Source organism: Ambystoma mexicanum, chromosome 1p (assembly GCF_040938575.1).
Source record: "Ambystoma mexicanum isolate Mex_15411 chromosome 1p, UKY_AmexF1_1, whole genome shotgun sequence".
NCBI classification, from domain to species: domain Eukaryota; kingdom Metazoa; phylum Chordata; class Amphibia; order Caudata; family Ambystomatidae; genus Ambystoma; species Ambystoma mexicanum.
The window spans coordinates 73,036,134-73,108,222 of record NC_090921.1 but is presented as its reverse complement, the minus strand read 5'-3'; the positions used below and the strand labels follow the sequence as shown (position 1 = coordinate 73,108,222).

Sequence of the window (72,089 nt, the reverse complement as noted above, 5' to 3'; positions counted from 1 at the left end):
ATTTTGGTGCTCGGCTGCCTTTGAGGGTGGGACCGGACTGATATGCAAATGAATATTTCTCTTCCGTGATGGGTGCAGTGAGGTAAAACGTGGTTGTAGACCCCCCTGATTGGAAGACATTCTATAAAGCAACTCTTCTTCTGTTCTCATGCTTCTCGATCTGACCTCTGCCTTCGACACAGTCAATCATGCCACCCTCATAAATCGGCTCTGTGATAACCTCGGCATCACGGACTGGGCACTGGATTGGTTGACCTCTTTCCTGTCTGATCGGCCCTTCCAGGTTCAACTGGGCCCTTTTGTCTCCTCTACCTCACTCTCTACCTGTGGCATCCCTCAGGGCTCTATCCTCTCGCTTTGGCTTTTCAACATTTACTGTGCCCCTCTCGCCCACTTGATCTCCACCTTCTCTCATTTCCAGTGTTATGCTGGTGACACGCGGCTCTCCTTTAAGCTTCTCTCCTCTTCCTGCTCTCCTTTCTCTCTCATTCCTGACTGTCTGACTGAAATTCAGGCATGGTGTGCTGCTAACGATCGCTGCCTTAATGCCAGTAAGACTGAGATCCTTCTCATTGGGACTCCTGCACCTTCATTCCCTCCTACTCTCTTGCTGCCCTCCTTGGGCACCCTCCCCTCACCCTTGTGCGAGGCTAAGAACTTGGCCGTCATCTTCGACTCCTCCCTCCCCTTCTCACCTCATATTGCTGACATTGCCGCGAAGGTCCACTTTCAGCTTCACCTCCTCGGAGGCATCTCCCTTTCATCACTTTCCCCCAGAAACTCAATGTCTCCAGAGCTACGGTCCTCTCCAGGCTGGACTTTTGCAACAGCCTCTTCCTCATTCGGCCTCTTTCCTCCCTCCACCCTCAGAATAGGACTGCAAGACATATCCTTGGCTTCAAGCCCAGGGAACTCATCTCTCCAGGCCTGAAACCTCTCCACTGGCTCCCAGTGGATGCAAGGATCAAATTCAAGATGCATCATCAAACAAGGCATCCTGGCAGCAGGGACCTCATTACTTTCTCTCCCTAAATACCCCCCTGCTAGAGCCGTTTGGTCCTCTAGCTCAAACTCTCTGCAGATCAGACGTTTGTCCAAGTCGAGAGTGGGGGGTAGATCTCTTTCTTCGGCAGGAGCCTCCCTCGGAAATGGCCTTACTGCCCCTCTCAGACTCTCCTTAAGTTCTAGAAGCTTCTCAAGAATTTCCTTTTCTCCTTCCCTTCCATCTCCCCCTCGTTTGCTAATGTCCACCTGCCACTGGTTGCCTAGTTCCTTATGAGTTTTACAGGGGTCAGGCCCTCCTTGATCTGTCCCCCCCAGCACACCTACAACCAGCACCTACCCTCGCTAGCCACTGAGCCTGGCCCACCCCCGTCCTCGCACTAGTTGACCCTTACCCCTGGTTCTCGGGCACTTGCCCTCCAGGGCTTCCATTAGCACTTGTCCAGTCCCTGGACTCCCTCACTCCTGAACATCACCCTCCCCTTCCCTTATCCAGTCTTATCCACCCTGACTGCCCTAACCTGCCCACACCCCCTACACCGCTTGCTACTGCACTTGCACAATCCGATTGTCACCAGGCCTAGCAGGTCTGTTATTTTTGTTTTCTCCTATAGCCCCACCCCCTTTTTTACTGTGATGCTTGGAAACACTTTTCTCTGTATAGGCACCATACACTTGTTCAATAAATAAATACAATATTTGACCCATGTTTGTTCCCAGTAGAGGGGCTACCACATTCTTGGCCACTCCCAATAACCACTTAATATTTAATATTCATCTACAAATTAAATATAACTTCACTTATTTACATTACGTTTAGAGACCCATCGAAGTTATCTGAACAGCAACTAAGAGGGGAATACTGGCTGGGTCAAGGGCTAAGATAATCAGTGTGACTTCGGCCAGATGTACCATTCTTTCGATAATAATCGGTCAGTTAGGCTGGTCCCCTTTTTAAGCCCACCATTTATCACCATTCTTGTCCTGTGTAAGACACACCCATTACTGCCCCCATAACTGGTTCCTTTGGCACCTGCCCTTAGAGCAGGCCTTTCCTGACACAGCTTCACCTTGTCTACACTGGCACGGCCTGTTATGCCCAGCCTGTCAGAGTCTGGGGGCCAAGCGGGCCCTGCCTATGTGTTGCAGACAGGGGGCCTCATCAGCAAAACGACAAGAGCTCGGGGGACCCCTTAAGCCAAACAAAAGTTAGTGTTAACTGAACGACTTCCCTGCTTTGATCTGACATGGTCAATAGATCTTGGATTACTCCATTGATTACAAAAGGCTATTTTGATCCTCCCCTCTCTAAGCACTACCGTCCCATTACAAATGTTCCCTTTTTTCTCAAGGTAATGGATCGTGTGGCTTATCTCCAGCTCCACAAGTACATCGAGGACAATTCCATCTTCGGGCCTCGCCAATCTGGTTATCGGGCCCGACATGGGACTGAGACGGCCCTGCTCGATCTCAAATCCAACCTGGGGGCCATTGTCGCTCGAGGTCAGCCAGCACTTCTTATGCTGCTTGATCTGTGCAGATTTTTTGCTGGCTGCAGTAATCGACCTCCTATTAGAAATGCCCAATACTGATCAAACTGCCCCGGTTAGAGCGAAGCCCTAAGATGGAATTGTCCTCGATGTATTTCTGGAGCTGGAGGTAAGCCACACGATCCAATGTTTGATGTCTTGACTCCTGCCACCTGGAATCCAATTCCCTTGTATCTCAAAACCATCGCCTCCTTGGTTGAGTTTAAAAAGAAGCTGAAAACGTTCCTTTTCAGGGCTACTTAGACCCGGTTCTTTGACTCTGCTTTGAACCTGTTTCTCTCACTTTGACTGTTTCCTGTTTGTCTTTTTGTGCGCCTTGAGGCCTGCGGGCGATGTGGCGCGTCACCAAGAATGAAAATAAATAAATAAATGTGTGCACTGGTAAACAACGCTTTCTACCCCCGTAACGAACTAGGGACAGCGCCCATCAACTTTCAACGATCAACCAGTGTAGCTCCTTTTTGGTTTCTGCGCATTTCTTCCGCCCGACCTACAGCTAAAATGCAGGATTATTCCCTGTTCACAACACAGCGCTAACAAAATGACCAAGTGCTGTACTATTTTATATTGCTTGTGAACCCGCCTCATAGGTGAGCAGCACAGTGATAGAAGTGAACCAAAAATGGAGTGGAACTGCGACTCTGACGGGAGGACAGAGCAGGAAGGAAGGGAGCAACGTGCAACACACTTTTCAAGGGTTGCAGTCATGCTGGTTGACAGCCATTTGAGTTGAAACAGATTTCAGTTTAGCTGTAACTCATGTCCGGCGGGAAAATGGAGAAGCGTGCTTTAACTTCACAAAGAACAGTTCAGGAATGGTGCAAAATGGTTGCAAAAAATAACTGACCTGTTTAAAAATAAAAAGTAGTGGAACTCCGCACCCGACCGTTCCCGCTCACTTCGACCTCTGGAGCAGAAGTCTCTGGTGGCAACCAAGTGTTGTTACTTTGAATGAGGGAGCTCTCCCCTGGCACAGAACCCAGTATGTGAGAGAAGCGTTTCAGCAATTGGGACCCGCCCCCTGCCCATCTATCCCTGCCCTGCAACGCAACACTGGTGTGAAGCAATTCGTAGGAGGCCGGGAGCCCCGTCTAGGAACGGTATTCTGGGTGAAGCCGATTGAGAAAACGCACAAAAGGGGAGTTTGAATGAATAAAGGCCTTTGCGGCAAATTCAATATTTGAATACACTCAGTTTATACTTGAGAATAGGTGAAGCATACAGCAGGTAAACATCCCTCCCTGGCATAGCGCCTGCCCTCGTCATCCAGGGGGAGGACAATGTGGCCGCTATTTATAGCAGCCACATTGTCCTCCTTGGAGAAGTTGGCAAATACACCTAGAGAAATGTACACAGAGCCTTCCAAAGCTCGGGGCAGCCTGGGGCAGGAGGGGCAGAGACCCCCAGCAATGGCCCGCATACTGTCTGCCTACCAAGAATTGGAGCAAAGGAGTATTTCGCGCCTTGAAACACTTGTGTATAGGCGCGTTATAATAAATGCGATACCATGAAGCGGTTTCATAGTAGACTGCATTCTGTCTTCGGGGGCCACACGCATGTCTGGTGATACATGCTTTTAACTTCTCTTAGGGGAAGGCAAAGATGTGTGCTCACACATGTCTTGTCGGGCTTTGTGGCTCTTTTCTAAAACCTGTTTATTCATGTCAGATTAAAACGCATTGACCGCATGGTGGAGACGTGACGTCACATGTCCTACTTCCGAACCTGCCAACAGCACATGTAAGCCCCCTGGCGCTTCTCCCTCTGAACCCCACTAACAGACCCCGCAACCCTGCTTCCATTTCTTTATTTATTTATTGTGCATTATACAGTTTAGTCACTTCTGTTTCAAAGCAGCCGATCCGCCAGAGCGCCAAGGGACCGCGCAAGTGGCGACAGCGCGCGGTACAAGGCCCATTAACATTAGCATTCCCACTACTTAGAACATATGTCTCTGAGTGCAGCCGTCTGATGCCTGTCTTCATACAGGTGTTTCATTTATTGACCCACTTGGTATGGTATGGTATTGTTTATTTATATAGCGCCTATACACAGGCAAGTGTTTCAAAGCGCTCAAGGAGGGCGGGAACATGGGGAAAAACACGCAGTCGCTCAGAGCCCTTGAAATTCTGAGACGATGAATGGTCTGCACAGGCAGAGTAAGTGCGTAATAAGTGCATTTACAGTTTGAGAGACAGCAAATAGGCTTGACGGCGATTCTGGGATTTTTTTAACTGTGCAATTAAGGGGTGGAGACAAGGGAGACAGCCACACGATCTTCAGGCGCGGTGCGTGTGGCTCAGGCAAGTGCACAGAGGGTTACATCGAGGCAGAGGTTCAAGTGCACCCTGTCGGATGAGACTAGGGTAAGTGCAGAGAGAGCCACTCCCTTGGGTTCATTTCTCAAGTGCATTGAGTGAGGGTAGGGTGTTGGACCCTATGGTAAGTGCGAGAGAGGACTGGTGAAAGGTACCAGGGACCAGTGAGACTCTGAGGTACACTCGGCGACCAGTCAGCATGCTGTAAGGTAGAGGAGGGAGAGAGGGAAAAGGAGAGAACTAGGTTAGCAGGGTAGAGGGAGAGAGAATGAAGAGGAGAAGAGAAAAGTCTTGAGGAGTTTCCTGAATTTAAGGAGATCCGGCTCAAGACGAGGGTGGCAGGGGGGCTATTCCAGAGGGAGGCACCTTCATCTTTGATCTCCGTGTGATGGCATTTAGGTGCCCTTTGTAGTGGCATGGGACTGTGTAAGAGTGATCAGTTGGACCTAAGAGCGACACAGAAGAAGGCCTCAGTGAATGTATTCACTTCTCAGAAAATAAGCCCGCTAACATCTAGAGGCAGGAGGTGGGCGACCAGAGGGGCAGGACTGGCGACGTTTGGCCTGGGGGAAGACATAATATAGCAGGCCGTGGCTCCGCGACACAGGTCTGTGGTGCAACCACCACAGTACATGAAACCGTGGCTACAAGGCAACATTCATTTTGTAAATGTGATGATAAAAATACATAGGAACAGTAGCTTAATGCTGTTTAAGAAGAAGTTCTGAGGCACCCTACGCAAGGACTAGTCTTGATAACATGTCTGCATATGGCAATGTAGTGCAGCCGCGAGTCATCTGTTTGCAGGCTATAAAGGGCACATGTAGACTGGCCTACAGGACTCTGCTAAGACTAGATGGCACCCCACACAGGAAGCATTTGCAGGGGCCCACTATCTTGGCCACTATGTATTTTGAATACCTCTCATGTTGCGTGCTACACTACCAAGAACCAAATGATCAAGAATTGGTCAGCTGGATCATTCTTGGGGCTACTAAACACCCACTGAAAGCTTAACTAGCCCAAAAGGCTAGGCAGAATAGATGAACTCGGTGGACTTTACATGACTACCCCAAAAGACAAAGGCAGGATCGATAGGCCGGGTAGTTTTTACATGACTACTCAAAAGGCAAGGCGGAATAGATAAGCTGGGTAGATTTCACATGACTATCCCAAAAGCAAGGCAGAATAGATAGGCCGGGTAGTTTTTACATGACTACCCAAAAAGGCAAGGCAGAATAGATAAGCTGACTAGATTTTACACGACTGCCCCAAATGGCATGGCAGAATAGACAAAGCAGGTAGTTTTTACATGACTACCCAAAAAGGCAAGGCAGAATAGATAAGCTGGGCATATTTTACATGACTACCCCAAAAGGCAAGGCAGAATCGATAGGCCTGGTTGATTTTACATGACTAGCCCAAAAGGCAAGGCAGTATAGATAGCCGGGTAGTTTTTACATGACTACCCAAAAAGGCAAGGCAGAATAGATCAACTGGGTAGATTTTACATGACTACCCCAAAAGGCAAGGCAGAGTCTTTAGACCTGGTCGATTTTTCATGACCCCCCAAAAGGCAAGGCAGAATAGATAGACAGGGGTAGGTTTTGCATGACTACCCAAAAAGGCAAGGCAGAATAGATAGGCTGGGTAGTTTTTACATGACCCCCCCAAAAGGCAAGGCAGAACAGATAGGCCCGGGTAGTTTTACATGACTACCCCAAAAGGCAAGGCGGAATAGATAGGCTGGTTAGTTTTTACATGACTTCCCCAAAAGGCAAGGCAGAATAGATAGGCCGGGTAGTTTTTACATGACTACCCCAAAAAGGCAAGGCAGAATCGATAGGCTGGGTAGTTTTTACATGACTACCCTAAAAGGAAAGGGAGAATAGATAGGCCGGATGGCTTTTACATGACTACCCCAAAAGGCAAGGCGGAATAGATCGATCAGGTAGTTTTTACATGACTACCCTGAAAGGCAAGGCAGAATAGATAGGCGTGGTCGATTTTACATGACTACCCCAAAAGGCAAGGCAGAATAGATAGGCCAGGTAGATTTTGCATGACTACCCCAAAAAGCAAGGCAGACTAGATAGGCCGGATAGCTTTTACATGACTACCCCAAAAGGCAAGGCGGGTAGTTTTACATGACTTCCCCAAAAGGAATAGATAGGCCAGATAGCTTTTACATGACTACCCCAAAAGGCAAGGCGGGTAGTTTTACATGACTTCCCCAAAAGGAATAGATAGGCCGAGTAGTTTTTATATGACTTCCCTAAAAGACAAGGCAGAATAGATAGGAAGGTAGATTTTACATGGCTACCCCAAAAAAGAAAGGAAGAATAAATAAGCTGACTAGATTTTACATGACTACCCCAAATGGCATGGCAGAATAGACAAGCCAGGTAGTTTTTACATGACTACCCAAAAAGGCAAGGCAGAATAGATAAACTGGCCATATTTTACATGACTATCCCAAAAGGCAAGGCAGAATCAATACGCCTGGTTGATTTTTACAAGACTACCCGAAAAGGCAAGGCAGTATAGACAGCCGGGTAGTTTTTACATGACTACCCAAAAAGGCAAGGCAGAATAGATAAACTGGATACATTTTACATGACTACCCCAATAGGCAAGGCAGAGTCGATAGGCCTGGTCGATTTTACATGACTCCCCCAAAAGGCAAGGCAGAATAGATAGATAGGGTAGGTTTTGTTTGACTACCCAAAAAGGCAAGGCAGAATAGATAGGCCGGGTAGTTTTTACATGACTACCCCAAAAAGGCAAGGCAGAATAGATAAGCTGACGAGATTTTACATGAATACCCCAAATGGCATGGCAGAGTAGACAAGCCAGGTAGTTTTTACATGACTACCCAAAAAGGCAAGGTAGAATAGATAAGATGGGCAGATTTTACATGACTACCCCAAAAGGCAAGGTAGAATCGATAGGCCTGGTTGATTTTACATGACTACCCCAAAAGTCAAGGCAGAATAGATAGGCCGCGTAGTTTTTATACGACCCCCCCAAAAGGCAAGGCAGAATAGATAAGATGGGTAGATTTTACATGACTACCCCAAAAGGCAAGGCAGAATAGATAGGCCGGGTAGTTTTTACATGACTACCCTAAAAGGAAAGGGAAAATAGATAGGCTGGGTAGCTTTTACATGACTACCCCAAAAGGCAAGGCGGAATAGATAGTCCGGGTAGTTTTTACATGACTACCCTAAAAGGCAAGGCAGAATAGATAGGCCTGGTCGATTTTACAGGACTACTCCAAAAAGGCAAGGCAGAATAGATAAGCTTACTAGATTTTACATGACTACCCGAAATGGCATGGCAGAGTAGACAAGCCAGGTCGTTTTTTACATGACTACCCAAAAAGGCAAGACAGAATAGATAGGCAGAAGAGATAGTCTGGGTAGTTTTTACATGACTACCCTAAACGGAAAGGGAGAATAGATAGGCTGGATAGCTTTACATGACTACCCCAAAAGGCAAGGCGGAATAGATAGGTCAGGTAGTTTTTACATGACTACCCTGAAAGGCAAGGCAGAATAGATATGCGTGGTCGATTTTACATGACTACCCCAAAAGGCTAGGCAGAATAGATAGGCCAGGTAGATTTTGCATGACTACCCCAAAAAGCAAGGCAGAATAGATAGGCCGGATAGCTTTTACATGACTACCCTAAAAGGCAAGGCGGGTAGTTTTACATGACTTCCCCAAAAGGAATAGATAGGCCGAGTAGTTTTTATATGACTACCCTAAAAGACAAGGCAGAATAGATAGGAAGGTAGATTTTACATGACTACCCCAATACCCCAAAAAAGAAAGGAAGAATAAATAAGCTGACTAGATTTTACATGACTACCCCAAATGACATGGCAGAATAGACAAGCCAGGTAGTTTTTACATGACTACCCAAAAAGGCAAGGCAGAATAGATAAACTGGCCGTATTTTACATGACTATCCCAAAAGGCAAGGCAGAATCGATAGGCCTGGTTGATTTTTACAAGACTACCCGAAAAGGCAAGGCAGTATAGACAGCCGGGTAGTTTTTACATGACTACCCCAAAAAGGCAAGGCAGAATAGATAAACTGGGTAGATTTTACATGACTACCCCAATAGGCAAGGCAGAGTCGATAGGCCTGGTCGATTTTACATGACTCCCCCAAAAGGCAAGGCAGAATAGATAGATAGGGTAGGTTTTGTTTGACTACCCAAAAAGGCAAGGCAGAATAGATAGGCCGGGTAGTTTTTACATAACTCCCCCAAAAGGCAAGGCAGAATAGATAGGCCGGGTAGTTTTTACATGACTACCCCAAAAATGCAAGGCAGAATAGATAAGCTGACTAGATTTTACATGACTACCCCAAATGGCATGGCAGAGTAGACAAGCCAGGTAGTTTTTACATGACTACCCAAAAAGACAAGGTAGAATAGATAAGATGGGCAGATTTTACATGACTACCCCAAAAGGCAAGGTAGAAACGATAGGCCTGGTTGATTTTACATGACTACCCCAAAAGTCAAGGCAGAATAGATAGGCCGGGTAGTTTTTATACGACCCCCCCCAAAAGGCAAGGCAGAATAGATAAGATGGGTAGATTTTACATGACTACCCCAAAAGGCAAGGCAGAATAGATAGGCCGGGTAGTTTTTACATGACTACCCTAAAAGGAAAGGGAAAATAGATAGGCCGGATAGCTTTTACATGACTACCCCAAAAGGCAAGGCGGAATAGATAGGCCGGGTAGTTTTTACATGACTACCCTAAAAGGCAAGGCAGAATAGATAGGCCTGGTCGATTTTACATGACTACTCCAAAAAGGCAAGCCAGAATAGATAAGCTTACTAGATTTTACATGACTACCCGAAATGGCATGGCAGAGTAGACAAGCCAGGTCGTTTTTTACATGACTACCCAAAAAGGCAAGACAGAATAGATAGGCAGAAGAGATAGTCTGGGTAGTTTTTACATGACTACCCTAAAAGGAAAGGGAGGATAGATAGGCTGGATAGCTTTACATGACTACCCCAAAAGGCAAGGCAGAAGAGATATGCGTGGTCGATTTTACATGACTACCCCAAAAGCAAGGCAGAATAGATAGGCCAGGTAGATTTTGCATGACTACCCCAAAAAGCAGGGGCGAATAGATTGGCCGGATAGCTTTTACATGACTACCCCAAAAGGCAAGGCGGGTAGTTTTACATGACTTCCCCAAAAGGAATAGATAGGCCGAGTAGTTTTTATATGACTACCCTAAAAGACAAGGCAGAATAGATAGGCAAGGTAGATTTTACATGACTACCCCAAAAAGGAAAGGAAGAATAAATAAGCTGACTAGATTTTACATGACTACCCCAAATGGCATGGCAGAATAGACAAGCCAGGTAGTTTTTACATGACTACCCAAAAAGGCAAGGCAGAATAGACAAGCCAGGTAGTTTTTACATGACTACCCAAAAAGGCAGGCAGAATAGATAAACTGGCCATATTTTACATGACTATCCCAAAAGGCAAGGCAGAATCGATAGGCCTGGTTGATTTTTACAAGACTACCCCAAAAGGCAAGGCAGTATAGACAGCCGGGTAGTTTTTACATGCCTACCCAAAAAGGCAAGGCAGAATAGATAAACTGGGTAGATTTTACATGACTACCCCAATAGGCAAGGCAGCGTCTATAGGCCTGGTCGATTTTACATGACTGCCCCAAAAGGCAAGGCAGAATAGATAGATAGGGTAGATTTTGCTTGACTACCCAAAAAGGCAAGGCAGAATAGATAGGCCGGGTAGTTTTTACATAACTCCCCCAAAAGGCAAGGCAGAATAGATAGGCCGGGTAGTTTTTACATGACTACCCCAAAAGGCAAGGCGGAATAAATAGGCTGGTTAGTTTTTACATGACTGCCCCAAAAGGCAAGCCAGAATAGATAGGCAGAATAGATAGGCCGGGTAGTTTTTACATGACTGCCCTAAAAGGAAAGGGAGAATATATAGGCCGGATAGGTTTTACATGACTACCCCAAAAGGTAAGGTGGAATAAATAGGCCGGGTAATATTTGCATGACTACTCCAAAAGACAAGGCAGAATATATAGGCCAGGTTGATATTACATGACTACCCCAAAAAGGCAAGGCAGAATAGATAAGCTGACTAGATTCTACATGACTACCCCAAATGGCATGGCAGAGTAGACAAGCCAGGTAGTTTTTACATGACTACCCAAAAAGGCAAGGCAGAATAGATAAACTGGCCATATTTTACATGACTATCCCAAAAGGCAAGGCAGAATCGATAGGCCTGGATGATTTTTACAAGACTACCCCAAAAGGCAAGGCAGTATAGACAGCCGGGTAGTTTTTACATGACTACCCAAAAAGGCAAGGCAGAATAGATAAACTGGGTAGATTTTACATGACTACCCCAATAGGCAAGGCAGAGTCGATAGGCCTGGTCGATTTTACATGACTCCCCCAAAAGGCAAGGCAGAATATATAGATAGGGTAGGTTTTGTTTGACTACCCAAAAAGGCAAGGCAGAATAGATAGGCCGGGTAGTTTTTACATAACTCCCCCAAAAGGCAAGGCAGAATAGATAGGCCCGGTAGTTTTTACATGACTACCGCAAAAGGCAAGGCGGAATAGATAGGCTGGTTAGTTTTTACATGACTGCCCTAAAAGGAAAGGGAGAATAGATAGGCCGGATAGGTTTTAAATGACTACCCCAAAAGGTAAGGTGGAATAAATAGGCCGGGTAGTATTTGCATGACTAGCCAAAAAGACAAGGCAGAATATATAGGCCAGGTTGATATTACATGACTACCCCAAAAAGGCAAGGCAGAATAGATAAGCTGACTAGATTTTACATGACTACCCCAAATGGCATGGCAGAGTAGACAAGCCAGGTAGTTTTTACATGACTACCCAAAAAGGCAAGGCGGAATAGATAAGATGGGCAGATTTTACATGACTACCCCAAAAGGCAAGGTAGAATCGATAGGCCTGGTTGATTTTACATGACTACCCCAAAAGTCAAGGCAGAATAGATAGGCCGGGTAGTTTTTACATGACCCCCCCAAAAAGCAAGGCAGAATAGATAAACTGGGTAGATTTGACATGACTACCCCAAAAGGCAAGGCAGAATAGATAGGCCGGGGAGTTTTTACATGACTACCCCAAAAGGCAAGGCGGAATAGATAGGCTGGGTAGTTTTTACATGACTACCCTAAAAGGCAAGGCAGAATAGATAGGCCCGGTCTATTTTACATGACTACCCCAAAAAGAAAGGCAGAATAGATAGGCCAGATAGCTTTTACATGCCTACCCAAAAGGCAAGGCAGAATAAATAGGCTGGGTAGTTTTTACATGACTACCCTAAAAGACAAGGCAGAATAGATAGGCCAGGTAGATTTTACATGACTACCCCAAAAAGGCAAGGCAGAATAGATAAGATGACTAGATTTTACATGACTACCCCAAATAGCATGGCAGAGTAGACAAGCCAGGTAGTTTTTACATGACTACCCAAAAAGGCAAGGCAGAATAGATAAGATGGGCAGATTTTACATAACTACCCCAAAAGGCAAGGTAGAATCGATAGGCCTGGTTGATTTTACATGACTACCCCAAAAGGCAAGGCAGAATAGATAGGCCGGGTAGTTTTTACATGACTACCCTAAAAGGAAAGGGAAAATAGATAGGCCGGATAGCTTTTACATGACTACCCCAAAAGGCAAAGCGGAATAGATAGGCAGGACAGATTTTACATAACTACCCCAAAAGGCAAGGTAGAATCGATAGGCCTGGTTGATTTTACATGACTACCCCAAAAGGCAAGGCAGAATAGATAGGCCGGGTAGTTTTTACATGACTACCCTAAAAGGAAAGGGAAAATAGATAGGCCGGATAGCTTTTACATGACTACCCCAAAAGGCAAAGCGGAATAGATAGGCAGGGTAGTTTTTACATGACTACCCTAAAAGGCAAGGCAGAATAGATAGGCCTGGTCGATTTTACAGGACTACTCCAAAAAGGCAAGGCAGAATAGATAAGCTTACTAGATTTTACATGACTACCCGAAATGGCATGGCAGAGTAGACAAGCCAGGTCGTTTTTTACATGACTACCCAAAAAGGCAAGACAGAATAGATAGGCAGAAGAGATAGTCTGGGTAGTTTTTACATGACTACCCTAAAAGGAAAGGGAGAATAGATAGGCTGGATAGCTTTACATGACTACCCCAAAAGGCAAGGCAGTATAGATAGGCCGGGTAGTTTTTACATGACTACCCTAAAAGGCAAGGCAGAATAGATAGGCCTGGTAGTTTTTACATGACTACCCTAAAAGGCAAGGCAGAATAGATAAGCTGGGCATATTTTACATGACTACCCCAAAAAGTAAGGCAGAATCGATAGGCCTGGTTGATTTTTACAAGACTACCCCAAAAGTCAAGGCAGAGTAGACAAGCCAGGTAGTTTTTACATGACTACCCAAAAAGGCAAGGCAGAGTAGATAAGATGGGCAGATTTTACATGACTACCACAAAAGGCAAGGTAGAATCGATAGGCCTGGTTGATTTTACATGACTACCCCAAAAGTCAAGGCAGAATAGATAGGCCAGGTAGTTTTTACACAACCTCCCCAAAAGGTAAGGCAGAATAGATAAACTGGGTAGATTTTACATTACTACCCCAAAAGGCAAGGCAGAATAGATAGGCCGGGTAGTTTTTACATGACTACCCCAAAAGGCAAGGCGGAATAGATAGGCTGGGTAGTTTTTACATGCCTACCCTAAAAGGCAATGCAGAATAGATAGGCCTGGTCTATTTTACATGACTACCCCAAAAAGCAAGGCAGAATAGATAGGCCGGATAGCTTTTACATACCTACCCAAAAGGCAAGGCGGAATAAATAGGTTGGGTAGTTTTTACATGACTACCCTAAAAGACAAGGCAGAATAGATAGGCCAGGTAGATTTTACATGACTACCCCAAAAAGGCAAGGCAGAATAGATAAGCTGACTAGATTTTACATGACTACCCCAAATGGCATGGCAGAGTAGACAAGCCAGGTAGTGTTTACATAACTACCCAAAAAGGCAAGGTAAAATAGATAAGATGGGCAGATTGTACATGACTACCCCAAAAGGCAAGGTAGAATCGATAGGCCTGGTTGATTTTACATGACTACCCCAAAATTCAAGGCAGAATAGATAGGTTGGGTAGTTTTTACATGACTACCCTAAAAGACAAGGCAGAATAGATAGGCCAGGTAGATTTTACATGACTACCCCAAAAAGTCAAGGCAGAATAGATAAGCTGACTAGATTTTACATGACTACCCCAAATGGCATGGCAGAGTAGACAAGCCAGGTAGTGTTTACATAACTACCCAATAAGGCAAGGCAGAATAGATAAGATGGGCAGATTGTACATAACTACCCCAAAAGGCAAGGTAGAATCGATAGGCCTGGTTGATTTTACATGACTACCCCAAAATTCAAGGCAGAATAGATAGGTCGGGTAGTTTTTACACAACTCCCCCAAAAGGCAAGGCAGAATAGATAAGCTGGGTAGATTTTACATGACTAGCCCAAAAGGCAAGGCAGAATAGATAGGCCGGGTAGTTTTTACATGACTACCCTAAAAGGAAAGGGAAAATAGATAGGCCGGAGAGCTTTTACATGGCTACCCCAAAAGGCAAGGCGGAATAGATAGGCCGGGTAGTTTTTACATGACTACCCTAAAAGGCAAGGCAGAATAGATAGGCCTGGTCGATTTTACAGGACTACTCCAAAAAGGCAAGGCAGAATAGATAAGCTTACTAGATTTTACATGACTTCCCGAAATGGCATGGCAGAGTAGACAAGCCAGGTCGTTTTTTACATGACTACCCAAAAAGGCAAGACAGAATAGATAGGCAGAAGAGATAGTCTGGGTAGTTTTTACATGACTACCCTAAAAGGAAAGGGAGAATAGATAGGCTGGATAGCTTTACATGACTACCCCAAAAGGCAAGGCAGTATAGATAGGCCGGGTAGTTTTTACATGACTACCCTAAAAGGCAAGGCAGAATAGATAGGCCTGGTAGTTTTTACATGACTACCCTAAAAGGCAAGGCAGAATAGATAAGATGGGCATATTTTACATGACTACCCCAAAAAGTAAGGCAGAATCGATAGGCCTGGTTGATTTTTACAAGACTACCCCAAAAGTCAAGGCAGAGTAGACAAGCCAGGTAGTTTTTACATGACTACCCAAAAAGGCAAGGCAGAGTAGATAAGATGGGCAGATTTTACATGACTACCACAAAAGGCAAGGTAGAATCGATAGGCCTGGTTGATTTTACATGACTACCCCAAAAGTCAAGGCAGAATAGATAGGCCAGGTAGTTTTTACACAACCTCCCCAAAAGGTAAGGCAGAATAGATAAACTGGGTAGATTTTACATTACTACCCCAAAAGGCAAGGCAGAATAGATAGGCCGGGTAGTTTTTACATGACTACCCCACAAGGCAAGGCGGAATAGATAGGCTGGGTAGTTTTTACATGCCTACCCTCAAAGGCAATGCAGAATAGATAGGCCTGGTCTATTTTACATGACTACCCCAAAAAGCAAGGCAGAATAGATAGGCCGGATAGCTTTTACATACCTACCCAAAAGGCAAGGCGGAATAAATAGGTTGGGTAGTTTTTACATGACTACCCTAAAAGACAAGGCAGAATAGATAGGCCAGGTAGATTTTACATGACTACCCCAAAAAGGCAAGGCAGAATAGATAAGCTGACTAGATTTTACATGACTACCCCAAATGGCATGGCAGAGTAGACAAGCCAGGTAGTGTTTACATAACTACCCAAAAAGGCAAGGTAGAATAGATAAGATGGGCAGATTGTACATGACTACCCCAAAAGGCAAGGTAGAATCGATAGGCCTGGTTGATTTTACATGACTACCCCAAAATTCAAGGCAGAATAGATAGGTTGGGTAGTTTTTACACAACTCCCCCAAAAGGCAAGGCAGAATAGATAAGCTGGGTAGATTTTACATGACTAGCCCAAAAGGCAAGGCAGAATAGATAGGCCGGGTAGTTTTTACATGACTACCCTAAAAGGAAAGGGAAAATAGATAGGCCGGATAGCTTTTACATGGCTACCCCAAAAGGCAAGGCGGAATAGATAGGCCGGGTAGTTTTTACATGACTACCCTAAAAGGCAAGGCAGAATAGATAGGCCTGGTCCATTTTACATGACTACCACAAAAAGGCAAGGCAGAATAGATAAGCTGACTAGATTTTACATGACTACCCGAAATGGCATGGCGGAGTAGACAAGCCAGCTAGTTTTTTACATGACTACCCAAAAAGGGAAGCCAGAATAGATAAGCTGAGCAGATTTTACATGACTACCCCAAAAGGCAAGGCAAAATCGATAGGCCTGGTTGATTTTACATGACTAACCCAAAAGTCAAGGCAGAATAGGTAGGCTGGGTAGTTTTTACATGACTACCCTAAAAGGCAAGGCAGAATAGATAAGCTGGGTAGATTTTACATGACTACCCCAAAAGGCAAGGCAGAATAGATAGGCCAGGTAGTTTTTACATGACTACCCTAAAAGGCAAGGCAGAATAGATAGGCTGGGTAGTTTTTACATGACTACCCTAAAAGGCAAGGCAGAATAGATAGGTTGGGTAGTTTTTACATGACTACGCCAAAAAGTAAGGCAGAATCGATATGCCTGGTTGATTTTTACAAGGCTACCCCAAAAGTCAAGGCAGAGTAGACAAGCCAGGTAGTTTTTACATGACTACCCAAAAAGGCAAGGTAGAATCGATAGGCCTGGTTGATTTTACATGACTACCCCAAAAGTCAAAGCAGAATAGATAGGCCAGGTAGTTTTTACACGACCCCCCCAAAAGGTAAGGCAGAATAGATAAGATGGGCAGATTGTACATGACTACCCCAAAAGGCAAGGTAGAATCGATAGGCCTGGTTGATTTTACATGACTACCCCAAAAGTCAAAGCAGAATAGATAGGCCAGGTAGTTTTTACACGACCCCCCCAAAAGGTAAGGCAGAATAGATAAACTGGGTAGATTTTACATGACTACCCCAAAAGGCAAGGCAGAATAGATAGGCCGGGTAGTTTTTACATGACTACCCCAAAAGGCAACGCGGAATAGATAGGCTGGGTAGTTTTTACATGCCTACCCTAAAAGGCAAGGCAGAATAGATAGGCCTGGTCTATTTTACATGACTACCCCAAAAAGCAAGGCAGAATAGATAGGCCGGATAGCTTTTACATGCCTACCCAAAAGGCAAGGCGGAATAAATAGGTTGGGTAGTTTTTACATGACTACCCTAAAAGACAAGGCAGAATAGATAGGCCAGGTAGATTTTACATGACTACCCCAAAAAGGCAAGGCAGAATAGATAAGCTGACTAGATTTTACATGACTACCCCAAATGGCATGGCAGAGTAGACAAGCCAGGTAGTGTTTACATAACTACCCAATAAGGCAAGGCAGAATAGATAAGATGGGCAGATTGTACATGACTACCCCAAAAGGCAAGGTAGAATCGATAGGCCTGGTTGATTTTACATGACTACCCCAAAATTCAAGGCAGAATAGATAGGTCGGGTAGTTTTTACACAACTCCCCCAAAAGGCAAGGCAGAATAGATAAGCTGGGTAGATTTTACATGACTAGCCCAAAAGGCAAGGCAGAATAGATAGGCCGGGTAGTTTTTACATGACTACCCTAAAAGGAAAGGGAAAATAGATAGGCCGGATAGCTTTTACATGGCTACCCCAAAAGGCAAGGCGGAATAGATAGGCCGGGTAGTTTTTACATGACTACCCTAAAAGGCAAGGCAGAATAGATAGGCCTGGTCGATTTTACAGGACTACTCCAAAAAGGCAAGGCAGAATAGATAAGCTTACTAGATTTTACATGACTTCCCGAAATGGCATGGCAGAGTAGACAAGCCAGGTCGTTTTTTACATGACTACCCAAAAAGGCAAGACAGAATAGATAGGCAAAAGAGATAGTCTGGGTAGTTTTTACATGACTACCCTAAAAGGAAAGGGAGAATAGATAGGCTGGATAGCTTTACATGACTACCCCAAAAGGCAAGGCAGTATAGATAGGCCGGGTAGTTTTTACATGACTACCCTAAAAGGCAAGGCAGAATAGATAGGCCTGGTAGTTTTTACATGACTACCCTAAAAGGCAAGGCAGAATAGATAAGCTGGGCATATTTTACATGACTACCCCAAAAAGTAAGGCAGAATCGATAGGCCTGGTTGATTTTTACAAGACTACCCCAAAAGTCAAGGCAGAGTAGACAAGCCAGGTAGTTTTTACATGACTACCCAAAAAGGCAAGGTAGAGTAGATAAGATGGGCAGATTTTACATGACTACCACAAAAGGCAAGGTAGAATCGATAGGCCTGGTTGATTTTACATGACTACCCCAAAAGTCAAGGCAGAATAGATAGGCCAGGTAGTTTTTACACAACCTCCCCAAAAGGTAAGGCAGAATAGATAAACTGGGTAGATTTTACATTACTACCCCAAAAAGCAAGGCAGAATAGATAGGCCGGATAGCTTTTACATACCTACCCAAAAGGCAAGGCGGAATAAATAGGTTGGGTAGTTTTTACATGACTACCCTAAAAGACAAGGCAGAATAGATAGGCCAGGTAGATTTTACATGACTACCCCAAAAAGGCAAGGCAGAATAGATAAGCTGACTAGATTTTACATGACTACCCCAAATGGCATGGCAGAGTAGACAAGCCAGGTAGTGTTTACATAACTACCCAAAAAGGCAAGGTAGAATAGATAAGATGGGCAGATTGTACATGACTACCCCAAAAGGCAAGGTAGAATCGATAGGCCTGGTTGATTTTACATGACTACCCCAAAATTCAAGGCAGAATAGATAGGTTGGGTAGTTTTTACACAACTCCCCCAAAAGGCAAGGCAGAATAGATAAGCTGGGTAGATTTTACATGACTAGCCCAAAAGGCAAGGCAGAATAGATAGGCCGGGTAGTTTTTACATGACTACCCTAAAAGGAAAGGGAAAATAGATAGGCCGGATAGCTTTTACATGGCTACCCCAAAAGGCAAGGCGGAATAGATAGGCCGGGTAGTTTTTACATGACTACCCTAAAAGGCAAGGCAGAATAGATAGGCCTGGTCCATTTTACATGACTACCACAAAAAGGCAAGGCAGAATAGATAAGCTGACTAGATTTTACATGACTACCCGAAATGGCATGGCGGAGTAGACAAGCCAGCTAGTTTTTTACATGACTACCCAAAAAGGCAAGCCAGAATAGATAAGCTGAGCAGATTTTACATGACTACCCCAAAAGGCAAGGCAAAATCGATAGGCCTGGTTGATTTTACATGACTAACCCAAAAGTCAAGGCAGAATAGATAGGCTGGGTAGTTTTTACATGACTACCCTAAAAGGCAAGGCAGAATAGATAAGCTGGGTAGATTTTACATGACTACCCCAAAAGGCAAGGCAGAATAGATAGGCCGGGTAGTTTTTACATGACTACCCTAAAAGGCAAGGCAGAATAGATAGGCTGGGTAGTTTTTACATGACTACCCTAAAAGGCAAGGCAGAATAGATAGGTTGGGTAGTTTTTACATGACTATGCCAAAAAGTAAGGCAGAATCGATAGGCCTGGTTGATTTTTACAAGGCTACCCCAAAAGTCAAGGCAGAGTAGACAAGCCAGGTAGTTTTTACATGACTACCCAAAAAGGCAAGGCAGAATAGATAAGATGGGCAGATTGTACATGACTACCCCAAAAGGCAAGGTAGAATCGATAGGCCTGGTTGATTTTACATGACTACCCCAAAAGTCAAAGCAGAATAGATAGGCCAGGTAGTTTTTACACGACCCCCCCAAAAGGTAAGGCAGAATAGATAAACTGGGTAGATTTTACATGACTACCCCAAAAGGCAAGGCAGAATAGATAGGCCGGGTAGTTTTTACATGACTACCCCAAAAGGCAAGGCGGAATAGATAGGCTGGGTAGTTTTTACATGCCTACCCTAAAAGGCAAGGCAGAATAGATAGGCCTGGTCTATTTTACATGACTACCCCAAAAAGCAAGGCAGAATAGATAGGCCGGATAGCTTTTACATGCCTACCCAAAAGGCAAGGCGGAATAAATAGGTTGGGTAGTTTTTACATGACTACCCTAAAAGACAAGGCAGAATAGATAGGCCAGGTAGATTTTACATGACTACCCCAAAAAGGCAAGGCAGAATAGATAAGCTGACTAGATTTTACATGACTACCCCAAATGGCATGGCAGAGTAGACAAGCCAGGTAGTGTTTACATAACTACCCAATAAGGCAAGGCAGAATAGATAAGATGGGCAGATTGTACATGACTACCCCAAAAGGCAAGGTAGAATCGATAGGCCTGGTTGATTTTACATGAATACCCCAAAATTCAAGGCAGAATAGATAGGTCGGGTAGTTTTTACACAACTCCCCCAAAAGGCAAGGCAGAATAGATAAGCTGGGTAGATTTTACATGACTAGCCCAAAAGGCAAGGCAGAATAGATAGGCCTGGTCGATTTTACATGACTACCACAAAAAGGCAAGGCAGAATAGATAAGCTGACTAGATTTTACATGACTACCCGAAATGGCATGGCGGAGTAGACAAGCCAGCTAGTTTTTTACATGACTACCCAAAAAGGCAAGGCAGAATAGATAAGCTGAGCAGATTTTACATGACTACCTCAAAAGGCAAGGCAAAATCGATAGGCCTGGTTGATTTTACATGACTACCCCAAAAGTCAAGGCAGAATAGATAGGCCCGGTAGTTTTTACACGACCCCCCCAAAAAGGCAAGGCTTTTAGATAAGCTGGGTACATTTTACATGACTACCCCAAAAGGCAAGGCAGAGTCGATAGGCCTGGTCGATTTTACATGACTCCCCCAAAAGGCAAGGCAGAACAGATAGGCCGGGTAGTTTTTACATGACTACCCCAAAAGGCAAGGCGGAATAGATAGGATGGTTAGTTTTTACATGACTGCCCCAAAAGGCAAGGCAGAATAGATAGGCAGAATAGATAGGCCGTGTAGTTTTTACATGACTACCCTAAAAGGAAAGGGAGAATAGATAGGCAGAATAGATAGGCCGGATAGCTTTTACACGACCCCCCAAAAGGCAAGGCAGAATAGATAAGGTGGGTAGATTTTACATGATTACCCCAAAGGCAAGGCAGAGTCGATAGGCCTGGTCGATTTTACATGACCCCCCCCCCAAAGGCAAGGCAGAATAGATAAGCTGGATAGATTTTACATGACTACCTAAAAAGGCAAGGCAGAATAGATAGTCCAGATAGTTTTTACATGACCCACCCAAAAGGCAAGGCAGAGCAGATAGGCCGGGTAGATTTTACATGACTACCCCAAAAGGCAAGGCGGAATAGATAGGCTGGTTAGTTTTTACATGACTGCCCTAAAAGGCAAGGCAGAATAAATAGGCAGAATAGATAGGCCGTGTAGTTTTTACATGACTACCCTAAAAGGAAAGGGAGAATAGATAGGCAGAATAGATAGGCCGGATAGCTTTTACATGACTACCTGAAAAGGCAAGGCGGAATAGATAGGCCCGGTAGTATTTACAAGACAAGGCATAATAGATAGGCCTGGTCGATTTTACATGACTACCCAAAAAGGCAAGGCAGCATAGATAAACTGGGCAGATTTTACATGACTACCTAAAAGTCAAGGCAGAATCTATAGGCCTGGTTGATTTAACATGACTACCCCAAAAGGCAAGGCAGTATAGATAGCTGGGTAGTTTTTACATGACTACCCAAAAAGGCAAGGCAGAATAGATAAGCTGGGTAGATTTTACATGACTACCCCAAAAGGTAAGGCAGAGTCGATAGGCCTGGTCGATTGTACATGACTCCCCCAAAAGGCAAGGCAGAACAGATAGGCAGGGGTAGGTTTTGCATGACTACCCAAAAAGGCAAGGCATAATAGATAGGCCAGGTATTTTTTACACAACCCCCCCAAAAGGGAAGGCAGGATAGATAGGCCGGGTAGTTTTTACATGACTACCCCAAAAGGCAACACAGAATAGATAGGCAGAAGAGATAGTCTGGGTAGTTTTTACATGACTACCCTAAAAGGAAAGGGAGAATAGATAGGCCAGATAGCTTTTACATGACTACCCCAAAAGGCAAGGCAGAATAGATAGGCCGGGTAGTTTTTACATGACTACCCTAAAAGGCAAGGCAGAATAGATAGGCCGGGTAGTTTTTACATGACTACCCTAAAAGGCAAGGTGGAATAGATTGGCCGGGTAGGTTTTACATGACTACCCTAAAAGGCAAGGCAGAATAGATAGTCCAGGTAGTTTTTACATGACTACCCTAAAAGGAAAGGGAGAATAGATAGGCCAGATAGCTTTTACATGACTACCCTAAAAGGCAAGGCGGAATAGATAGGCCAGGTAGGTTTTACAGAGGCCCCAGCCTTTGCTGTGCTGAGGAACTGGGAATTTACCCCAGGTCCCCTTTCTCCAAATCCTCTGTCTTCTCCTACAAGTTCAGGCTTTGCCCCAGTGCCCTGCTAAATCCAGCAGCCGTAAAGCCAACAGTTATAACTTCTGTGAAGATATTAGATGGGCATTTTCTAGGCACGGATTCAGATTCCCAGGTACTCACACCAGTTTGCGTGGTTACCATGTCATGGCCAGGTAGTACCGTTATGGCAGTGCCTGGCAAATGCCTACTTATGCCCACACACAAAAGTAAAACATGTTGGCCAAAGCTTCTGTGCAGAGATGGCAGAGTCTTTACTTGGCTGATCGAGCTGCGATGGCTGCTTCTCACGCTGGATTTTCTGGATGGGATTTTGAGGAGGATCGCTCAGGGATATATAGGGGAGGATGGATGAAGCTGATTCCAGCAAGCGTGACGCCCAATGTGCATGCGTTCATTTACCGGAAAAAGAGGGCAAGTCTCTTGGTGCACCTACCCTTTTAATTTTAATACTGTGTACTGGATGCTGGCAAATTCTGTAGTATCTTCTAAACAGTCCTCGCGTAGAGCTTCGGCACTTCCTGTATGCAACAAATTAGATAACTTAATGTCGCCAACCACCAGTGACTCCATTATCTCCACCACACTAAAAACATGGATACCTAATTCATGCGTAAAGTGGCACACCCGGAAGCTAAAAACTGATTCATTTCAATATGATATGATTGGTTATTTATAACACACTTAATACTCAGGGGTTTCTAAGCGTGGACCCAGGGATTGCACCTGTGTTGTTCCGTATCGTCTTTCTTCCAAGGCGAGCATGTTGCCCCTAAGCTATCCTCCCGAGAGGATGGTGCATCGACCACACACACTGTGAACCCGAAGACAACAAATTATAAAAATGTGCCCTCTGGTGAGTTGTATATACATGCAACACCCAAGACGCACATTGCACCCGAGGTACGGCGCTCAGCCAGTCAAGTAACTGGAACATCAGGCAGAGGACGAGAATACAAAATCACCGCCTGCTGTCCCAGCTACCTGAGGCCCATCCCAGGGTGGCATTTTTCTTTTCTTCTTTCAATATGGGGACACACCTGGTAGCCTCTTCCTGTTGCCTCTCTGCCCCCAAAATGACCTGATTACCCCGCCACCTCCTCCACTTACCTGAGCTCCTCCCGTCTGGCCCCCGCCATAAACATGGAAAATGGAGCGGGAAATGAAGCACTTCTCGCCTTGCTGCTCTTGATTCTAACAAGGATAGACATTAGCTTTGATGGCAATAGAACATGCAGATTATTGAGTTATGCCATGATGAAGGACTGTTTAGAGTTTGACATGCACTGGCACATTATGTATCTGTATGAACGAAGAACTGAATAAATATAGTTTATTGCAAAAGCCGCATTGGATTATTCAACTTAATAATTGACTACTATCATTGAACATGAACAGACATTCTTGAAGATCTCAATAAAACCACTTAGTGGTTCTTAGGGAGTGCAGCCCTCCCCGACAGCTAGACAGCCTTGGTCCTTTTTCTGTCTGAAGGGAAATCTGTGTCACATTCTGTGAGAAACATTCCCATCTCTTTAAGGGAAGAGGTAAAAAGGAATTTGAAACACTAAAAAAGGAAGGAATAATTGAAGAAGTAGAAATGTCAGAATGGGGTTTACCTATCGTAGAATCGAGGAAGGCAAATGGTAAAGTGAGCATATGTATGGATCTAAGAGATTTGAATAAAAGTAAAGTAGTGGAGAAATATCCGTTAACAGTGATATTAGAAATATTAAATCTGGTAGGCAAGGCCGATATATTTCCACAATTGATTTGTCAGTAGCTTATCACCAAATACAGTTGCACCAACAATCCAGGAAATATATGACATAACCCCATATGGAATGTATAGATATGTAAGGATGACTTTTGGTTTGACATCTGCTGCTGCCGTGGTTCAACGCATAACGTCAACGCATAGATAGCTAGCATTTTAGGGAAATCACCTATAATCATATTTAGAAGAGCAGATAGGTGTTACCGATCGGTAGTTACTAACAACCCGGTAGGGATGTCTGGTGCTGGTAAGTGGGTCTCATGGCCAGGGAAGTTGAGAGAGGAAGGCGATGGCCCTAGCGCCAATCATTCCCAGTCCCTTAGAATCAACACCAGAAGCAGCCATTCTGACCATTACGTTTTTAAATAAACACCCTTGTACTTTCTATAAGGGTCAGTGAGGTTCTTTGTGATGGGCCGCCCCGTCACAATAGGGACCAAGAGAAGATAATAATGTTTGCATCCAGAGCAGTGACACATGCTGAAGTACGATATAATAGTTGAACAAGGTGAAACCATGGTCTCGAGAAGGGTGGCCGGAAAAGGAGACTTTGGAGGAAAGGTAAAAGGGGGTATTATATGGTTATGGAAGAGTTATCTACTGAGGTTGGATGGCTTATGAGGAGATGTGAGGTGATACCCCCTGTTTTATTAAGGGTACAGATCATTAATTTAGCTCATGAGGGCCATCCTGATATCAAAATAACCATGAGAAAGGACACTCGCAATGTACACTCACAGATTTGGTGTATGCATCATTCTACATATTGTGGGCCATATTAAATTGGTCTACAAAAAGTCATGCCGTGAATTAGGACGGCTATTTTAAGATTTTATTGTGTGTAACCTGGGAGCAAATTGAAAACCACGTTCACGTGATTACTGCACCTTAATACAATGGTAGCACAGTGTTGGGGAATCATCTAGGAGTTTCAGAACTCCATTTCCCAGCTGCACCTGTGGTGCACACCCGGGTGACAGATTGGGTGGTACCGTATTTATTTGTTGTTTGCTTGTTACGCTCTTATACAGGAAGCAACTACTGTTTCAAGGCACCCACAGAGCACAGAGCAACAGGCAGGGGACAGGGGGTGATAGACAATGTAATTACAACAATGTTCAATAATTAAATAAAACAATATAAGAAGAGACAATGGGGAGGGGAAGACAAACCTATTATTCCTTTTGAGTGTTCAGAACGTGCAAGTGCAGAAGCGAGAGGGTATGGGAAAGGTGATGTGGTGCACGTGGGAGAGCAGCAGGTGAAGTGCTATGAAAAGGTAAGTGCAAGCCTCCAAAAGTGGAGGGTGGGCTGAGGCAAGCGCAGAGGACGGACAGCAGCTGGCATGATACAATGTGGGAGGTCAGGGCTCCGAGGATGCATAAGGGCCCTGCACACCAATCAAACTACTGTGCGATTAGCAGGGGAGAGAGGGAGGGAAGGAGGAGGTAAAGAGGAAGGTCTTGAGGCACTTCAAGAATTTAAGAAGGTCCTGCTCAAGATGAAGAGGGAGGGGGAGGCTGTTTCAAAGAAGGGAGCCAGCTGAGTAAATCGCTCGACCACCTGCCCTCTGTTTAGGGAATCGCTTTAAACACAGGGAATTGGTGCCAGAAGAGCACAGGGGTCTAGAGGAGGAATATTTAGTCAGAAAGAGTTGCAGATAATGTGGTCCCGGCCCCAGACAGCCTTGTGGATGATACAGAGGGATTTGAATGTAATCAGTGCTGCAACCGTGAGCCAGTGAAGACTTTGTAGGGCAGGAGAGATGGGTCCCTGTGCTTGAGGCCAAGGATAAATCTTGCTGCCCTATTCTGGAATAGCTGTAGGGGTCACAGAGTGGGCGAAGGTAGATTAAGGAGGAGGTTATTGCAATAGTCAAGCCTAGAGGGAATCAGAGCCTGGGTAGCATTGAGCCTCTGGGGGAAGACGAGGAAAGGCAGAATTACTTTGAGAAGGAAGAGCTGAAAGTGAGACTTCTGGGCAATGTCCTGATGTTATGGAGGAAGGAGAGAGAGGAGCCAAAGATGACTCTGAGGTTTCTGGCTTCCGAAGAGGGAGCAGGGGGAGGGCCTATGGAAAAAGACCAGAGTGAAGGGATGAAGTTAGGTGCAGGGGTCCCAATGGGAAGGCACTCTGTTTTGCTGGCATTGAGGTAAAGATCATTGAAAGTGCACGAGGCCTGGATGGAAGAGAGGCAGTCAGGGATGATGGAGGGTGCCAGGGCATCTGCAGGAAGTTTGAAAAAGAGTTGTGTGCCATCAGCATAGCACTGGAAGTTGGGGAGAAGGAGGAGATGAGGCGTTCAAGCAGAGCAAGGTAGATGTTAAAGAGCCAAGAGGAGAGGATAGAGCCCTGGGGGACACCACAGGCGGAGAAGGAAGTAGAGGAGGAGAAGGTGCCCAGGAAGGACGGAAGTCACTCTAGTGCCCACTCCGAGATAGCAGGGGTGTCATGGAGCCTTTTTATGAAGATGGAGTGGATGACTGTGTCAAATGCAGAAGTGAGATCAAGAAGGATGAGGACAGCAGGGGAGCCCTAGGCTTTAACTGGCCTGCATAAGCGTGAAGTGGTGACGTGAAGCCTGTTTAGGCATGTTTGCAGCCTGGGCAACAGTCGGCAGGTAATGCTGACCTTGCTAAGAACTGGACACTGGAATGAGAAGATAGAGAATCTATAAATCAGGTTATTTAGCATTGAAGTTGAGTGGTTGTGTATTGTAGGCACCAGGAATATAACTGGGGAATACAAATATGATATGCTTACCCTGAGAGAATTGGATAATAACAAGGGTCATTTTACACTTGGAACATTAAGTAAAATGCAGGATCTGGGGATTTTTAAGCCCATATTTGATGTCCATAGAATATCCTCTGGAGTGGTTAAGCCAATAATGAAAGAAGCATTCATTATTGATAGATTTGCTTGGGCTCATGCAGTCGAAGTGGCAGAACCTATTGATGCATATCATTGAGATATGCTCTGTATTACTGACACGTGGTATTCTGGTGGTTAACAGGCCTCCCTCCATTACCTAGTGCCAGAAGACTATCAGATACAGTTTATAAATCGAGAGGGTAAGGGGGGGGCATAGAGGCCATCTATAGATCGCACTGCAAGTTTCCTACCTAGAAACCTTTGATTAGGAGTATGGGTCGCAGGCGGGACAGGTGACTATTGGGCTGTCTTCGACCTTTTCAGTGAAAATTGTTCTGGCTCAGAGACCCCCGGGACCAGCTGTGATTTTTCTGAAGCACCTGGACTCCTTTTTAACTCTTACAGGCAGTAGACATAAAGAATTGTTACTTTTGGGAGACTGGAATATCTGGTTAGATGACCATACAACTCGAGATTAGAAAGAATTTTGTGAAATTATGGGCAATCATGGATTATCTCCATTGGCGACTGCTTCATCCCATAAAAAAGGCAATTTCCTGGATGTACTGTTCATGAGAGGCAACAGTATTACATTGTTAGAGACCGTCCCTGTTCAATGGTCTGATCACTTTGTACAAAGGGGAGAAAACTGGACATGAAAGACAGACCTGTGGCCATTAGTTCATAAACGTAAACACCTAAGATCCCAGGAGCAGAGGTTAAGGGAACTTTAGCCTCTATTGATGCTGCGCTGTTTAGTGAGGAATATTTTACCGCTGGACCAGGATTTTGGATGCAATACGTGCTAAAAACGCACCTTGGAAACCCATGAAGAAGAAAATATCTCAACCCTGGTTCACCCAATCTTGAGTCCCTCTTCGTAGACAGGTCATCCCAGCAGATTGGAAATGGATGGATGGCCGAACCTTAGATGATGCTAGTAGGGCCAAAAAGGCTGTAAATAGTACAAGCAACCTATCTTTAAGGCGCAGATGGACTTCCTTCACAAGGATATATGTGAAGCAAAAGGTCAGTCAAGAGATTTGTATGCAGTGGTGTCTAGGTTCTATCAGCCAAGTTGTATTGTTTCATCTATTGAGCCCTCCTAGTACAGGCCAATATCTTTAATATGTTCTTTAAGGAGAAGATTGAATGTATTCAGAAGACTATTCCGACTAAGCTTCAGCTCGGACTACCAGGTTCGCCCCGTCTATGTCCGCCTCGACTGATGATTTCATCGTGCCCAGTACAAGGTGAGACAGCTGAGCTTTTTGCTCCATTAGACTTCCATCCGATAGCAGAGGACTATGTACAATCACTTGTTATAGCCCTCAAACCTACAAATGAGTCTCTGTTCCCATTTGGTTCAAGAAATGTCACAGTATGACTGATTTCATAAACAAATCTTTGGTCCACAGATTTGTGCCACAAAAGCTAAAGAATGGCATCATTACGCCACTAATAAAAAAATAAATAAAAACCTGGACACAGCTAGTCTCTGGAATTATCGGCCAGTAGCAGGTCTCGTGTGGCCGGGAACAATCCTGGAGAAGATGGTAACCCAAGAAAAAATAAGGGAAGCCTGATTAACATCTATGGCCCTCCATGCGATTCAACAGTAGAGTAAGAGGAGGGTGGGCCAACTAGACCAAAGATAACAGCTAACGATTTCTTAAATCATCGTAGCATCATATTTATTGTACAAATGCAGTCACAATTGTACAAAAAGTTAACAAATGCGGCTCAATATACCAAAAAACCACATCCCTCCATGTACTCTTAATTCACGACACGGCACCGAAACGGCTCTCTTGGACCTAAAGAACCAAATGGACGATCTAAGAGACGCAGGGAAACCTGCTCTCCTTCTGCTCCTGGATCTATCCGCCGCCTTTGACCTGGTGGACCACAACACCTTGTGTCACCATCTAGCTACCCAAGCTAACTTTTCCCCCAAAGCTTGTGAATGGATTTCCTCCTTCCTCCAAGAAAGGGCCATGAAAGTCTTCTCCGATTCAGCCTGTGCCACCCCTAGCCACATCACCTGCGGTGTGCCTCAGGGCTCATGTATCGCGCCCACGCTCTACAACCTCTTCACGAGGCCACTGTTCAGCGTCCTTGACTCCCTGGGCATCTCGTATACTAACTATGCGGATGACACCCAGGTCCTCATCCCACTCACAGGCGACTACCTGGCGGATACTAAAACTCTTACCACCATCTACTCCACTATCCAATCATGGATGGCAGACAACTGGCTATGCCTCAATAGTGAAAAAACCGAACTCCTCCTCATAGGAGCACCTTCCACGCTGGGGAACCTCGGTGTACAGTACTCTTCCTTCACTATTGACAACATTCCCATCAAGGTCTCCAATCATGTGAAGACACTCGGAGTCTACCTAGACTCCGACTTGTCAATGGATAGACAGGTCAATGCCATTGCCTCCTCCTCAGCCTATTACTCGAAAGTCCTCAACGCTGCCAGACCTTTCTTGTCACGCCAGAATTGCCTCACCATTGCCAGGGCAATAATTGGATCTAGGCTGGACTACTGTAATGCCCTACTCGTTGGGACCTCCAATAAGAACCTGGCCAAACTTCAGCTAGTTCAAAATAATGCACTTAGGGCGGCCACAGGCACCACGAGAAAAGACCACATCTCAGAAGTCAGAAGACAGGCACACTGGCTTCCGGTGAAAGAGAGGATTGTTTTCAAAACACTCGCCCTCACCCACAAATGCCTCCATGAACTTGCTCCACCCTACCTGACCCAAAGAATCACCAAGCACTCTGCCACCAGACCATTAAGAACGTGCTATTCCAACACGATTGTCACGCCCAAATCACGCAAGGTGCGCGCCGGTGGTGCCAGCTTTCCCACGCGGGCCGCCACCCACTGGAACGCACTGCCACCTCACATCAGAATGATTGAATCCCACCAAGCCTTCCGCAAAGCTGTTAAAACCAAGCTCTTTGTATGAAACGTATGAAACGTACCTGACTGCATTCTGTCACTGTATTATTATTATCATTCTTCACTTGTAACTATGCCTGTAATTGTGTATCCATAAGACCTCTCGTCTCATGCATATCTGCTGAATTAAGAATCCAACACCTACTTGTAACAGCGCCTCGATGTCCATGGGCTGCAAGTGCGCTATACAAATGTGAATAAATAAATAAATAAATAAATAACTTACACACGCATTCATCATACTCACATACATTGGGACAAACTAGTGATATGTCATTGATATCACAAATACTAATCAACCAAATGTCAGTTTAACACTCTGTTATTTTACAATGTGACCCTCTGTCTGTATTCAGGGGTTAGAAACTGTTGTCGACATATGTTTTGGTTGAGTTCTCTCAGCAAGGGTGGAGGTCCCCTTGTCCGGTAATTTTGGTCAACCTTCTTCAGGACGGATTGAAATCGCCAAATCCGCCTTGCCTCTTCATAACACAAAAGAGTGGGGTGTGTGTGTGGCTAAAGAGCCTCAGTTCTGGGAAATAAAAATATGAAAGCCTGTATTAGTCTTGTCAGTGTCCATTTTGTCATCTCTGTTTGTTTAAAACCTTTACATTGTAAAAGATACAGCTGTCTTCCTCGGCTGTATGGTACCGACTCACCTCCTCTGGACTACCATGGACCGGGGAAGCGGTAGTTGGAATCAATCCTGGCGTGTGTGCTCCCACTTGTGGTGCCTCACGTCATGTTTGATGTCCTGTAATATAACAATACCAGATCATACAAAAAACTAGACCATGACCCCACCGAAAGATTGCAAGATGAAATCAAAAGTCTCATTACAAGAAGAATGGATTTGCCAGGATGAAGCCAGATTTCTCAACAAAGAACATCCCAAGAAGGCAGTATTTTATATACTACCCAAGGTACATAAGAGCCTTGACAATCCACCAGGTAGACCGATTGTGTAGGCAATAGATTGCTTACCTAAACCTCTATCCATCTACAGTGAGTTTTTTCTAAAACCATTTGTCCTAGCCATGACATCCTACATCAAAGGCACCACAGACATGATCGAAATTCTCCAAGGTATCACCGTACAAGAAGGCGATCTTCTAGTCACTATGGACGTTGAGGCCTTATACACGTCCATCCCACAACTGGAATGCCTCGAAGCAGTAGCAGAAGTGCTAGACACACGCAACAGACCACACAACCCGCCGACAGTATTTATACTAGAATGCTCTAGGATTGCAATGACAGAAAACTTCTTTCTCTTCAAAAATCAAATTTACAAACAACAGAAAGGGGTGAGCATGGGGGCAACTTTCGTACCCCATGTAGCTGATTTATACATGGACAAGTTTGAGTCAAGACACATCACGGAAGTATTACAAGACCAGGCACGCGGACAACTTAAGATGTGGCGTCGCTACATTGACGACGTATTTATCATCCGGCGAGGAGACAATACATCTTTACTAACTTTCCATAAGTGGCTCAACACATGTGACACCAATATCAAATTCACTATTGAATGGAGCCGACACCAGGTAATTTCCTGGTCTTGATGATTAAAAAACAAGACAGAAATTTGGCCACCTCACTATACTGGAAAACCACGGATCAAAACACCCTGCTCCACTACTCTAGTTTTCACCCTGAGAGTCTTAAATACAATTTACCATATGAACAATTTTTGAGGATCCGATCGAACTGTACGGACAGAGAAGATTACAACACACATGCCACACAACTAAAAGAATGACTCGGCACACAGGGCTACCCGAAACATCTGATTAAAATAACTTAAAAAGAGCTGCAAACACAAACAGAGAACTTACCCTACAAAGCAAGGATAAAAAACCTAATGAGAGATTAGTCTGTGTTACCACATATAACCCTATCAGCAACAAGATTAAAAAGATCATCAACCACAACTGGGATTTAGTACAAAAACACAGGAGCCATGTCCAAAAAACCAATGTTTGCCTTCAAACGTAACTGCAATCTACGGCAAAAGCTGGTCGACACATATCGTGAGAAACCAAAAGAACAAGCCGTCCTGATTCAGTGGGGACTCCCCCCAATTACTGGACATTATAAATGTGGCAAATGTAGTATATGCCCCCTGACTGAGACCAAACACAACTTCCAATATGGGGCCAAGACATGGATGATGAAAAGCCACACCAATTGCCAAACAAAAAATGCTATCTATGTCATATCATGCCCATGTCACCTACTATATGTGGGCAAAACTACAAGAGAGGTCAGGGTGAGAATCGGTGAGCACCGGTCCTGTATCCGGCAGATGGGGAGCAGGTGCAAGTGGATCTAGGTCACCTGGCCTAAGCCCCAACCCACCTGGTGCCTTCCTGCTTGCTGCTCTTTTTCACCACTTAGCAAGCCCCACCCACCTGGTGCCTCCTGGTGCCTTCCTGCCTCTTTTCCTTTGCAGATGGGGAGCAGGTGCAAGTGGATCTAGGTCACCTGGCCTAAGGTCAAACCCACCTTGTGCCTTCCTGCTTGCTGCTCTTTTTGCACCACTTAGCAAGCCTCGCCCACCTGGTGCCTTCCTGCCTGCTGCTCTTTTTCACCACTTAGCAAGCCCTGCCCACCTTGTGCCTTCCTGCTTGCTGTTCTTTTTCACCACTTAGCAAGCCCCGCCCACCTGGTGCCTTCCTGCCTGCCGCTCTTTTTCACCACTTAGCAAGCCCCGCCCACCTGGTGCCTTCCTGCTTGTGGTTCTAGGTCACCTGGCCTAAGCACCACCCACATTCTTAGCCCTGCCTCTGCCTTCCTGCTCTTAACTGTTCGATCAAGGGCGTCTCTCGTCCGGGCGTCCTAAGCGAAGGGCAGACAAAGGAAAGGGCAATTCCTGTTTGGACCTGGCCAGACAAAGAAAAGGGCAATTCCTGTTTGGACCTGGGCAGACGAAGAAAGGGGCAATTCCTGTTTTGACCTGTTTGGACCAGGAGGATCCAGGGCCCGACCCCCTGCTCAGACAGCAGGTAAGCATGCACCAACATGTGTTACTCCCTCTGTCCCCACAGGCCACCCCCACCGCCTCTGGTCCCCTGTGATGTTCCCTTGTGCCCCCACCTTTCTCGCACACAGATGTTGCCTGTTTTGCTGGACTCTTCTACCCTGTTCCCCCCTCACCACCCTCAAGCCTACTTCTGCAGGAGTCTGTCCTGATAAATTCTGGTTTCACCATCACCGTCTTGTGGCCAATGCTGGATTTGACTTTTATGGACTTCATTCATTCACGGTGCGTCATCCTTTCTCAACTCTCATGCTGAACTTCCTTTGCATCTTGTACTGGTGGGCCCGAATTATGCTGTTCCCATCTTCATCTTGTATCCTAGCTTGCAACAATATGTGTTACTACTGACTTCTGCAATTGTATTCACTCTCCCCTCTTGCTTCTCCACTCTTTTGACTGCTAACTCTCTGTTCTCTCCTCCTTTCCCTTCTCCCTTTTCCTATCTCCTCCCCTTACTTTCTTCTATGCACTTACTTAATCAGAATTGTCCCTGGACCTAGTATGATAGCAACCTCGTCTGTCTCCTCCTCCCTCCCCTTTCTGGTTTTTTCCTCCCCACCGCCCCTCCAGCACTATCTGAAATGTCGTCAGGCCTAGTATGATAGTCGCTTGTTTTGTTCCTCCCCTACCTTTCTGCACCCCTCTCCCTCACCTTTTGTTTTTCTCCGGCTCTACCAGAAATGTCGTCAGGCCTAGTACGGTAGTCGCCTGTCTGTTTCCATTTCCTTCCCACCCTCCCCCTCCCTTCCTTATCTATGTCTTACCTCTTGCTCTATCTGAAATGTCGTCAGGTCAAGTACGATAGTTAATTTCACATCCTTACTGTTCATGGCCTGTAAGAATGTCATTGTATTTTCCCTTGTTCCCTCCCTTGCCTTGAAGCGCTTTGAAACACAATGTCTATAGGTGCTGTATAAATAAACTATCATATCATATCATATCAGGAACCACACACCAGACAAACCCCTGGTGGACCATTTCAACAAAAATGGGGGAGACATGGCAAGTGCCCTGCACCGTCTAGAACAAAAATGGATCTATTCTTTAGATACAGTAATACACGGTTTGAAAATTTCAGTAGAATGGAATGCATTAAACAGTAAATAAATCAATGGACCTGGCAGTCATACTGCATGATCTGTCCAGAACCACTGAGAACGACATTGTGTCAATTAATCTTCTTTCCGTCTCCCCTACTATATTTCCAATAGTCTGAGGAGATATGCAACCAATGATATTACAAGAATTCCGACCCAATGAAGCCCATACCGTGTTTTCCAGCATTTGAGCCATTCCCTACCTGGACTATATTGCCCACAATTCTATGTCCACATGCAACACGAATCGGCAACCAATCCAAGCGCAACACCAGGTAAGTAACCACCAATCAAGAACACACGTAATACATTAAAATACCTAGAATTATGTATTGTGGGGATTCAATAGGTCCACCCGCACCTATTGTCTGAGTCTTTTTCAAAGAGGACTCCATTCCCCACAATTCCTAATGGACACGTGACACGGATCGCTATCCAATCCGGACACGCACCTACGTTGCCTTAGTAACGGCAGTAACACCGCTCGAGGAAGAAGACGCAGGTTACACGCCCGGACCTCTGCAGCCGGCGATAGAAATGATTTGCTGATCATACGTTGCCAGAAGGTAAGTAACACTCACTCTGCCACCCCAGGTTACTGCTGATTATTCCATGCCGCTCGAGCAGTACTGTGACCTACACCGCCCTTCCATTTATATTTCCTCAGCCTGACAACGCGTTTATATGCGCTCGCCCATTTGCGGTGACTGAGCCAAGCAGGCGGCCATCTAAAGGAAGCTATTTCTACTTTTGCTGTACACAGAAGGTGACGTGTTCTTCCCCATGGTTTGTTTCCTCTTCTGCAGGCGCATTAATAACGAAATTAGACAACTGGGCAGTTCCTTTTGGCTATGTGTCCCGCAGAGCTGGTCATACAAGAATAACAAAAACAATAGTGAGTATGAGCATATAATGGCAGCATATGAGGTCATCTATAATATTAGACACCTTTCTGAGGCCCATGTCCTTACATTATATTACAGGACATCAAACATGACGTGAGGCGCCACAAGTGGGAGCACACACGCCAGGATTGATTCCAACTACCGCTTCCCCGGCCCCTGGCAGTCAAGAGGAGGTGAGTCGGTACCATACAGCCGAGGAACACAGCTGTATATTTTACCATGTAAAGGTTTTAAACAAACAGAGATGACAAAATGGTCACTGACAAGACTAATACAGTCTTTCATATTTTTATTTCCCAGAACTGAGGCTCTTTAGCCACACACACCCCTAACTTGTTTGTGTTATGAAGAGGCAACGCGGATTTGGCAATTGCACTCCGTCCTGAAGAAGGTTGACAAAAATTACCGGACAAGGGGACCTCCACCCTTGCTGAGAGAACTCAACCGAAACATATGTCGACAACAGTTTTCTAACCCCTGAATACAGAGAGAGGGTCACATTGTAAAATAACAGAGTGTTAAACTGACATTTGTTTGATTAGTATTTGTGATATCAATGACATATCACTAGTTTGTCCCAATGTATGTGAGTATGATGAATGCGTGTGTAAGTTATGAATGAATAGTACATGGAGGGATGTGGTTTTTGGTATATTGAGCTGAATTTGTTAATTTTTTGTACAACTGTGACTGTATTTGTACAATAAATATGATGCAACTATGATTTAAAAAATAGTTAGCTGTCAACTTTGGTCTAGTTGGCCCACCATCCTCTTACTCTACTGAAGATGGTAACCTGTCAGTTACAGGACTACATAGAAAAGGAAGTGCTGTTGGACTGCTTCCAATCAGTTTGGTACAGAGACGGCACTGTTGTCTGTGCAGGATGAACTGTTAAGGGTCGCAGATCAAGATGAGCTATCACTGTTGGTGATGCTGGACCTTTCCTTGGCCTTCGGCATGGTCAACCACCACAATCTGCTCAACCGCTTGAGAGTGGTAGGAAAGGTTTATGGAAATGCCAACAAGTGGTTTGGTTCATTCTTGGCCGACCAACAACAGCATGTTGAATTGGGGGGATATATGTCAGATCCTATTGTAATGTGGTGTGGCGTACCACAAGAGTCTTCTTCATTGCCCCCCTAGTGTTTGAACTGTATTTGCAGCCTTTGATGGATATTCTGAGGAGTCATGGGGTGACCTATCATTCTTATGTCGATGACACCAAGGTTTTCACCAAAATTGAAAATATTGAGGAATTATTTTGTAGGGTCAAACAGTGTCTGAAAGAAGTAAGTGAGTGGATGTCTAAAAACAAGCTTCAATTGAATGCATCCAAAATGGAGCTAACACTGTTTGGACCCAAACATCAAATCACGTCCGCAAAAGAATCCCTGGCCCCTATCATCCTGGGCGTAGAACTTGGGTTTGCTTCCTGGATCTACAATCTGGGCTGTATCTGGCAGGATAATCTTGGAAGCGAGGGTTAGGTTGGTGCCAAAGTGCAGGCAGTTTTTTTACTCACTGCGATTGCTACGGCAAGTCTTGCCATTTATCCCAGGTGAAGATCCTGTGATTATGGTGGGTGCTATGACAAATGCCCATTTGGACTATTGCAATAGTCTACTGATGGTCATTCCAGCCAAACATTTGCATAGGCTTTAAAAAGCACAGAATGCAGCTGCGCGATTGCTCGGCTAAGTAGATCGGTTCATGTATCCTCTTTTCTTCGAACACTGCATTGCACGGCAGTGAAGGACACGAGCAAATTCAAGATGGCGTTTCTGATTTTTAAATGTTTAAAAAGACTGGCCTCAGATTATTTGAGAGACAAAATCTGTCTCTACCAGCCAACAAGGATGTTACGATCTAGAGATCAGCTGTTGTTGACTCCCTCCATTGGTCTCAAGAGGAAATAGGTTTGCTGTCTTTAGCCCAAGGTTATGGAGTAGTATGCCTGTAATGCACTCAAGATCTTTCATTTTAATTAAGTAGTGTGGAGGGGCGTCTACAGCAGGAATTTGTGGGTGTACCATTTCTCAGTCTTTTGTGCTTTGATATCTACTGCACCGCTTTACGGTTAAGTTTGTCCTGTGCATGTTGCAAATACTGAAAATAAAAATCAAATCAAAATATGGTGAGATTTTGTGCACCCAATGCAAACTGTGACAAAAATATGGCGACAAATAAACTACCACTTAATCCTGTTACTGTGCCTAAAGGACCATGGGTGGAATTGAGATTAGATATTATAGGTCCTTACGAGGGTTTCGTTTTTGCTGTTGTTGGTGGATAGATGCCCACGTTGGCTGGAGGGAGCCACCATAGACAGGATTACATCTAGAACTGTGATAGGATTTTTAGAAAAAGAATTTAGGAGAGAAGGAAATCCTGAAGTTGTGTTTAGTGATAACGGATTGAAATACAGAGCCAAGGTAATGCAAGAATGTTGTAGTCTGTCAGGGTTCAAGTGGAAGTTTTCTTCTATATATCATCCAGAAACCAATGGAATGGTGGACAGAATGAACAGAGTGTTAGAAAGTTGCATCAAATAAACTTTAGCAAATAGTTCAGAGCAGAGAAGGGATTTGCGTGACTTGATATGGAGTATACAATGTGACACCACATAGTGCTACAGGAGTTTCCCTTCTGATGAGAGGCAGAGAACCTAATAGAGGGTTTGATGAGAGGCAGAGAACCTAATAGTCCATTTTCTCCTGCATGGTTAAATGAAATGATGGGATTAAAAAGGTGGATGGGGGTTTCATTTCAGAAAAAATGTTGTCAACACAAAGGAAGTATAAGGAAATTGAAGGGGATTATAAAGATAAATCATTGTGAAGTATCTATTGCAGATTATGCTGAGGTGAAATGGCAGCAGAAAAGTGGCAAAGGTCTATCCAAATATTCTGGGCCAATGAAGGTTCTCAAGCAGTTCAACAATGCTGTTAGATTAGAGGGTGGGGCTGTATGAAATCTTAACAGGACTATTACAATCAGAGGAAAGAATGAGAATAAGATTGCGGAGAGTAAGTGGGATGTTAGGCAGAATCCTGTGCAGTTCCCTTAGGGAGCACTACAGAAGATTAAGACTACAGGTATATGCAATAAATCTCCTTTGGTATCAGTCTGTACCACAAAGATTTAGTTGGTAGCCGTGGCAAAGCAGTCAGACTTATCAGAAGAGGGAGATGAGCAGTATTCAGAGTTTACACAATAGGACTACAATACTATGGAACAAGGAAACACTGACCAAAGATTTGTATCAAAAAGAATATATATATATTTATTTTACACACTCTGATGTTCACACACAAATCACCATTATTAAAGTAAGTTAAAACAGTCAGGAAAAGTATAGACAACTCCCTATTTAAATTGTAGACAAGTTTGAGCAAGAGTGAAAACTGAGCAAAACGGCACAGTGTAAACCAAGCAGAAATGGCACTCTAACAATTTCTTCAGAGGGAGGAAAAGGACAAGTCATACAGAGTTAGACTCCTAAACACACCAGCAACACTTCCAAATTGGATTGTGAACAAGTTAGGCAAGGCAATACTTTAGTATAAGCAACACTACGGTGAAAACCGAGTAAAATGGCACTTCAGCAATATAAAGGGGAAGGGAAGGTGGTTTTAGGTGCACCAACACATTTCTTGAAGAGAAACAATCTAGAGAAGGCAGTTGTAACAGATTTAGCCAGATTCAAGAGATTTGTGCCAGAGTCAGTGGTACAAGGCAAAGTGCCTAGGTTCAAAATGTTCTAGTAGCTGCAGTCAAGTCTTTGTTAAACCATTGAAAAGGTGGTTGCAGGACATAGAAAGATAATGTTAGATGAGAAGGCGGCCAGCCCAGAAGGTAAGTAAAGGATTTAAAACACCTTTAGCAATACCCAACGAAAAGGGAGGCCTGGCGGAACAATGTACCCTGAAAGTGGAAGAAGCTCCTGCGGTGGCGGTAGTTCCTGGCAGTTCCTGCAGTTCAGGAGATCCAGCAGAGGAAGAGAGGCTCTCGTCGTGGAGGAAGGTTCGAGTTACTGCACTGCCAAGGGATGAAACCAGCCGCTGTGCTGCCAAAACGGAATAAAAGGTACGCTCCTTTAAATCGCGGTCGTGTTGGACAGGTGCCTGGATATCCGATCTCCTAGTGCTTGGCACTGGCGATTCGACCAAGGCAGGTCCTGGAAGGCGATTGGCGAACTGGTTGACCCCACCAGCTCAAAAGAAGAAGACTCTTGCAGGTGAAGATCGTCTCGAGTCGTTGGAGAAAAGTGGTGATGATCTGCAGCAGGGCTTCACCGGTGGTTCAGTCGGTGCAGATGTCTTTGGCTTCTCTCCTCTTCAGCTTCTTAGTTCCAGTGGCGATGTCTTGTCCTCCAGTCCTCAGGACCCTGCTTTAATGCAACAAGACCCCCATTCATACAGCCTAACTGTCACTCACAGAGTGGGGTGGCTATCCTGGTGGAATAACCCCCAGCCTATCAGGACAGAGTGTGACTTGGGTTACTTAGGTAACCCTGTCCAGGGTGCCTATTCCCCCTCCCACACACCCTGTCTACCCCAGACTCAGCTGCGCCGAAGGGAGGGCTTCTGTGCAGAACCCGCCAAAAGGATGCACAAAGGATCCCCGACCTGGGTTAGGATTTCAGAGAAAGACACGACAAAGAAATATTATTAAAGTTCTGGCAATAAAAACCTACCGGAGTAAAGTTAATATCAAAATAAACCGGCGGGATGTTAGAGGCAGTCAGTAAAACTGGTAGCCTCGAACAATGGGAAAATCCCATAGGGAAATATTTGCGGTCGAATATTTACGGTAGTAACCACTGCCACCAGCCAGAAACTTTGGAGAGAGGGACTGTACGGTACCCCCTCGAAAATGAACACTAGGGAAAAACTACGAACCCTTTCCAGTACTTCCATAGTAAGATGGGTTGTATGGGTTTAGTTCATAATTATTGACTAATAAAGTCAATGGGGACTTTACATGCCCTGGGAGACAGTAGTCAGTTCCAGGGTATGGAGTCTATGTTTGGAGGTCGCTACAAGACCCTGCACTGAGGGTGCTGTGTAACACACATGTTAAAAAGATGATTCCTATGAGGGTGAGAAAAGCCCCATAGACCATAAGCACACAAGATAGCCTCAAGAGGTTCTACTTTATTTCGCTGCGGTATTTTTCATCGCAGGTTTTTTCAGCACCGTTCTTTTTCGAAAAACTCAAACCCCCCCAAAAAAAAAAACAATGAGTTTTTTTTCGAAATAAAAACGGCGATGAAAAAACACGCAATGAAAAATACTGCAGTGAAATGCGTGTATACCCCTAAAAAACACACTAGCAATCTGTCTAAGAGTTTGGAAAAAAGGGTCTCACTCTTAGCAGGAGAAAAAAATAAACCCCTCAAATCCAGCAAAGCTGCTGTGGGACTCTATAGGTAGGGGAAATTAGCCTTAGAAGGGAATTCTCCCTAACATGGGATCATGTAGAAGAGATTAATGAAGTAGAGATTAGTCAAGTAAGAAATGGAGAATCATCAAATGACAATGAGAGAAGTGTGAGAGAGCGAAGGATGCTCAATGAGAGTGGAAAGGACAGCAGTCTGGGAAAGAGTTAAAGAAGTCGAAAAGCTCTTAAGAACCTAAATGAATATGTTGTCCATAAGTAAGAAGGCTATATTTCCATAAATATAGGTATGTTTATTTAATGTTTTATAAATGTAGATATGTTTTGTTCATGTTTTAGTTAGGAAAGGGAGGGGGATGTGTAGTATGATAAGTAGTGGAGTGTTATGCGGGGGAAACGTTCTGGGGAAGACGATTGGAAGAGCTTTATGATCACTGAGGAAGAGAAAACGGAGAGATGTCCGTAGGGCGGTCAGAGAAACTATGGATTGCCACCACCCATGTGTGGATAATGAAGTTATTTCAGTGGCACCTCCATTATGAAGAAAATGCCTTTTTTTCTAAAGCATGAAACTCTCGCACATGAGGGAGAGATTTACAGGCCGATTCATGGAATGAATGTGCCCCGAAAAAACGGCGCACGCGTGCGAAAACGTGCGATTCGCAGAGAAATAGTGAAAATCGCAGTGCAAGTGCGATTATCGCACAGAAAACATTGCACATCAATTCATGGAAGTCCGTGCACGCGCGAAATGTGGGATGTGCGCTGAAAAAGTGCGCAGAGCACGCTGGCGCACGCTGGCGCACAGATCATCGAACGCCGTGCGATAAGGCCACAGCGAATTCGCACATAGCGCGGCGCACATAACAAAAGTAGGCGTAACACGGGGCGTCACACGCAGAATGGGGAACAACTCGTGAAAATGTGGGCGTCACGGGGGAAGTACAGGAGGCAAGTGTGCAGAACGCCCACACGCTCGCCTACAACACGTATTCATGGAATCGAATAGGGAAAAACAGCGCACGGCCAAAGACGCGCACAGGCCCATACATGTCTGCCACACGAAAGGAGGCGGTAGCGTCCCTGCGCAGGAAAAAAAATGTGCGCCAAAGTCGTACACGCGCGAGAAGGACCACACGCGATCGGGCCTGGGGGAGCGTGTGCGTGTATTTCAGGGCTGCGTGCAGGTGTTTCAGGGGTGTGCGGGAAGTTCCACACCCGATTCCATCAGGGTACGTGTATTACAGGGGTGCGCGTGGAGCACCACACGCGATTTCATCAGGGTACGTGTATTACAGGGGTGCACGGGGAGCACCACACGTGAATTGCACATGTGGGTCCTCCCAGGTGTTCCCTCTACACCCTCCACGGCCCCTGCAGGTGGCTCACACCACAGGGGCCTACCCTGCACATGTCCTGCAGGCACCCCATCCACCATGGCCATGCCCCCCAGCCAACCCACATGTCAACTTGCACTACTGCCCACCAACGCATGTCCCCCTGTACCCCCAGCCACCAGGGGCACCCTCCACCAGGCCCCCACCCATGTCTCCCACCCCCACCACCCCCCAGCACTGCGGGGCACCTGCCAGCAGGCCCCCACCCATGTCCAACTCATGTTCCCCACCCCCCGCACCCCGCAGCACTGTGGGGCACCTGCCAGCAGGCCCCCACCCATGTCCAACTCATGTTCCCCACCACCCCCACCCACCAGCACTGTGGGGCACCTGCCAGCAGGCCCCCACCCATGTCCAACTCATGTTCCACACACCCCCACACCCCAGCAGTGCAGGGGCACCCTCCAACAGGCCCTCACCCATGTCCCATCCATGCCCCCCTGCACCTGGGTCCCAACAATCCCCAATCATGTCCGAAATGGCCATCCTCCCCTGCCAAAAGGCCCAACCAACTATCACATCCACCCACATATCAAAGGCAATTACATGTTACACACCCAATGTAAATAATGCAAATGAACACGTCTGTCACACACAATGGCTGCAAGTGAATGTTAAAACACCCAACATGACATGCATGAAAGCAATGAGATGATACGACACATTGAAGGATGAAAATAAAAATGTATTGAAAATAAACTTGAATGGAAATGAAATGAGAAAAACCACAAAGCAAAACAACCAAAAGAAGATGAATGTCCATGAGAAAAATCAAAAACACACAGCACAATCAAAATGAATGGTGTCCAAAGTCACAGTCAGAAAAGTAATCCAAGTGTAAATGATAAACAAAAACCATTGCTCCATGGCGATGAAAAAAATCCAAAAAATAAAAGAATCCATTGAAGAACTATTTACAAGATAATCCCGGGTCCATGAGCCCAACCAAATGAAACCTAACTATGACAACTAACTAAAAACTGACCTATATACAAAAATGTGGCGCATTGTCCAATCGCAACCAAATAAAAAAAAAAAAATTAAAGGAAACTTAACACTAACTATATAACTATATATAAAGGCGGCGGGCAAGTCCAGCGGCTCACTCCGTGGTGTTCCGGGCCAGGGCATCATTGAACTCCTGTTCGATGTCCCGGAGGCGGTCCTGTTCCATGGCCCTGAGGGTCTGCAGGGACGACGCCGTCTCCTCCTCCAACCCCCTGCGGATTGCCTCGAGGCACTCGGCCCGCCTCAGGGCCCTCCGCATGGAGTTCTCCGCCCTGACCATTGTGAGCCGCGCCTCTTCCGCCCGCCACCGCTCCGCACCTATATGCTGGCCCAACCGCTGCCACACGGAAGACACTTCCCGTCCTGGGTCCTCCTGCCCTCCGGCTGATGCCTGCCCCTCCGATGTTGATGGCCCCGAGCCATGATGCCTCCCACGTTGACTCCGCTGCTGCCTCCGACGCCACTGCCTCTGCCAGCACGACGGCATCCAGGCTGATGGAATCCACCGACGCCGTCGTGCACGTGCCCTGCCTGATGATGCCGGCACATCCTCCATCTGCTGGGGTACAATTGCTGTGGTGTCCACCCCTGCTGGACCTCTGACTACCGACTGTGGCAGGGATGGGATCCCCACCGAGCTGGCTGCATTGGTTAGGGCAGGTCCACAAGGGGCCCTGGTGGCATCTGGGCCGGAAGACGGCAAGGAGAACGACTGGCGTATAGTCTCCACAGAGGAGGAGCGGGCCGCCAGATTGGCCGACACATGCAGGAAACCCCCGAACATGGACGATCCCAATTGGGCCACGTCGGCACGGTGCTCTTCGTGATGACGTGCGTGCTCCTCCTGGGACGCACGCACGGAATCACAAATCACCGCCGTGCGCATTGCGACCCCAATCAGGAACTTCTCCATACGGCCAGGGGTCCCCTCGTCCGCAGGTGGAGGGGAGTCAGATGACATGGACATCCCCTCTACCTGCGGACGGGCCTGGGACGGGGCATCCCTGCTGGTGCACGGTGGTGCACCCACAGGGTCAGGGACAGCGACATGCACAGGCCCCTCCAGGGTGACCTGTGCTGCCTTCTGCCTCTGCCCCTGGACTGCACCACTTGCACCAGCAGGGATGCCCCCACCAGGCCCCATGTGCGCCTCAGTGGCGGCCTCCTCCTTCTCTGTGGAAACCACCAACCTGGATGGCTCCTCACCGTCTTCCGCCGTAGCAGGCCCCTGTGGGGGCTCACCCACCCCTTCCGCTGCAGCCGTGGGGGCATCCCCGCCGCCTTGCTCCACAGCGCCGTCTCCGCCCTCTTCTTCACTAGCCGCTGCGTAGAGGGAGACATAGAACACAAGCATCAGGGCACTGTACAATGGTCCGCTAGACAGGAAGCAATAGCAGATGAGTGCCACTATCAAAGTACACTTCCAACATGTCCCTCCACAACACATGTGTCAGTCCAGACAAAACACACACAGTGACAGTCATGGTGCATGCCATGGACATTTCCATACATGTCCAATGGACTCTCGAAACATACAATGTAATGGAACTCACATGCATCATGGGTCATGCCTATCACATGCACACACTTCACCTCAGTCACATCTATCTGGCCCCGTACACCCCAATCACAGTGGATACAAGGATGACTAGGCTGCATCAGTGAATCTGTAAATTGTCACAGACATGTGTCATGCATCCATGGCATTCACAAGTCACAGACACGCAGGTCAGGCACACAGACATGGATACCATATATGTACCTGGCATCAGCACCCATCCCTCACCCCCACCCATGTCGAGGAACAGAGACTGCCATGCTCTCATGTGTACAATCTGCATAGGGCTCCCCATGTTGCATTTAAACACATGCAACAACCGTGCGGTTCACACATTACTGGTCGCACATGCATTACCATGATGTCCCTGCACACATACATGCATACATGGCCTATGTCACACATACAGGCAAGTATCAGACAACCAGCACACTGCAACATGCCCTGTCTCACACAGCAATGCTTGGCCACTTACCGCTCAACTCCAGACGGGTCTCCCTCTCAAGGACCTGGGCATGGAGCACTGGGTGTACGCGTTCCAGGACCCTCATCTGGATGGAACTCATGCGGCCCCGGCCCCCTCCACGAGGCGCCGGGCCTTTATGAGGGTCCTGGACCACAAGTCCTCCCAGCGCTTCTTGACCTTCTGGATGGTGCGGGTTGCCACCCCCTCCGCGTTGATGGCAACCACACAGTCGGCCCAGATCCTCTCCCGTCCTTCCTTGTTGGCGCGGGACTATCCGAAGAGGGCATCATACTGCCCCAGGACTTGCTCCACCAGGACACCAACTTCGGTGGCAGTGAAGCTGGTGCCCCTCTGCCCCTCTAGCCGGGGGTTGCCACTGGTGCCAGATGTTGATGTGCCCAACATGGCAACCCCAGGGGCAGGAGTGGGTGGGCAACTGGGTCCTGGGGCTGGGCTGTGGAGCGATGTTATCCGAGTCGGGAGTCTTCTGTTCCAGCAGGGGTGGACACAACAACTGGACCCCTGCAGATGGCTGATGTGCAGGCACCAAATGGCAGGGCACGGTGGCAGCAGGCAGGCAGGCAGGCAGCAGCAGATGGCACGTGGGAGGCTGCTCGGGGCACTGGGGGGCAGTAATTCGGCCTTCTGGGCAGGAGCGTGGTCTTCCGTGTATTTTCGCGTGGCCAGCTTGATACGGAATGAAAATCCTGCACGTCAGCGTGAAATTCGAGGAAAGGGCCTTAGCGCGTAAGCGCGTCAGCACGCGTACGCGATTTCATTGGACCAAAGGCCCTTACAGCGTAAGCGCGTCTGTGATGTTTCGTGCACGGGCGTTGCCCTGGCAGGGCTTGGAGATCCCGCGTGCCTTTACACTGCTCTGTACGTGCTTTTCGTGCGGTGCGTGTGTTTTCCATCCGTTGGGGTTCACACGCTATTACTTCACAGCGGGTGTTGGCTACGCGTTCTTCTACACGCAAGGCAGACGGTGAGTGGTACCCCGCTCCCCCCCAGGCCCGATCGCGTGAAAAACTTCACGCGAACCCCTAGAATACACGTAGCACGCTCCCCCAGGCCCGATCGCGTATGAAAACACCCGCGAGCCCCTGAAATACATGTACCCTGTTCCCCCAGGCCCGATCGTGTGTGAAAACACCCGCGAGCCCCTGAAATACACGTACACCGCTCCCCCAGGCCCGCTCGCGTGTGAAAACACCCACGAGCCCCTGAAATACACGTACCCCGCTCCCCCAAGCACGATCGCGTGTAAAAACACCCACGAGCCCCTGGAATACACGTACCCCGCTCCCCCAGGCCCGATCGCGTGTGAAAACACCCACGAGCCCCTGAAATACACGCACACAGGCCAATCGCGTGTGAGAAACTTCTTGCGCCCCCCTGAAATACACGCGCCCAGGCCAATCGCGTGTGGAACTTCACGCGCATCCCTGAAATACACGCACACGCTCCCCCAGGCCAGATCGTGTGTAAAACTTCGCGCACACCTCTGAAATACCCGCACGCAGCCCAATCGTGTGTGAAACTTCACGCGCACCCCTGAAATGCCCGCACGCAGCCCAATCGCGTGTGGAACTTCTCGCGCACCTCTGAAATACACGCACACGCTCCCCCAGGCCCAATCGCGTGTGAAAACACCCGCGAGCCCCTGGAATACACGTACCCCGTTCCCCCAGGCCTGATCGCGTGTGAAAACACCCGCGAGCCCCTGAAATACACGCGCCCAGGCCAATCGCGTGTGAGAAACTTCTCGCGCAAATCTGAAATACACGCGCCCAGGCCAATCGCGTGTGGAACTTCACGCGCACCCCTGAAATACACACACACTCCCCCAGGCCAGATCGCGTGTAAAACTTCGCGCGCACCCCTGAAATACCTGCACGCAGCCCAATCACTTGTGAAACTTCACGCGCACCCCTGAAATGCCCGCACGCAGCCCAATCGTGTGTGGAACTTCTCGCGCACATCTGAAATACACGCACACGCTCCCCCAGGCCCGATCGCGTGTGGAACTTCTCGCGCACCCCTGAAATACACGCACGCAGCCCAATCGCGTGTGTAACTTCCAGCGCACCCCTGTAATACACGCGCCCAGGGCAATCGCGTGTGAAACTTCCCGTGCACCCCTGAAATACACGCACGCATCCCAATAGCGTGTGAAACTTCCCGCGCACCCCTGAAATACCCGCACGCAGACCAATCGCGTGTGAAACTTCCCGCGCACCCCTGAAATACCCGCACGCAGTCCAATCGCACGTGAAACTTCCCGCGCACCCCTGAAATTCCCGCACGCAGCCCAATCGCGTGTGAAACTTCCAGCGCACCCTTGAAATACACGCACGCAGCCCAATCGCGTGTGAAACTTCCCGCGCACCCCTGAAATACACGCACGCGGCCCAATCGCGAGTGAAACTTCCCGCACACCCCTGTAATACACGCGCCCAGGGCAATCGCGTGTGGGAGTTCCCGCGCACCCCTGAAATACACGCGCCCAGGCCAATCGCGTGTGGAACTTCCCGCGCACCCCTGAAATACACGCACCCAGGGCAATCGCGTGTGGGAGTTCCCGCGCACCCCTGAAATACACGAGCCCAGGCCAATCGCGTGTGGAACTACCCGCACACCCCTGAAATACACGCGCCCAGGCCAATCGCGTGTGGAACTTCCCGTGCACCCCTGAAATACACGCGCCCAGGGCAATCGCGTGTGGAACTTCCCGCGCACCCCTGAAATACACGCACCCAGGCCATTTGCATGTAGAACATCTCGCGCACCCCTGAAATAAACGCACACGCTCCCCCTGGCCCGATCGCGTGTGAATCTTCTTGCGCACGCGTGTTCCCGACACCCGTAATACGCGTTCCCCGCTTTTGCCAGTCCGGTAAACTGGTACAGTGTTGGCGCAGCCCTTTGCGATGGTTTTGCGATCTTGATGGCTTTTCCTTGTGCGAGGGCGTTCTTGGGGGCGTAACTGGCGCTGCTGCAGGGTCGCTGCGCCACTCTGCGCCACGTTTGCTTTTGGAGGCGAGAATCCATGAATACGCTGTGCGCGGGAATTGATTTTATCGCACGCGGCTGGCGCAGACATTCGCACCGGCATGCTGTGCGCCAGCCGCGTGCGACACTTTTGAGAGGAATTACATGAATCGGCCTGTTAGGCTTTAGAAAAAAAAAAGTCTTGGCCTCTAGCAGTCTCATCGGCTGGGGCTGCCAGAGGACATTTTTCTGAGACTGCCAGGGTTCCATCCTGTCCAGCCCCGCCCCATTTAAAGCCATGCATGCAGGGAAACATGTTATCCAGCACCTGACTCCTGAAGGATAAGTCTGTCAAAATGAACATATATGATTTTTGGGTGCATTCATTTTACTGCTAGGTGGTTGTTTTGAATGAAATAAAAAGCAAGGCTGGCATACATTATGCTGCAGAGTATCGGGGGACAGGATTTACTGGTTCCTAGACAGAACAAAGAAAGGCTGCCAGCAGAGGGTAGAAAGCCTCAATGAGCACTTAAGAAAAGCTGTTCAGCACCCTGGGCCCAAGTCATTAGTTCTCAGAATGGAGGTGATGTGTTGCTTATATACTGGGTGAGAACTTGATTTATTTGGACACTGAAACAGAGAGAGTTTTATTTATCTGAGACTTTGCCGGGTAACCCAAAGTATATCTTTACAGGGGCTCAGGCAGGGACGTCATTTGGGGGTCGCCAGGGGTCGCAACTGCGACCTCTGTGGTGTCCCTTGCGACCTCTGTGGTGTCCCTTGCGACCTCTACTAAAAAGCAAGCTCCTGGGCTGTGGCTCTTTACTTCTGGGGTGGCTGGCTTTCTTGTTCAGGCCCCTTAAAAAAAAAGACTTGAGGCACTTGTTCTTATTTTTCTTCTAACACTTTCAGCACTGACCCTAAATAAGAAAGAATAGGTATACCAAATAATGTGTCTTTCTGGAATTCTATACAGTAATTGCTGGCCTCATTAAATGTTTATTTCAGGCACACTTCAGGGGGTGAGTCACTGATTTAGTCTGTTCTTAAACGCCTCACTAAGCCTAAGCCGTTCATCCTTCTGAGGTCGATAAATGAGTACCAACACAGGTTGGGTGATATTGGGTGTATATTTTTTCTATATAAAGCGCTTAATGATGTGTTATTATATAGCACTTACACTTATCATTTGGTCATGGACATCTGCTTGCATACACAGTCATTTGGTAATACGGGCCAATAAACACTGAACTTATTGATACATATGGCGATCCATTCTTGTATGAATGTACATCATATAGTGATATCATAACTATATTTTTCATAGTTTACAATGCTATGTGATGCCACTTCCTGTTTTTTCAACGGGTGAAATGTGTACCATCGCTACCCGCTATATCACTTTGGGGCGGGGTCTAATGACATCACTTCCTGTGATGTCATCAGAGGGTCAAGGGTCGGGTGATGTCACTTCCGCTACCCCTGGCATTTTGGTGAAATGACGTCCCTGGGCTCAGGATGTATTGTTTGGGGCAGGCGGCCCTTGCTCAATGCACTGGCCCCTCCTTAGGCCACACCCAGCACACTTTGACCACATTCCATTTCCTCTCAATTTCATGTCCCACTTAAATCACTGTGCCACTGTGTAGTACAACACGACAAAGAGATATAACTCATTTGTTAGGGTTCAGGAAAAACACACTGGAAGGTTTCGAACAAATCCTTTGCTTTCAAATCATTTGGGGGATGAGGAGGTTGGGAAGGAGGGGTGGGGGTTGATGAATGGGAGAGAGAGAGCAAGAGGAGCAGAAAGCCAGGGTACCCGCACACACGAGGCCCATGGGGTAGAGGCCCACCAGGAAATCTCCTGGGGTCCCTGTAGGCCTAGTCCACCCCCTGGCAAAGCCTGGAAGCGCACCAGCCATGCCATGCACGCCTCCACTTGCCACGCACAGATGCTGCATTCCACTACACTTCCAGTGACTTCCCACCTGCCTTTTATTCTGAATTCCTGATCACTGTTGAAGGTATGTAGCAATGATCATGGCCACAGCCAACACACGGAGCATTGTCTTTCAGTAAAATAATGTCATACACAAGGCAACACATTGAAGCATATATATATATTGATTCTACAGAAAATGTCATATAACATGTTATAGTAGTTGAGGGGAAATCTTGATAAAAATTGCAGCTTCAAAGCAAACCACTACATTGCAAAGTGTGTGAAACTTCACGCGCACCCCTGAAATGCCCGCACGCAGCCCAATCGCGTGTGGAACTTCTCGCGCACCTCTGAAATACACGCACACGCTCCCCCAGGCCCAATCGCGTGTGAAAACACCCGCGAGCCCCTGGAATACACGTACCCCGTTCCCCCAGGCCTGATCGCGCGTGAAAACACCCGCGAGCCCCTGAAATACACGCGCCCAGGCCAATCGCGTGTGAGAAACTTCTCGCGCAAATCTGAAATACACGCGCCCAGGCCAATCGCGTGTGGAACTTCACGCGCACCCCTGAAATACACACACACTCCCCCAGGCCAGATCGCGTGTAAAACTTCGCGCGCACCCCTGAAATACCTGCACGCAGCCCAATCACTTGTGAAACTTCACGCGCACCCCTGAAATGCCCGCACGCAGCCCAATCGTGTGTGGAACTTCTCGCGCACATCTGAAATACACGCACACGCTCCCCCAGGCCCGATCGCGTGTGGAACTTCTCGCGCACCCCTGAAATACACGCACGCAGCCCAATCGCGTGTGTAACTTCCAGCGCACCCCTGTAATACACGCGCCCAGGGCAATCGCGTGTGAAACTTCCCGTGCACCCCTGAAATACACGCACGCATCCCAATAGCGTGTGAAACTTCCCGCGCACCCCTGAAATACCCGCACGCAGACCAATCGCGTGTGAAACTTCCCGCGCACCCCTGAAATACCCGCACGCAGTCCAATCGCACGTGAAACTTCCCGCGCACCCCTGAAATTCCCGCACGCAGCCCAATCGCGTGTGAAACTTCCAGCGCACCCTTGAAATACACGCACGCAGCCCAATCGCGTGTGAAACTTCCCGCGCACCCCTGAAATACACGCACGCGGCCCAATCGCGAGTGAAACTTCCCGCACACCCCTGTAATACACGCGCCCAGGGCAATCGCGTGTGGGAGTTCCCGCGCACCCCTGAAATACACGCGCCCAGGCCAATCGCGTGTGGAACTTCCCGCGCACCCCTGAAATACACGCACCCAGGGCAATCGCGTGTGGGAGTTCCCGCGCACCCCTGAAATACACGAGCCCAGGCCAATCGCGTGTGGAACTACCCGCACACCCCTGAAATACACGCGCCCAGGCCAATCGCGTGTGGAACTTCCCGTGCACCCCTGAAATACACGCGCCCAGGGCAATCGCGTGTGGAACTTCCCGCGCACCCCTGAAATACACGCACCCAGGCCATTTGCATGTAGAACATCTCGCGCACCCCTGAAATAAACGCACACGCTCCCCCTGGCCCGATCGCGTGTGAATCTTCTTGCGCACGCGTGTTCCCGACACCCGTAATACGCGTTCCCCGCTTTTGCCAGTCCGGTAAACTGGTACAGTGTTGGCGCAGCCCTTTGCGATGGTTTTGCGATCTTGATGGCTTTTCCTTGTGCGAGGGCGTTCTTGGGGGCGTAACTGGCGCTGCTGCAGGGTCGCTGCGCCACTCTGCGCCACGTTTGCTTTTGGAGGCGAGAATCCATGAATACGCTGTGCGCGGGAATTGATTTTATCGCACGCGGCTGGCGCAGACATTCGCACCGGCATGCTGTGCGCCAGCCGCGTGCGACACTTTTGAGAGGAATTACATGAATCGGCCTGTTAGGCTTTAGAAAAAAAAAAGTCTTGGCCTCTAGCAGTCTCATCGGCTGGGGCTGCCAGAGGACATTTTTCTGAGACTGCCAGGGTTCCATCCTGTCCAGCCCCGCCCCATTTAAAGCCATGCATGCAGGGAAACATGTTATCCAGCACCTGACTCCTGAAGGATAAGTCTGTCAAAATGAACATATATGATTTTTGGGTGCATTCATTTTACTGCTAGGTGGTTGTTTTGAATGAAATAAAAAGCAAGGCTGGCATACATTATGTGCTCAGAAGGATAGCGTCTGGCTTTAATCACTGTCACAGATATGTCATATATTATCCCAAAACACACTCCGATTTTATGGAAAGCAGTGAACAGCTTACATTGGTGCTATTTTCCCCCCTTCACATTTTCGCGGGCGGTTTCAGGGTGTCTCCACACCTTTTTTTCTCATGAGTGATTCCAGGACTGAATTAAGATGCATGTGGAGTTGTGGTGGCCTATTTTAAAATGATGTTTTGGGGGCACCCTTAACACCCCCACCCTCTGATGCAGCAGTGTGGGGTATAGATTATAATGGAGATGTTTCGTAGTGCAACCTCCAATGGGGGGGAGGGTCCCTTGATTTATCATTGTGGGTGTATAACTTGAGCCCCCCATTTAACTTTATTCCTCCCCCGCCCCCCCAGGCCTATTACCTGCTCCGCGCCATGCAGCTGACTGCAGCGTGAAACATGTCAGTTTTAAGTTCACACATGTCTGGCTTGCAAGTCCAGTTAAAATGACAGAGAGAGCCTTTAGGCACGGCAGACTGGTTCCACCCCAGGAAAGATATGCCTGCTGTCAGCCCTTCCTTGCAGCTTCATACTGTGGGCAAAGCATTGGTAAAGCTGCCGCAGAAGGGGGGTGATAGCTGCAGAGTATCGGGGGACAGGATTTACTGGTTCCTAGACAGAACAAAGAAAGGCTGCCAGCAGAGGGTAGAAAGCCTCAATGAGCACTTAAGAAAAGCTGTTCAGCACCCTGGGCCCAAGTCATTAGTTCTCAGAATGGAGGTGATGTGTTGCTTATATACTGGGTGAGAACTTGATTTATTTGGACACTGAAACAGAGAGAGTTTTATTTATCTGAGACTTTGCCGGGTAACCCAAAGTATATCTTTACAGGGGCTCAGGCAGGGACGTCATTTGGGGGTCGCCAGGGGTCGCAACTGCGACCTCTGTGGTGTCCCTTGCGACCTCTGTGGTGTCCCTTGCGACCTCTACTAAAAAGCAAGCTCCTGGGCTGTGGCTCTTTACTTCTGGGGTGGCTGGCTTTCTTGTTCAGGCCCCTTAAAAAAAAAGACTTGAGGCACTTGTTCTTATTTTTCTTCTAACACTTTCAGCACTGACCCTAAATAAGAAAGAATAGGTATACCAAATAATGTGTCTTTCTGGAATTCTATACAGTAATTGCTGGCCTCATTAAATGTTTATTTCAGGCACACTTCAGGGGGTGAGTCACTGATTTAGTCTGTTCTTAAACGCCTCACTAAGCCTAAGCCGTTCATCCTTCTGAGGTCGATAAATGAGTACCAACACAGGTTGGGTGATATTGGGTGTATATTTTTTCTATATAAAGCGCTTAATGATGTGTTATTATATAGCACTTACACTTATCATTTGGTCATGGACATCTGCTTGCATACACAGTCATTTGGTAATACGGGCCAATAAACAATGAACTTATTGATACATATGGCGATCCATTCTTGTATGAATGTACATCATATAGTGATATCATAACTATATTTTTCATAGTTTACAATGCTATGTGATGCCACTTCCTGTTTTTTCAACGGGTGAAATGTGTACCATCGCTACCCGCTATATCACTTTGGGGCGGGGTCTAATGACATCACTTCCTGTGATGTCATCAGAGGGTCAAGGGTCGGGTGATGTCACTTCCGCTACCCCTGGCATTTTGGTGAAATGACGTCCCTGGGCTCAGGATGTATTGTTTGGGGCAGGCGGCCCTTGCTCAATGCACTGGCCCCTCCTTAGGCCACACCCAGCACACTTTGACCACATTCCATTTCCTCTCAATTTCATGTCCCACTTAAATCACTGTGCCACTGTGTAGTACAACACGACAAAGAGATATAACTCATTTGTTAGGGTTCAGGAAAAACACACTGGAAGGTTTCGAACAAATCCTTTGCTTTCAAATCATTTGGGGGATGAGGAGGTTGGGAAGGAGGGGTGGGGGTTGATGAATGGGAGAGAGAGAGCAAGAGGAGCAGAAAGCCAGGGTACCCGCACACACGAGGCCCATGGGGTAGAGGCCCACCAGGAAATCTCCTGGGGTCCCTGTAGGCCTAGTCCACCCCCTGGCAAAGCCTGGAAGCGCACCAGCCATGCCATGCACGCCTCCACTTGCCACGCACAGATGCTGCATTCCACTACACTTCCAGTGACTTCCCACCTGCCTTTTATTCTGAATTCCTGATCACTGTTGAAGGTATGTAGCAATGATCATGGCCACAGCCAACACACGGAGCATTGTCTTTCAGTAAAATAATGTCATACACAAGGCAACACATTGAAGCATATATATATATTGATTCTACAGAAAATGTCATATAACATGTTATAGTAGTTGAGGGGAAATCTTGATAAAAATTGCAGCTTCAAAGCAAACCACTACATTGCAAAGTGTTGCTATAGAAATTGAAAGAATTGGCTAAATGAATTGAGACTCACAGGGGAAGACAAACAGGACAAACTAGCAGACAAACAAGAGAAGAAAAGGGGGAGGGGAATAGCACACTCTGAAGTGAAGTAAATACTTTACATTAAATAAGTGATACACATATTCCATTTGTTGTTAAATTTACATAAATACCTACAAGACAATGATCCTCATTATAAGTGTGCCAGTCTGGAAAGAACGATGCCGGTAAGCTTACTGGCACCATTGTTTCCGGACCGGCACACTAAAACACTGCTGGGCAGGTCAGATGGCACCCGCCCGCAGAGTTTTCACAGAAGCACTGGCACCGTTAGCAAAGTTGCTGGTGCTTCCGTGGTCCCCATTCCCAGAGAGAGTCCCATATGAGAATGGGGATTTACAATTTGCCGGCACCTGACTTTCCGGTCTGCCGGAGTTGTAATCCCCCGGTGTTACCGGGAAGTCAGGCACTGGTAAATATTTACAGGTCGGGCAGCAACCCGCCAGTATCACCCGCACGTTTATCACCAGACCCGTAAGGAGGCCCAATGTATTCTTTCGACTCAATGAAAAGAGCAAAGGGAATTCCCCCACAGAGTGCACAACGCTTGTGCATTTTCCCAGTTCTTGCTTTGTGCATGCGGACGCTTGTGTGTGTCTGATAAAGTGTAATGCTTCCAAGCCTTTATTTGATTGGGGACTTTGAGCCGTCATGAAAGTGATTTTCTGTGGAAATGCCAGCATTTACTGTGTGCACCACGCCAAAGTCACTTAAAGTGCGAATACTGCCAACAATGGGGGGCAGAGTATTCACAAAGGGGTATACTCTGGCACTGTTAGCCTATATTCTGGTTGTAGTTTCATGAACGTTTTCAACAGAGCCTGTTCTGGCATATATTGGCACAACCTCATGAAAGTAATTGAAAGTAACAAACCTGGACAATAGTGTGGGTGCAGCTTCATGGACGTGATAAACGGTGGCAATGTTGCCATTCAGTTTGGATTGTGTATTAGTGGTGAAAGGGCATCTTCTGGATTCTTCTGTAATCCTTGAGAACTACTTGTAAATAGGATGCTTTTTTACCCAGTTTATGACTAAAATAGTGCTGTAAAATACAACATTTCAAGCCATTATTTAAAAAGACATTTCAAGGCTGTCTTGCTACGGGCTCTTGGTTACTCCCGCTAATTGGCTGGAGATGCTACTGATCCTGGGGACTGTCAGTCTGTCATCTTCATGGATGAAGGACTAGTTAGGAACTCTCTACACCTACAGCGACTTCTTACAAAACCCTGTTTTATAGGACCATCTGCCTGCAACAGAATGAACTCTAAAAAGGGTAGTGATGGCCTGCTAAGCATTGCTCTTGTGTGCCACCTGCCTTAGTCATTCACCCCTTGTGAACCTACTCTCAATCTTTGACTGTCCATTTTAACTACTTTATGGTGTATATACCTGTGAACAGCTGTGTGGAATTTTAAAGTGGTAGATGATCAGTTTTGGGGCTGCCAAACTGTTGGTGTACATATGACTAGTGGGTATTTTGTTTACAGCTGAGGCTGAGTGTTCAACCTGATGCTTCACTGTGTTAAATAAATAGTGCATGTGTGTACTTAACTTTGTGTTGTGTAACAGACTTTGCTCTTGTTAACTGTACTTCACACCAAGCCTCCCTCCTCCTGAGCCTAAGCCTAAATACTCAACCACTCAACCTTTGAGAGTTTGGCCAAGGGCTGAAGTGTAAAATGATTGAACATTTAAGTTGGCTTCTCAAAACCCCCAGGCTATAGCATGTCATGAAATACTCTCTTAACAGTTGGTGGCAGCTGGCGTGAAGACTCAGGGAGGCAAGCACAGCGCTGTTAACTCACAGACTCGCATCGGGCTGCATTTCTCGGGAGGATGGCTCAGGGGCAACGTGCTCGCCTTGGAAACAAGAGGACACAGAGCAACACAGTTTTGATCCCCGGGTCCGCGCTTAGAAACCTCTGGGTATTAAGCGCGTTATAAATAACCTATCATATCATATCATTATCATATCATTGAGGAAGACCACTACTACTGTCCATATTCCCTTAAGCATGGACACATTCACAGAGGAGGCTCTACCCAATTCAACGTTGAGAAACTCAAAGAATCGTGTAAGGGCAGCGACACTAATATCAGAGGAGAAAAAGCTGACTTTATAAGAAAAGTATCGTTAAATATTAGTCTGTTCCACCTCTGACTGAACAAGGTATGTGGCATGTAGAATTTCAATGTGTCCTTAACAGACTGTCCACTCCCCCCACCCACATTTTAGTATTGGAAGCTCCTGACAGTGGAGTGCATGGTTATATGAAAGAAGCACTCAACCCAAAAAGAAGGATATTGTACAGTGGGTGACCTAAAAACCTGCTTGGATGGACTGGTGGCCGCAAGCTTTTGGCGACATGGTCATTCTGGGACACCATTATATTCATACACCCCTGAGCTGAAGTAGCATTTGGATGATTCCAAGGAGATGGATCAAGAGAAGTGGGCAGTAGATGTTGACCTATGGCTCTCACGCAGAGTGCTCCAAAAAGAAAAAGGGTCGCCCTACACGGTTGCTGAGGGCAGCAAGCAGATAGAAACAGAGCGATTTATTTATTGTTTATTTATGTAGCGCTTGCACACAGGTGAAGTGCTTCAAAGAGCTTCAAGGCGGGAAGGGAATACAGTAATTATTCTTAGGCCTTGAAGATTCTGAATGAGCTAAACAGAAACACTAGCATCCTAGGCCTCATGGCATTTCTCCTCGTACAAATCCATGAAGTGGTACAGTTGAGACCAAGCTCGGGAGGGGGGGACGCAAAAAACGGTGATGCGGGGGGAACAGGACAGACAAACTCACTGGTCCTAGTACATTTAGGTGCTGCATACGTACAGACAGAGGTGCAGAGAAGGTGGGGATCAGAAAGAAATCATTCCAACCAACATGATGAGGTGGGTATTTTTCCTGGAAGGTTCTAGAAGGATAAGGAACCTCCTTGTTCCATACAGGACTAGGGCCACCACAGGCCCTCATAAGAAGAAACATTTTGTAAATGTGTGCTCTGTGGGGCTGCTAATCGTGCAAAGAGTGCCCCCAGATGTAAGGGAAGACCTTTGGTGTTACTTCTATGAACTTAGCATCTTCTCAAGATGTGGATCACGTATCTTCAGGGTGCAGCCTCCTTTCTGCTGAAGAGCCCCCAGGTGCTCAAGCTAGAGATACTTTTGTTCGTGGTCCGGATACAGCGGCCCCGGAATGACAAGGCACATAAGGTCATACACTGAGTCGGACTGGGCCATAAAATTGTCCCGGGCACCAATGAAAAAGTGGCCCACAGTTGCAAAGGGCTGTTCATTCCTTTTGTGACACTGTTTGAATAGTAACCGATGGGAAGTTGATTTTTATAAAGTGTGAGGCAAATTGTGCATTTTAAAGAATATTTAATCAGCAACACTGGTCAAGACTACTAGCCGCAGAGTCAATTAATTTATCAAACGCCCAAATTGTTCAAAGAAATTGCCCACTTTGACCAGAAAAACTGCCCCACACCAGCATTTTGTGTTTTTGGTTCGGCCATGGGACTATTGCCCTATAGGCCAGCCCGAGCCTGGTCACACAACAAAGCACGGCGTGCTGTGCAACTGGATTCCGGGGATGAAGTATCTAGCCCGCGGGACGGCTGTAGGCCAGAGGCTGGAGCCTGCAGCAGGTAGGTGGGGGAGGGCGGGAGCAGGTGAAGGGGCAGAAGATGAAGTACCTAGACCGCGGGAAGGCTGTAGGCCAGTGGCTGGAACCTGCAGCAGGTAGATGGGGGAGGACGGGAGCGGGTGAAGGAGCAGAGGGTGAAGTACCTAGACCGCGGGAAGGGGCAGCCAGAGGCTGGAGCCTGCAGCAGTTAAGTGCAGGAGGGCGGGAGCGGGTGAAGGGGCAGAGGAGGAAGTATCTAGACCACGGGAAGGGGCAGCCAGAAGCTGGAGCCTGCATCAGGTAAGTGGGGGAGGTGGGAGCTGGTGAAGGGGCAGAGGATGAAGTATCTAGACCGCGGGAAGACTCTAGGCCAGAGGCTGGAGCCTGCAGCAGGTAGGTGGTGGAGGGCGGGAGCGGGTGAAGGAGCAGAGGATGAAGTATCTAGACTGCAGGAAGGGGCAGCCAGAGGCTGGAGCCTGCAGCCGTTAAGTGGGGGAGGGCTGGATCGGGTGAAGGAGCAGGGGATGAAGTATCTAGACCGCGGGATAGGGCAGCCAGAGGCTGGAGCCTGTTGCAGGGCAGTGCGGGAGGGCGGGAGTGGGTGAAGGAGCAGGGGATGAAGTATCTAGACCGCGGGATGGGGCTGCTAGAGGCTGGAGCCTGCAGCAGGTAAGTGGGAGAGGGCAGGAGCGGGTGAAGGGGCAGAGGATGAAGTATCTAGACCGTGGGAAGGGGCTGCCAGAGGCTGGAGTCAGCCGCAGGAAAGTGGGGGAGAGTGGGAGCGGGTGAAGGGGCAAAGGATGAAGTATTTAGACCACGGGAAGGGGCAGCCAGAAGCTGGAGCCTGCAGCAGGAAAGTGGGGTACGGCGGGAGCGGGTGAAGGGGCAGAGGATGAAGTAATTTGACCATGGGAAGGGGCAGCCAGAGGCTGGAACCTGTAGCAGGGCAGTGCGGGAGGGTGAGAGCGGGTGAAGGGGCAGAGGATGAAGTATCTAGACCGCGGAAAGGGGCAGCCAGAGACTGGAGCCTGCAGCTGGAAAGTGAGGTAGGGCGGGAGCGGCTGAAGGGGCAGAGGATGAAGTATCTAGACCGCGGGAAGGGGCAGCCAGTGGCTGGAGCCTGCAGCAGGTAAATGGGGGAGGGCGGGATCGGGTGAATGGGCAGGGGATGAAGTATCTAGACCGAGGGATAGGGCAGCCAGAGGCTGGAGCCTGTAGCAGGGCAGTGCGGGAGGGCAGGAGCGGGTGAAGGGGCAGAGGATGAAGTATCTACCCCACGGGAAGGCTGTAGGCCGGTGGCTGGAGCCTGCAGCAGGTAGGTGGGGGAGGACGGGAGCGGGTGAAGGGGCAGAGGGTGAAGTACCTAGCCGGGGGAAGGGGCAGCCAGAGGCTGGAGCCTACAGCAGGTACGTAGGGGGGGGGGCGGGAGCAGGTGAAGGGGCAGAGGATGAAGTACCTAGACCGCGGGAAGGCTGTAGGCCAGAAGCTGGAGCCTGCAGCAGGTAGGTGGGGGAGGGCGGGAGCGCGTGAAGGGGCAGAGGATGAAGTATCTAGGACGCGGGAAGGGGCAGCCAGAGGCTGGAGCCTTTAGCAGGGCAGTGCAGGAGGGCGTGAGCGGGTGAAGGGGCAGAGGATGAAGTATCTAGACCATGGGAAGGGGCTGCCAGAGGCTGGAGCCTGCAGCAGGAAAGTGGGGGAGGGCGGTAGCGGGTGAAGGGGCAGAGAACGAAGTATCTATACCGTGGGAAGGGGCTGCCAGAGGCTGGAGCCTTCAGCAGCAAAGTGGGGGAGGGCGGAAGCGGGTGATGGGGCAGAGGATGAAGTATTTAGACTGCGGGAAGGGGCAGCCAGAGGCTGGAGCCTGCAGCAGGTTAGTGGGGGAGGGCGGGTTAAGGGACTGAGGATGAAGTATCTAGACCGCGGGAAGGGGCAGCCAAAGGCTGGAGCCTGCAGCAGGTAGGTGGGGGAGGGCGGGAGCGGGTGAAGGGGCAGAGGCTGAAGAATCTAGACCGCGGGAAGGGGCACCCAGAGGCTGGAGCCTGCAGCAGGTAAGTGGGGAACGGCGGGGGCGGGTGAAGGGGCAGAGGATGAAGTATCTAGACCACGGGAAGGCTGGAGGCCAGAGGCTGAAGCCTGCAGCAGGTAGGTAAGGGAGGGCGGGAGCAGGTGAAGGGGCAGAGGATGAAGTACCTAGACCGCGGGAAGGCTCTAGGCCAGAGGCTGGAGCCTGCAGCAGGTAGGTGGGGGAGGGCGTTAGCAGGTGAAGGGGCAGAGGATGAATTATCTAGACAGCGGGAAGGGGCTGCCAGAGGCTGGAGCCTGCAGCAGGTAAGTGGGGGGAGGGCGGGTGAAGGGGCAGAGGATGAAGTATCTAGACCGCGGGATAGGGCAGCCAGAGGCTGGAGCCTGTAGCAGGGCAGTGCAGGAGGGCGGGAGCGGGTGAAGGGGCAGAGCACGAAGTATCTAGACCGTGGGAAGGGGCTGCCAGAGGATGGAGCCTGCAGCAGGAAAGTGGGGGAGGGCGGGAGTGGGTGAAGGGGCAGAGGATGAAGTATTTAGAACACGGGAAGGGGCAGCCAGAGGCTGGAGCCTGTAGCAGGGCAGTGCAGGATGGCGGAAGCGGGTGAAGGGGCAGAGGATGAAGTATCTAGACCGCGGGAAGGGGCAGCCAGAGGCTGGAGCCTGCTGCCGGGCAGTGCGGGAGGGCGGGAGTGGGTGAAGGGGCAGAGGATGAAGTATCTAGACCGCGGGAAGGGGCAGTCAGAGACTGGAGCCTGCAGCAGGAAAGTGGGGGAGGGCTGGATCGGCTGAAGGGGCAGGGGATGAAGTATCTAGACCGCGGGATAGGGCAGCCAGAGGCTGTAGCCTGTTGCAGGGCAGTGCGGGAGGGTGAGAGCGGGTGAAGGGGCAGAGGATGAAGTATCTAGACCGCGGGAAGGGGCAGCCAGAGGCTGGAGTCAGCTGCAGGAAAGTGGGGGAGGGTGGGAGCGGGTGAAGGGGCAAAGGATGAAGTATTTAGACCACGGGAAGGGGCAGCCAGAGACTGGAGCCTGCAGCAGGAAAGTGGGGTACGGCGGGAGCGGGTGAAGGGGCAGAGGATGAAGTATCTTGACCGCGGGAAGGGGCAGCCAGAGGCTGGAGCCTGTAGCAGGGCAGTGCTGGAGGGTGAGAGCGGGTGAAGGGGCAGAGGATGAAGTATCTAGACCGCGGGAAGGGGCAGCCAGAGGCTGGAGCCTGCTGCAGGGCAGTGCGAGAGGGTGGGAGCGGGTGAAGGGGCATAGGATGAAGTATCTAGACCGCGGGAAGGGGCAGCCTGAGACTGGAGCCTGCAGCTGGAAAGTGAGGTAGGGCGGGAGCGGGTGAAGGGGCAGAGGATGAAGTATCTAGACCGCGGGAAGGCTCTAGGCCAGAGGCTAGAGCCTGCAGCAGGTAGGTGGGGGAAGGCAGGAGCGGGTGAAGGGGAATAGGATGAAGTATCTAGACCGCGGGAAGGGGCAGCCAGAGGCTGGAGCCTGCAGCAGGTAAATGGGGGAGGGCGAGATCGGGTGAATGGGCAGGGGATGAAGTATCTAGACCGCGGGATAGGGCAGCCAGAGGCTGGAGCCTGTAGAAGGGCAGTGCGGGAGGGCAGGAGCGGGTGAAGGGGCAGAGGATGAAGTATCTAGACGGCGGGTTGGGGCTTCCAGAGGCTGGAGCCTGCAGCAGGTAAGCGGGGGATGGCGGGAGCAGGTGAATGGGCAGAGGATGAAGTATCTAGACCGTGGGAAGGGGCTGCCAGAGGCTGGAACCTGCAGCAGGTAAGTGGGGGAGGGCGGGAGCAGGTGAAGGGTCAGAGGATGAAGTATCTAGACCGTGGGAAGGGGCTGCCAGAGGCTGGAGCCTGCAGCAGGTAAGTGGGGGAGGGCGGGAGCAGGTGAAGGGTCAGAGGATGAAGTATCTAGACCGTGGGAAGGGGCTGCCAGAGGCTGGAGCCTGCAGCAGGTAAGTGCAGGAGGGCAGGAGCAGGTGAAGGGGCACATGATGAAGTATTTAGACCACGGGAAGGGGCAGCCAGAGGCTGGAGCCTGCAGCAGGTAGGTGGGGGAGGGCAGGAGCAGGTGAAGGGACAAAGGATGAAGTATGTAGACCGTGGGAAGGGGCATCCAGAAGCTGGAGCCTGCAGCAGGTAAGTGGGGGAGGTGGGAGCGGGTGAAGGGGCAGAGGATGAAGTATTTAGACCATGGGAAGGGGCTGCGGAGGCTGGAGCCTGCAGCAGGTAAGTGGGGGAGGGCGGGAGCAGGTGAAGGGGCAGAGGATGAAGTATCTAGACCGTGGGAAGGGGCAGCCAGAGGCTGGAGCCTGCAGCAGGTAAGTGGGGGAGGGCGGGATCGGGTGAAGGGGCAGAGGATGAAGTATGTAGACCGTGGGAAGGGGCATCCAGAAGCTGGAGCCTGCAGCAGGTAAGTGGGGGAGGTGGGAGCGGGTGAAGGGGCAGAGGATGAAGTATCTAGACCATGGGAAGGGGCTGCGGAGGCTGGAGCCTGCAGCAGGTAAGTGGGGGAGGGCGGGAGCAGGTGAAGGGGCAGAGGATGAAGTATCTAGACCACGGGATAGGGCAGCCAGAGGCTGGAGCCTGTAGCAGGGCAGTGCGGGAGGGCAGGAGCGGGTGAAGGGGCAGAGGATGAAGTATCTAGCCCACGGGAAGGCTGTAGGCCGGTGGCTGGAGCCTGCAGCAGGTAGGTGGGGGAGGACGGGAGCGGGTGAAGGGGCAGAGCACGAAGTATCTAGACCGTGGGAAGGGGCTGCCAGAGGATGGAGCCTGCAGCAGGAAAGTGGGGGAGGGCGGGAGCGGGTGAAGGGGCAGAGGATGAAGTATTTAGAACACGGGAAGGGGCAGCCAGAGGCTGGAGCCTGTAGCAGGGCAGTGCAGGATGGCGGAAGCGGGTGAAGGGGCAGAGGATGAAGTATCTAGACCGCGGGAAGGGGCAGCCAGAGGCTGGAGCCTGCTGCCGGGCAGTGCGGGAGGGCGAGAGTGGGTGAAGGGGCAGAGGATGAAGTATCTAGACCGCGGGAAGGGGCAGTCAGAGACTGGAGCCTGCAGCAGGAAAGTGGGGGAGGGCTGGATCGGCTGAAGGGGCAGGGGATGAAGTATCTAGACCGCGGGATAGGGCAGCCAGAGGCTGTAGCCTGTTGCAGGGCAGTGCGGGAGGGTGAGAGCGGGTGAAGGGGCAGAGGATGAAGTATCTAGACCGCGGGAAGGGGCAGCCAGAGGCTGGAGTCAGCTGCAGGAAAGTGGGGGAGGGTGGGAGCGGGTGAAGGGGCAAAGGATGAAGTATTTAGACCACGGGAAGGGGCAGCCAGAGACTGGAGCCTGCAGCAGGAAAGTGGGGTACGGCGGGAGCGGGTGAAGGGGCAGAGGATGAAGTATCTTGACCGCGGGAAGGGGCAGCCAGAGGCTGGAGCCTGTAGCAGGGCAGTGCTGGAGGGTGAGAGCGGGTGAAGGGGCAGAGGATGAAGTATCTAGACCGCGGGAAGGGGCAGCCAGAGGCTGGAGCCTGCTGCAGGGCAGTGCGAGAGGGTGGGAGCGGGTGAAGGGGCATAGGATGAAGTATCTAGACCGCGGGAAGGGGCAGCCTGAGACTGGAGCCTGCAGCTGGAAAGTGAGGTAGGGCGGGAGCGGGTGAAGGGGCAGAGGATGAAGTATCTAGACCGCGGGAAGGCTCTAGGCCAGAGGCTAGAGCCTGCAGCAGGTAGGTGGGGGAAGGCAGGAGCGGGTGAAGGGGCATAGGATGAAGTATCTAGACCGCGGGAAGGGGCAGCCAGAGGCTGGAGCCTGCAGCAGGTAAATGGGGGAGGGCGAGATCGGGTGAATGGGCAGGGGATGAAGTATCTAGACCGCGGGATAGGGCAGCCAGAGGCTGGAGCCTGTAGAAGGGCAGTGCGGGAGGGCAGGAGCGGGTGAAGGGGCAGAGGATGAAGTATCTAGACGGCGGGTTGGGGCTTCCAGAGGCTGGAGCCTGCAGCAGGTAAGCGGGGGATGGCGGGAGCAGGTGAATGGGCAGAGGATGAAGTATCTAGACCGTGGGAAGGGGCTGCCAGAGGCTGGAACCTGCAGCAGGTAAGTGGGGGAGGGCGGGAGCAGGTGAAGGGTCAGAGGATGAAGTATCTAGACCGTGGGAAGGGGCTGCCAGAGGCTGGAGCCTGCAGCAGGTAAGTGGGGGAGGGCGGGAGCAGGTGAAGGGTCAGAGGATGAAGTATCTAGACCGTGGGAAGGGGCTGCCAGAGGCTGGAGCCTGCAGCAGGTAAGTGCAGGAGGGCAGGAGCAGGTGAAGGGGCACATGATGAAGTATTTAGACCACGGGAAGGGGCAGCCAGAGGCTGGAGCCTGCAGCAGGTAGGTGGGGGAGGGCAGGAGCAAGTGAAGGGACAAAGGATGAAGTATGTAGACCGTGGGAAGGGGCATCCAGAAGCTGGAGCCTGCAGCAGGTAAGTGGGGGAGGTGGGAGCGGGTGAAGGGGCAGAGGATGAAGTATTTAGACCATGGGAAGGGGCTGCGGAGGCTGGAGCCTGCAGCAGGTAAGTGGGGGAGGGCGGGAGCAGGTGAAGGGGCAGAGGATGAAGTATCTAGACCGTGGGAAGGGGCAGCCAGAGGCTGGAGCCTGCAGCAGGTAAGTGGGGGAGGGCGGGATCGGGTGAAGGGGCAGAGGATGAAGTATGTAGACCGTGGGAAGGGGCATCCAGAAGCTGGAGCCTGCAGCAGGTAAGTGGGGGAGGTGGGAGCGGGTGAAGGGGCAGAGGATGAAGTATCTAGACCATGGGAAGGGGCTGCGGAGGCTGGAGCCTGCAGCAGGTAAGTGGGGGAGGGCGGGAGCGGGTGAAGGGGCAGAGGATGAAGTATCTAGACCACGGGATAGGGCAGCCAGAGGCTAGAGCCAGTAGCAGGGCAGTGCAGGAGGGCCGGAGCGGGTGGAGGGGCAGAGGATGAAGTAGCTGGACCGCGGGAAGGGGCAGCCAGAGGCTGGAGCCTGTAGCAGGGCAGTGCATGAGGGCGGGTGAGGGGAAAGAGGCTGAATTATCTAGACGGCAGAAAGGGGCAGACAGAGGCTGGAACCTACAGCAGGTAGGTGGGTGAGGGCGGGAGCGGGTGAAGGGGCAAAGGATGAAGTATTTAGACCGTGGGAAGGGGCGGCCAGAGACTGGAGCCTGCAGCAGGAAAGTGGGTTACGGCGGGAGCGGGTGAAAGGGCAGAGGATGAAGTATCTTGACCGTGGGAAGGGGCAGCCAGAGACTGGAGCCTGCAGCAGGAAAGTGAGGTAGGGCGGGAGCGGGTGAAGGGGCAGAGGATGAAGCATCTAGACTGCGGGAAGGGGCAGCCAGAGGCTGGAGCCTTCAGCAGGCAAGTGGGGGAGGGCGGGATCGGGTGAAGGGGCAGGGGATGAAGTTTCTAGACTGCGGGATAGGGCAGCCAGAGGCTGGAGCCTGTAGCAGGGCAGTGCGGGAGGGCGGGAGTGGGTGAAGGGGCAGAAGATGAAGTATCTAGACCGCGGGATGGGGCTGCCAGAGGCTGGAGCCTGCCGCAGGAAAGTGGGGGAGGGCAGGAGCGGGTGAAGGGTCAAAGGATGAAGTATTTAGACCGCGGGAAGAGGCAGCCAGAGACTGGAGCCTGCAGCAGGAAAGTGGGGTACGGCGGGAGCGGGTGAAGGGGCAGAGGATGAAGTATCTTTACCGCAGGAAGGGGCAGCCAGAGGCTGGAGCCTGCTGCAGGGCAGTGCGAGAGGGCGGGAGCAGGTGAAGGGGCAGAGGATGAAGTATCTAGACCGTGGGAAGGGGCTGCCAGAGGCTGGAGCCTACAGCAGTTAAGTGCGGGAGGGCGGGAGCGGGTGAAGGGGCAGAGGAGGAAGTATCTAGACCACGGGAAGGGGCAGCCAGAGGCTGGAGCCTGCAGCAGGTAAGTGGGGGAGGTGGGAGCTGTTGAAGGGAGAGGATGAAGTATCTAGACCGCGGGAAGGCTCTAGGCCAGAAGCTGGAGCCTGCAGCAGGTAAGTGGGGGAGGGCGGGATCGGGTGAAGGCGCAGAGGATGAAGTATCTAGACCGCGGGATAGGGCAGCCAGAGGCTAGAGCCTGTAGCAGGGCAGTGCGGGAGGGCGGGAGCAGGTGAAGGGGCAGAGGATGAAGTAGCTAGACCGTGGGAAGGGGCAGCCAGAGACTGGAGCCTGCAGCTGGTAGGTGGGGGAAGGCAGGAGCGGGTGAAGGGGCATGGGATGAAGTATCTAGACCGCGGGAAGGGGCAGCCAGAGGCTGGAGCCTGCAGCAGGTAAATGGGGGAGGGCGGGATCGGGTGAATGGGCAGGGGATGAAGTATCAAGACCGCGGGATAGGGCAGCCAGAGGCTGGAGCCTGTAGCAGGGCAGTGCGGGAGGGCAGGAGCGGGTGAAGGGGCAGAGGATGAAGTATCTAGACGGCGGGACGGAGCTTCCAGAGGCTGGAGCCTGCAGCAGGTAAGTGGGGGAGGGCGGGAGCGGGTGAAGGGGCAGACGATGAAGTGTCTACACCGCGGGAAGGGGCAGCCAGAGGCTGGAGCCTGCAGCAGGTAAGTGGGGGAGGGCAGGAGCAGGTGAAGGGCCAGAGGATGGAGTATCTAGACCGTGGGAAGGGGCTGCCAGAGGCTGGAGCATGCAGCAGGTAAGTGCAGGAGGGCGGGAGCGGGTGAAGGGGCAGAGGATGAAGTATTTAGACCACGGGAAGGGGCAGCCAGAGGCTGGAGCCTGCAGCAGGTAGGTGGAGGAGGGCAGGAGCAGGTGAAGGGGCAAAGGATGAAGTATGTAGACCGCGGGAAGGGGCATCCAGAAGCTGGAGCTTGCAGCAGGTAAATGAGGGAGGGCAGGATCAGGTGAAGGGGTAAAGGATGAAGTATGTAGACCGCGGGAAGGGGCAGCCAGAAGCTGGAGCCTGCAGCAGGTAAGTGGGGGAGGTGGGAGCGGGTGAAGGGGCAGAGGATGAAGTATCTAGACTGCGGCAAGGCTCTAGGCCAGAGGCTGGAGCCTGCAGCAGGTAGCTGGGGGAGGGCAGGAGTGGGTGAAGGGGCAGAAGATAAAGTATCTAGAATGGGGAAGGGGCAGCCAGAGGCTGGAGCCTGCAGCAGGTAAGTGGGGGAGTGCGGGATCGGGTGAAGGGGTAGAGGATGAAGTATCTAGACCACGGGATAGGGCAGCCAGAGGCTAGAGCCTGTAGCAGGGCAGTGCAGGAGGGCGGGAGCGGGTGGAGGGGCAGAGGATGAAGTAGCTGGACCGTGGGAAGGGGCAGCCAGAGGCTGGAGCCTGTAGCAGGGCAGTGCATGAGGGCTGGTGAGGGGGAAGAGGATGAATTATCGAGACGGCGGAAAGGGGCAGCCAATGGCTGGAACCTACAGCAGGTAGGTGGGTGAGGGCGGGAGCTGGTGAAGGGGCAAAGGATGAAGTATTTAGACCCCGGGATGGGGCAGCCAGATGCTGGAGCCTTCAGCAGGTAAGTGGGGAGGGTGGGAGCAGGTGAAGGAGGTGAAGGAGCAGAGGATGAAGTATCTTGACTGCGGGAAGCGGCAGCCAGAGGCTGGAGCCTGCAGCAGGCAAGTGGGGGAGGGCGGGATCGGGTGAAGGGGCAGGGGATGAAGTATCTAGACCGCGGGATGGGGCTGTCAGAGGCTGGAGCCTACAGCAGGTAAGTGGGGGATGGCAGGAGCGGGTGAAGGGGCAGAGCACAAAGTATCTAGACCGTGGGAAGGGGCTGCCAGAGGATGGAGACTGCAGCAGGAAAGTGGGGGAGGGCGGGAGTGGGTGAAGGGGCAGAGGATGAAGTATTTAGAACACGGGAAGGGGGAGCCAGAGGCTGGAGCCTGCAGCAGGAAAGTGGGGGAGGGCGGGTTAAGCGGCAGAGGATGAAGTATCTGGACTGCAGGAAGGAGCAGCCAGATGCTGGAGCCTTCAGCAGGTAAGTGGGGAGGGTGGGAGCAGGTGAAGGGGCAGAGGATGAAGTATCTATACCGCGGGAAGGCTCTAGGCCAGAGGCTGGAGCCTGCAGCAGGTAGGTGGGGGAGGGCGGGAGCGGGTGAAGGAGCAGAGGATGAAGTATCTAGACTGCGGGAAGGGGCAGCCAGAGGCTGGAGCCTGCAGCAGGCAAGTGGGGGAGGGCGGGATCGGGTGAAGGGGCAGGGGATGAAGTTTCTAGACCGCGGGATGGGGCTGTCAGAGGCTGGAGCCTACAGCAGGTAAGTGGGGGAGGGCAGGAGCGGGTGAAGGGGCAGAGGATGAAGTATCTAGACCATGGGAAGGGGCTGCCAGAAGCTGGAGCCTGCCGCAGGAAAGTGGGGGAGGGCGGGAGCGGGTGAAGGGTCAAAGGATGAAGTATTTAGACCGCGGGAAGGGGCAGCCAGAGACTGGATCCTGCAGCAGGAGAGTGGGGTACGGCGGGAGCGGGTGAAGGGGCAGAGGTTGAAGTATCTAGACCACGGGAATGGGCAGCCAGAGGCTGGAGCCTGCAGCAGGTAGGTGGGGGAGGGCAGGAGCAGGTGAAGGGGCAAAGGATGAAGTATGTAGACCGCGGGAAGGGGCTGCCAGAGGCTGGAGCCTGCAGCAGTTAAGTGCGGGAGGGCAGGAGCGGGTGAAGGGGCAGAGGAGGAAGTATCTAGACCACGGGAATGGGCAGCCAGAGGCTGGAGCCTGCAGCAGGTAGGTGGGGGAGGGCAGGAGCAGGTGAAGGGGCAGAGGATGAAGTATCTAGACCGCGGGAAGGCTCTAGGCCAGAGGCTGGAGCCTGCAGCAGGTAGCTGGGGGAGGGCAGGAGCGGGTGAAGGAGCAGAGGATGAAGTATCTAGCCCGCGGGAAGGGGCAGCCAGAGGCTGGAGCCTGCAGCAGGGCAGTGCGGGAGGGCGGGAGCGGGTGAAGGGGCAGAGGATGAAGTATCTAGACCGCGGGAAGGGGCAGCCAGAGGCTGGAGCCTGTAGCAGGGCAGTGCATGAGGGCGGGAGCGGGTGAAGGGGCAGAGGATGAAGTATCTCGACTGCGGAAAGGGGCAGCCAGAGGCTGGAACCTACAGCAGGTAGGTGGGGGAGGGCGGGTGAAGGGGCAAAGGATGAAGTATTTAGACCGCGGGATGGGGCAGCCAGAGACTGGAGCCTGCAGCAGGAAAGTGGGGTACGGCGGGAGCGGGTGAAGGGGCAGAGGATGAAGTATCTTGCCCGCGGGAAGGGGCAGCCAGAGACTGGAGCCTGCAGCAGGAAAGTGAGGTAGGGCAGGAGCGGGTGAAGGGGCAGAGGATGAAGCATTTAGACTGCAGGAAGGGGCAGCCAGATGCTGGAGCCTTCAGCAGGTAAGTGCGGAGGGTGGGAGTGGGTGAAGGGGCAGAGGATGAAGTATCTAGACCGCGAGAAGGCTCTAGGCCAGAGGCTGGAGCCTGCAGCAGGTAGGTGGGGGAGGGCGGGAGCAAGTTAAGGAGCAGAGGATGAAGTATCTAGACTGCAGGATAGGGCAGCCAGAGGCTGGAGCCTGTAGCAGGGCAGTGCGGGAGGGCGGGAGCGGGTGAAGGGGCAGAGGATGAAGTATCTAGACCGCGGGAAGGGGCAACCAGAGGCTGGAGCCTGTAGCAGGGCAGTGCATGAGGGCGGGAGCGGGTGAAGGGGCAGAGGATGAAGTATCTAGACTGCGGAAAGGGGTAGCCAGAGGCTGGAACCTACAGGAGGTAGGTGGGGGAGGGCGGGTGAAGGGGCAAAGGATGAAGTATTTAGACCGCGGGATGGGGCAGCCAGAGACTGGAGCCTGCAGCAGGAAAGTGGGGTAGGGCAGGAGCGGGTGAAGGGGCAGAGGATGAAGTATCTTGACCGCGGGAAGGGGCAGCCAGAGACTGGAGCCTGCAGCAGGAAAGTGAGGTAGGGCAGGAGCGGGTGAAGGGGCAGAGGATGAAGCATTTAGACTGCAGGAAGGGGCAGCCAGATGCTGGAGCCTTCAGCAGGTAAGTGGGGGAGGTGGGAGCTAGTGAAGGGGCAGAGGATGAAGTATCTAGACCGCGGGAAGGCTCTAGGCCAGAGGCTGGAGCCTGCAGCAGGTAGGTGGGGGAGGGCAGGAGCGAGTTAAGGAGCAGAGGATGAAGTATCTAGACTGCGGGAAGGGGCAGCCAGAGGCTGGAGCCTGCAGCAGGTGAGTGGAGGAGGGCGGGATCGGGTGAAGGGGCAGGGGATGAAGTTTCTAGACTGTGGGATAGGGCTGCCAGAGGCTGGAGCCTGCAGCAGGTAAGTTGGGGAGGGCAGGAGCGGGTGAAGGGGCAGAGGATGAAGTATCTAGACCGTGGGAAGGGGCTTCCAGAGGCTGGAGCCTGCCGCAGGAAAGTGGGGGAGGGCGGGAGCGAGTGAAGGGGCAAAGGATGAAGTATTTAGACCGCGGGAAGGGGCAGCCAGAGACTGGAGCCTGCAGCAGGAAAGTGGGGTACGGCGGGAGCGGGTGAAGGGGCAGAGGATGAAGTATCTTTACCGTGGGAAGGGGCAGCCAGAGGCTGGAGCCTGCAGCAGGTAAGTGGGGGAGGGCGGGAGTGGGTGAAGGGGCAGAGGATGAAGTAGCTAGACTGCGGGAAGGGGCAGCCAGAGACTGGAGCCTGCAGCTGGTAGGTGGGGGAAGGCAGGAGCGGGTGAAGGGGCATAGGATGAAGTATCTAGACCGTGGGAAGGGGCAGCCAGAGGCTGGAGCCTCAACAGGTAAATGGGGGAGGGCGGGATCGGGTGAATGGGCAGGGGATGAAGTATCAAGACCGCGGGATAGGGCAGCCAGAGGCTGGAAACTGTAGCAGGGCAGTGCGGCAGGGCAGGAGCGGGTGAAGGGGCAGAGGATGAAGTATCTAGACGGCGGGACGGAGCTTCCAGAGGCTGGAGCCTGCAGCAGGTAAGTGGGGGAGGGCGGTAGCGGGTGAAGGGGTAGACAATGAAGTGTCTACACCGCGGGAAGGGGCAGCCAGAGGCTGGAGCCTGCAGCAGGTAAGTGGGGGAGGGCGGGAGCAGGTGAAGGGTCAGAGGATGAAGTAGCTGGACCGTGGGAAGGGGCAGCCAGAGGCTGGAGCCTGCAGCAGGTAAGTGGAGGAGGGCGGGATCGGGTGAAGGGGCAGAGGATGAAGTTTCTAGACTGTGGGATAGGGCAGCCAGAGGCTGGAGCCTGTAGCAGGGCAGTGCGGGAGGGCGGGAGTGGGTGAAGGGGCAGAGGATGAAGTATCTAGACTGCGGGATGGGGCTGCCAGAGGCTGGAGCCTGCAGCAGGTAAGTGGGGGAGGGCAGGAGCGGGTGAAGGGGCAGAGGATGAAGTATCTAGACCGTGGGAAGGGGCTTCCAGAGGCTGGAGCCTGCCGCAGGAAAGTGGGGGAGGGCGGGAGCGAGTGAAGGGGCAAAGGAGGAAGTATTTAGACTGCGGGAAGGGGCAGCCAGAGACTGGAGCCTGCAGCAGGAAAGTGGGGTACGGCGGGAGCGGGTGATGGGGTAGAGGATGAGGTATCTTTACCGTGGGAAGGGGCAGCCAGAGGTTGGAGCCTGTAGCAGGGCAGTGCGGGAGGGTGGGAGCGGGTGAAGGGGCAGAGGATGAAGTATCTAGACTGCGGGAAGCGGCAGCCAGAGGCTGGAGCCTGCAGCAGGTAAGTGGGGGAGGGCGGGATCGGGTGAATGGGCAGGGGACGAAGTATCAAGACCGCGGGATAGGGCAGCCAGAGGCTGGAGCCTGTAGCAGGGCAGTGCAGGAGGGCAGGAGCGGGTGAAAGGTCAAAGGATGAAGTATTTAGACCGCGGGAAGAGGCAGCCAGAGACTGGAGCCTGCAGCAGGAAAGTGGGGTACGGCGGGAGCGGGTGAAGGGGCAGAGGATGAAGTATCT

The 72,089-nt window shown here is 50.0% G+C and overlaps 1 long non-coding RNA gene across 1 annotated transcript; it reads left to right on the top strand.

Annotated features, from left to right (window-relative positions):
• The first annotated feature begins 34,738 nt into the window (after positions 1-34,738).
• Positions 34,739-37,222, top strand: LOC138450990 (uncharacterized). The gene is made up of 4 exons (XR_011260193.1): positions 34,739-34,816; positions 35,057-35,145; positions 35,234-35,328; positions 35,456-37,222. It is a non-coding gene; the product is annotated as an uncharacterized lncRNA (long non-coding RNA).
• The last annotated feature ends 34,867 nt before the right edge of the window (positions 37,223-72,089 follow it).